The 72,089-nt window shown below is 39.5% G+C and overlaps 2 protein-coding genes across 4 annotated transcripts; one reads left to right on the forward strand and one right to left on the reverse strand.

The window, feature by feature from the left end:
• Nucleotides 1-549: 549 nt before the first annotated feature.
• On the forward strand, nucleotides 550-29,501 carry WDR48 (WD repeat domain 48; the record flags this gene model as incomplete). 3 transcript variants are annotated; one of them, XM_081997007.1, is made up of 19 exons in its annotated part: nucleotides 550-609; nucleotides 9,854-9,994; nucleotides 10,327-10,405; nucleotides 10,688-10,770; nucleotides 10,889-11,018; nucleotides 14,313-14,401; nucleotides 16,946-17,047; nucleotides 17,419-17,643; nucleotides 19,060-19,134; nucleotides 19,475-19,577; nucleotides 19,889-19,986; nucleotides 21,877-21,984; nucleotides 22,388-22,484; nucleotides 23,009-23,104; nucleotides 25,280-25,385; nucleotides 26,875-26,962; nucleotides 27,518-27,594; nucleotides 28,599-28,791; nucleotides 29,406-29,501. In XM_081997007.1, the coding sequence occupies 19 exons, from the start codon at nucleotides 562-564 to the stop codon at nucleotides 29,499-29,501; spliced, it is 2,034 nt and encodes a 677-aa protein (XP_081853133.1). The 3 variants fall into 3 exon arrangements, with proteins under 3 accessions (XP_081853133.1, XP_081853131.1, XP_081853132.1); XM_081997005.1 differs by having other exon boundaries at nucleotides 562-609; nucleotides 10,327-10,396; nucleotides 10,706-10,770; XM_081997006.1 differs by lacking the exons at nucleotides 550-609; nucleotides 10,327-10,405 and having other exon boundaries at nucleotides 9,973-9,994.
• Nucleotides 29,502-36,661: 7,160 nt separating this feature from the next.
• Nucleotides 36,662-46,487, reverse strand: GORASP1 (golgi reassembly stacking protein 1). The gene is made up of 9 exons (XM_082015167.1): nucleotides 45,162-46,487; nucleotides 42,570-42,650; nucleotides 41,618-41,821; nucleotides 40,858-40,944; nucleotides 40,344-40,474; nucleotides 39,663-39,804; nucleotides 38,164-38,308; nucleotides 37,657-37,803; nucleotides 36,662-36,945 (listed from the first exon to the last, which is right to left on the reverse strand). Exons 1-9 carry the CDS (start codon nucleotides 45,222-45,224, stop codon nucleotides 36,665-36,667), a joined length of 1,281 nt encoding a protein of 426 aa, XP_081871293.1. The 5' UTR covers nucleotides 45,225-46,487; the 3' UTR covers nucleotides 36,662-36,664.
• Between the last annotated feature and the right edge of the window lie 25,602 nt (nucleotides 46,488-72,089).

Below are 72,089 nucleotides of genomic sequence, written 5' to 3' on the forward strand. Positions count from 1 at the left end.
GCGGCAAAACAGAATTGCGCTTTTAAGCTTTGATCCTCACCACAGACCCTTAAAAAGAAGGGTGGACCTGGGCACTGAGAGGGTGCATGTAAAGCCTCCAGCACCTCAGCAGCACTGCCTGTCACACCTTGCCTCAGGGCGGGCACCCAGCACCAGCCATTTCTGAACACCTCAGCCCTGAGCAGAGCCCATCAGAGCGGGGACGCGTGACCTCACACAGCATCCCTGGCCTCACCGGGGAAAAATACGGCCCCTAGGGCACCGCAAGGAGACAAGACACCCTGTGAGCAGCAGCCCAGGCAAGGGCATGGCCCCAAACCTTTGCGGGAAAGGACTGTGGCGACGCTACTCCGTGAAAAACATGGCGGACGTCTGGGACAGGGCGGGAACGCGAGCCACGCCCCCCTCTGGTCACACCCCCTCCAGCCGTTCCCCTAGCAACGCCTCGGGCGGTGACCGCTCCCGCCCCGCCTCGCTGCGCGGGCTCGGAGAGGTGAGGGGGCGGAACTTCCGGGCCGGCTTGCCCTCCTCGGAAATGACATTAGAGTGTCAACATGCAAGATGGCGGCGCATCATCGGCAGAACACGGCGGGGCGGCGGAAAGTGCAGGTGAGGGCGAGGCAGGGCCCGATGGGGGCTGCGAGAGTCGCGGCGTGGTGGGGCCCTGCACTGCCAGGCCGGCCCGGCAGGAGAAGGAGGAGGACGAGGACAAGGACAACTCGCGGCGGCGAGGCGGAGCACGGCCCGGGAAAGGGGCGGTGGCGCGGGTGGGGTCAGCGGGCGGGGGCAGCGAGCAGGTGGCGGGGAGCAGTGGGAGGGCGCCGGGCCAGGGAGGGCGTCTCTCGGGGACGCAGCCGCCCGGCCCTTAGGGGCTGTGGCAGTGGCTGCTGTCAGCTGAGGGGGGGGAGCAGGATTTCGGGGTTTCTATGGCAACCCCGTCGCCTCCTTCCCTTTCCCACGGACACTGAGGTGAAGGAGAAACACCCCTCGGATCCCCCAGTAGCGCTCCCCCACCTCCACTAACGTCTGTGGAGGGGGCGAGTGGCTGCCCTTGGCACCGCGGCCTGGCCGGCCGAGGGGGAAGAGGCGCTGCTCGCTGCCGAGCGGGTCAGGTTCCCCAGCCCGGAGGAGGCAGAGCTGAACTACCCCGCCCGTCTGCCCTTCCCAGCTCTGGTCAGCGATTCCTAAAGGAAGACCGTGGCCTAAGGCAGTCTGATGAGTCTAAACTTTCTCGGCTCACCTGAGAGACGGTCAGACCTCGTAGTGTGGGCTCATGTGTAGCTACGAATACACTGTTGTAACCTTGGTGGAGACTGGAATTACTGAAATGTGTGTAAAAAGTCAAGACTCTTTAACAGCGAAAGTCATGAAAATGGTTTTATTACAGTCCTCAACTTTTTTGTTCTTATTTGTCATACTACCAGCACTTTAAACATTTTTACAGCTTTCACTATCAGAAAGATTTAATACTATAGCAATGTGCAAAGCTGCCTACTTCTGGTGGCAAGTGCAAGTTTCAGCTGTATCTATCCACTGTGATCAAAAGAAATATTGATTAAGCCTGAAATAGCATTAGGATCCTTCCAAACAGAGTTGGTTTTGGTTTTTGAACACATCTTTTGCATTTTATCACACAGGGGAAATGTGCACTTCTTTATAGCCTTTAGTGTTTTTCATGGTTAGGGTAAGCACTCAATCAATCCTGTATAAAAAATTCCCTTGCCCTATTAATAATACCCTCTGACGTTTTTTAAAATACAAAGAATCCAAAATATAATATCCCTTTTTTGACTTCATTGCCTGTGCCATAAATAAGTTTTCGCAGGTTGCCCTCGTAAGGAGGGGGATTTTATGATAACTAGATATTTCTTTGATGTAGTCCTATTTCTTTATGAAGTATTATTTACGTGACAGCAACACGCATCAAAGAGTACTTTGTTTCTTTTTTTACTACTACTTTCCTTTTCCAAACATTACTTAGCTCAAAAGCTTGTATTTACAGGTGGTTTTGTGTTGGTTTATGATGTTGTCTTTTCAGCTTTCATTGTGTTACATGATTTTTTTTTTTTCACTTCATGTATTGCTACACTGATCTGTGTCTCAGCCAGTACATTGTAAGTCTAGATCAGCAGAGAATAACTTTGGTTAGATTATAAGCATATAAAAAGCCTTGCGTAGAAGTTAAGTATTTTCTTATGCTTATTTTTTCACCTCCTTCGTTAGAGACAGGATTTTATTCATGTAATGGAATTCTAAGTGGCTGTTGTATCCATCAGCTGCTGATGGAAGGTTAAAACTACTAATGATTTATTTTGCTTCCCATAGCTGAGCATTTAGGGTGCTGCTATATCAAGCTTTTTTGGGGGGTGGAATTTCTCCCAAACCTATGAGGCTAAAGGAAGAAACTTTTTTAAAAAAAAAACCTCTTGGGCATGGAGGAACTTGATTCCTTACATGACAGGAGAGCTGGTTGAAGTTTATGGAAATCAGAACTATTATTATCTTGGATGCACCTGTTTTACTGGTAAGCAGAACCATCCAAAATAGTCAGTTTAGGGTGTTTCTGCATATAATTGTATGTATATAAGAGTTTAATCAGAGTAGATGTTTTAGGCCTCAAAATAAATTCCATGCATAAAAAAAGTAACAAGTTAAATTATTTAAATGTGAGTCAGGCATTTGAAATGTCCAGCAGCAGGATATTGGTGTTTCTTAAGCTTAGCTATGCATGTCTGAATAAGGTTGCCTGATTCGGGAAGGGAATGGGGATGGAGAGGTGTGTCAGACGCTGCTGTGTGATGAGAAGCAGTTGGCCATATGTTGTAGCTTTCAGCTATATTACTGTGAATTAAGTCGAGATGAAGCCACTTTTCAGAAGGTGGCTTATAGTAGCTACCCTCGAGGGGCTGTATTGTAACTGCTCTCCCAAATTTGCTGCCTGGCCAGAATAAATTCACCCCAACACTCAAAACCTATTGACAGAACACGGGAATTTTGCCATAAGTGATTTGGATCAGCATCTTTCTTATAAAATTATTGAATGAATTTTAAGTCCTTTTTGTCTTTAAGTCTTGTACAGAATAAGAAAATCTTTTTGCACTAACTGTGTCATATTTATGCACTGTGTTATGACAGCAAGTAGAAAGCAGTGAAACAAAAACCCCTTATACTTAGAAAATATTTCCGCTACTGATTTTGTTAATGGTACCATTTATTAAAAGTGCACTAGACTTTGTACTATAATCTATTAGATTTTATATCTATATGATTTTTATATTTTATATATAACAAATATGTATTTTAAATTATATTTTTTTATATATAATACTTAAGCAAATGAATAGCCAGTAAGTTGATTCCATTGCAAAAGGATAAAATGAACTTCTTAATGCCTTCCACTGCTTTTATTCTAGGGCCTGGAGCACATGATAAAAATTCACATATCAATATGTTCTTAATTTAAAAAATAATTTTAAGGGACACATCCACTGTACCAAGATACTAAGGTGATAGATCTATTTTATTTTTTCCCCTGGTGGTTGACTGCTGCTTCTCTAATTTTTTTGATTCAATTCATGTCAGATCTTGTGGAATCTTTCCAGTGATTTTGAGAAATACCACTTTTTAATTATTCACAATAGCATTTGTGTCTTTGAAATTTTTCTATACTTACAAACAAGGAATGAGTGCTGTCAGAGCTTGGCTGTTCACTGCTTCCTCCATCACGATGGTGGTATTTTTAAAAGCAGATTCTACCCATCTATTAAGGCAAAATCTGTTAGAAGACATGTAATGTAAGAAGGGTAACAAGATCAGCTGATGCACTCATCCGTGAAGGAAACACATCATAGATCCTATAAGAAATTCACTTGGCTTTGTGTGCTGAAACATATCTGTTGACAGTAGCTTTCTCTCTGGAGCTCTTAGATAGTCATTAAAATGATTAGTCCTGATCCGTTTAGGGTACTGAATCCCATAAATTCTTTATAATGAGGGTCCATCACCTTGTAATGATTGTGCACTGCTCCAGTGAAAGATTCTCATTCGTTACGGGAGTTTATAAAAGCTACAGCAATATAAATGGAAAAGGCCTTGGTCATTATTAAAATACTTCATATCCCACAAATCTTGCCCTTCCCAGACCATCATGGCAATGAAACGACTATGATCTATATCATAGTCTTTATTATCCTTGTGGTTTGCAACCACCTTTATGAATCAACAGAATGAACAAAGCAGTAACGTGCTCTGTCTGCCCTGTTTGAAGTGAATGCTAGTTGGTGCTTACGAGTCGCAACTTCCTGGTGACCTTCACAGTCCTCTCCAAGCAGAATACAGAATATGGCTTATCTGGAGCTATAAATATGTGTATGCTGCAGGTCAGAGTTGCATTTTATCACAGCAATTTTTTCTCAGCTAAAAGCCTACTGCTTTTACGTTGTTTAGATAGGTATGTGTACACCCGTACTTGAATATATGCTTTATATTTTTGTATTTGTATAGTTACTATATTTACTAATAGTACCTATATTTACTAATAGTTCTTATATTTCTATACTCAGTGACACATTTAAAAAAACCAAAAAACAACAAACAAACAGAAAAATACTTTCTGACAGTTTTTCCCAAAAATAAGAATATAATGGAGAAGCACATGTGGATTATCAACGATCTTCCTCTGTTCGTCCTGGTGAACTTTTCAGTTTAGTGAATTTGCCTGCTGTACACCACTCTTACATAAGTGTCAGGTCTTTTAAATCAAGTTACTGTTGCTTTTATTGATACGTTTTAAGTTCCTTGTCTTGAGAGGCATTTCAATACCCTTTCAACAAATTTTGTGGAACCCTTAATTTGTCCCTCTGTGTTAATATATAATTAATGTATTTGAATACAAGCCTGGATACTTCTGGTGTTATACCTCCCTTTCTAAAAGGTTCCATGTGGTGTACATGGTGTATAAGCAGATGTGAGGTTATTTTTAGTTCAGCCACATACTCAGTGTGTCTTGTTCTAGGTTTTTGGTTTTTTAATATATAAGATGTTTATTTCAGTCTCCATGACTGATTTGCAAGAGTGCACTATTTAACATTTTTTGTATTGGATGAGAAAATAAATTTATTAAGTATTTCCAGTGCAAGCAACGGACAGTTACTAGGATGTCCTTAGGCCTCCCATAAAAGATGGAGAGTCCATTTTTGTTCCCTAGTCATCATTTTCAATTCATGTTTTCCTCATGAAAAATGATTCGTTTTGTCCTTGCCTAACGGCTCAAATAGCAGTATTTATTTGAAATGTTGGCGTGGTATCCAATAAAATTGCTGACCACAAAATAATTTTCTTTTATCTTATTTTTCTCCCCCTGTCCTTTTAGTATTAGAAATAAAGAAAAAAAAAATTAAGGAGCACATGCTTAATTTGAATTAGAATCACCTTTATCATTGAAAAATGGCATGCTCAGTTTCTTACCGTGACATGCAGATGACATCGCATGACATAGGGATTTCTTTGCCTTCTTACTTTTATATCTTAAATTTTTAAGACGGTTTATCAGGAAAGGCATATTATTCCTTCTGTGGATGGAAAATAAAACTTTGTAGAATTGTAAGTGTGAGGAGAGACAAGAGTAACTGGTTGAATTCTATGAACAGTTGCAGTCAGTGCTGAGTAATTTTGTGTCAACCTTTTTTTGTTGTTTTGCCATCTTTTTTTCCATCTAAGATGTCCTGTATTTACACACCAAAAAAAAAAAAAAGGGAACAGTAAGAAGTAAGATTTTAAATTTTTTTTAATTCAGTTGTTACTGCAGAGTTACTTTGTTAAGTTTCTCACAGGAAGAAAGAAGGATGATGTTATATTTAATGCTGAACTGGTACTGAGATCTGGCATTCGCTCTTAGACCTACCACAGGCTCATTAACCCTGAAACAGTATAATCACAGAATCATTAAGATTGGAAGAGACCTTTAAGATCAAGTCCAACTATCAACCCAACGCCACCATGCCCACTAAACCGTGTCCTGAAGTGCCACGTCCATGCATTTTTTGAACACTTCCAGAGATGGCGACTCCACCACCTCCCTGGGAAGCCTGCTCCAATATTTGACCACTCTCTCCATTAAGAAATTTTTCCTAATATCTAGTCTAAACCTTCCCTGGAGCAACTTGAGGCCATTTGTTCTTGTCCTGTCGCTAGTTACTTGGGAGAAGAGACCAACACCCACCTCACCACAACCCCCTTTCAGGTAGCTGTAGAGAGCGGTAAGGTCTCCCCTCAGCCTCCTCTTCTCCAGACTAAACAACCCCAGTTCCCTCAGCCGCTCCTTGTAAGACTTGTGCTCCAGACCCCTCACCAGCTTCGTTGCCCTTCTCTGGACACACTCCAGCACCTCAATGTCCTTCTTGTAGTGAGGGACCCAACACTGAACACAGTATTCAAGGTGCGGCCTCACCAGTGCCGAGTAAAGGGGCACGATCACTTCCCTACTCCTGCTGGCCACACTATTCCTGATACAGGCCAGGACACTGTTGGCCTTCTTGGCCACCTGGGCACACTGTTGGCTCATGTTCAGCTGACAGTTGACCAGCACCCCCAGGTCCTTTTCTGCCGGGCTGCTCTCCAGCCACTCCTCCCCAAGCCTGTAGCGTTGCATGGGGTTATTGTGGCCGAAGTGCAGGACCCAGCACTTGGCCTTATTAAACCTCATACAGTTGGCCTCTGCCCATCGATCCAGCCTGTCCAGATCCCTCTGCAGAGCCCTCCTACCCTCCAGCAGATCAACACTCCCACCCAACTTGGTGTCACCTGCAAACTTACTGAGGGAACACTCGATCCCCTCATCCAGATCATCAATAAAGATCCTGAACAAGACCGGCCCCAGAACCGAGCCCTGGGGAACACCGCTTGTGACCAGCCACCAGCCGGATTTAACGCCGTTCACCACGACTCTCTGAACTCAGCTGTCCAAGACAGTTCTTTACCCAGCAAACAGTAAACCTGTGTAAGCCACGAGCCACCAATTTCTCTAGGAGAATGCTGTGGGAGATGCTCAAATTCCTCTCTTTGTTTATATTTTAAGAGAATGGAGACAATACTCACCAAGAGATGTGTGCTAAATTCATGTGTGGAAGTTACTAAAAGGAATAAAAGGCAAATTAAATTTGACCTTCATTTTAATATTTCAGTACTGGTGGTAGTGGGAAATAGTTATGAGTCTTCCCCAGTCATCTTTGGACAATGGAAAAACAGCACCCTGTTGAGTCGACTGCCACAGTTTCAAGGTCTTTGAGATGGAAATTTAGTAGTTATGCAAATTCCATTATAGAAAGAAGTGAAATTTTTTTTACTATATGTAATCTCCGTAAGCTTTTTTCACTGCTAGTTTCTGTGTTAAGAACAATATTTAGTTCTTTATTTTAGCAAGAAACTACTTTATCCATTGCATTTTAAGAAATTATGAAACAACTTTAATTCTATCAAGATTAATGTAGAAATATGACTCTCAATTTCCACAGTCCCGTGAAAGTATCAATCACATATGAGAAGTACCTTATTTACTAGAGTAAGCCACCATTTCCTTTTTATCGTTTTTAAAATAGTTCTTTTGGCTGTTCTTTACTTGGACTCCTGTAAATTAAAAAAGTAACATGAGCAAGAAGCTCCTTAGAATGCTTGGGTGACTAGCATAGTTGGACGGTCTTATTTGTGAATGGAATAAAGAGCTTTATATTATACCTGAAAATATGACAAATATGAGAGGTGACTGACAGAAGTCAAAAATTGAGGATTTGTCAAAAAATACTGTGCTAGCAGTTTGGAAAAGCAAGAGCTGAAGGGCCCCTACTGATCTTGAGTCTGACACTGTATTTCAGGAAGAGATTGTTCTCCCTAGTAACTAACATCAAATTTGATCTACTGACCTTTAGGTTTTGTATTCCTTTAATTTGTGTCTTATCTGCTCACACTTAGTATTTTTAACTGAATATTTTCGTTGTCTTTATTCAAAGAGTTTGAAAGCACTGCGAATTTGATGGCCATCCCTTTGCCTTGTGTTTTGTATCATGTTAAACCTTGACTTTGTTTGTAACATTCTTTTACTCAAGTGGTCTGTCTGGGTCTTCTAGCAATGTAGACATGATATGATCAAGCCCAAGGGAGGAGTTGCACATACGTCTTGCTCTCTGCATCACAAAGGAAAACAACCTTCAAGTATTTGAAGTGTATTAACATAACACTGTTATGCAAGGTTGATGGTGTCTTCTCTCAGTAATATCTCTGAAGCTGTGTGTAGGTGGAGACTTGAGAACGGATAGCACGAATATTATGGAATGGGTGAGAGAAGCAGAGTGTGTTGGAAATAAGGACACAATCTGAAACTGAGAGAAAGAGCTGTGACTCTACAAGGACTGTGAGTGGCTAACAAAGACTGTGAGCAAGAAGTGCTTTAAGAGCATTAGGACATAACATAATAAATGTGGTAAAGGACTTGTGGAATGGTAATGGAGAGTATTAAGGCTTTTAATTTTGATGCTCCAGTGTTGGTCTATAGAGCTGTTGCAGCTGTTTCTAAAACAGAGAATAGGACTGGGCATTTGCTTTCTAGAAGCATCGGTTCTTTTAACTGTGCTGGGATGGGATGGGGTAATTCAGTTGAGGTTTTTCCCACAGTCACCAAATGGACCTGTCAGTTCTTGTGGTATAGAATCTGAGATGCTGTAAAATATTTCTTCAATGATAAGGCCTACTGAACGTTTTGTTTAATTTGTTGGGTTTATTTTGTGTAACAGATCTGATCTGTAAAACATTTTCTTTACACTGCTATAATGCAGTTACTGGAGTGAAAAATTACTTTCAGATCTCTAGCCCAAGGCTACTTCTTGAAAGCATTTTCAAAACACTGGTACTTGTGTATCCAAGTGATTCCTATTGTGGGCAGATTGGATTATACCAAGCCTAAAATTTTACCTTGTTGTTCTGATTATATTTTACAGAATCTGGGAAGAGGCATAGCTGGCAGCTTCCCCTCCTTTTCTCTAAGTGTGAGGGCTTTCCTCACAGTAAAGCAGAAACCCTCTCCTGTGATCAGGAGAGGTTCAGCACAGTCTGAACAGGGTAGCTCTGAAGAAACTGCTGTGCCTTATAATTGTGTTTACTGAACACTAATAATAGAGAGTGCTGTAGCTTTGCGGTATGTCCCCTTAAATGTCCTTTTAGTGTTTCTGAACAAAACAATAAAATAGCCTATACACACAGTGCTGTCAAATACAGAAGGAAAGATACGGAGAAAATTATTTATCTGAAAGAGCAGTAAATGTTTGTGCTTCTTATTATATTAGAAAGTAGGTAGTTTTTAAAAAAAATTGGTTTCAAAATAATAGCAATACCTGAAATAGATTGTGTCTGCAGTCTTTCAATGCTTTGTAATCCTTAGTGACCATATCCTCTCCTTTGTGAGTCTGGGAAATACTGTCATCCCAGCTATAGAAACTATGAAACGTACTTAGGAAGTGAGACACAAACTTGGGTGTTTTGTCTAAGATCACCCAGAATATCTGCACAGAGCGGGGAATTGAACTAAGGTTTTCTGGGTCTAAGCTTGAATTGTAATGATTAAGTAATCCTTTGTGTTCCAATTCTAGCACTGCTGATATCTTCTCTATGATCCTTCCCCATATTCTGAGGGAGGAGATGGCTGAGGTGGTGTTGTTAACGCTCAAACTGACAGACTTATTTAATACTTGCACAGCTCCTAATATTTTCTACCTGAGAACCTCACAAAGATGAAATTAGATGTTAGGATATGATGGCCAAGTCAAAATCTTAATACTGTAATTGGATCTGTGTAAATATATTTTAGGTCTCCTATGTGATTAGAGATGAAGTGGAGAAGTATAACCGAAACGGAGTAAATGCACTTCAGCTGGATCCAGCATTAAATAGACTCTTCACAGCAGGGCGAGACTCTATTATAAGGATATGGAGTGTCAATCAGCACAAGGTAAATCTTGAGAGTATTCCTATGTCTAAACCTACTTTTTTCCAAGTTATTATGCTAGTAAGCTGCCTACAGGTGTACATCTGATACTGTTTTTTAACAGCTGACAATTATTATGATAGGAAAATAATTTTGATATTGCTCATACTGTGATTTCTTACATAGCTGTATAGTTCTTTCACAGAAAGATTCTGGAGTAGTGACTTCAAGCAGCTCTGCATTAGGCAACTTTTGGTCCATCTGAAGGTTGAAGAAAATACCACAACAGGATATGATAGTCACAATCTTTTACATTTGTGCTGAGATCTTACAAACGTTTTTTTCTTAATTTGCAGCAAGACCCTTATATAGCATCTATGGAACATCACACAGATTGGGTAAATGATATCGTGCTCTGCTGCAATGGTAAAACATGTAAGTACTTAAATATTTGAAAACTACAGGATGCAGAAATTGTGTATAAAACTATGTTATCTGCTGCTTTAATTATTTGCCATGCTTTCTTAGCATGTAAAATAAATTTGTGATGTGTATTGTAAATTTGATAAGTAGTGTAAGCAAGTGTTTTAATGAAAATGTAAATGTATATATAAATGGTTCTTTTAATCTTTTTGTAAAGCAAATTAGAGTAGTACAAATATGCTCTAAAGTAATATATAAGCCATTAAAGTTTATTCTTTATTTTTTACAATTTAGTGATATCTGCTTCTTCAGATACTACTGTTAAAGTGTGGAATGCACATAAGGGATTTTGCATGTCAACACTAAGGACGCATAAGGTGAAAAACATTATCTGTTAATACTGCATGTTATCCCTGACAATCTTTTAAATACTAAGATGTAGACTTCAAATGGATAAGGTTGTTGATTCATGTTGTTATATTTACTTTATTGTAGGATTATGTGAAAGCCTTAGCATATGCAAAAGATAAAGAACTGGTAGCATCTGCTGGGCTGGACAGACAGATATTCCTCTGGGATGTAAATACTCTAACAGCACTGACTGCCTCAAATAACACCGTAACAAGTAGGTACCTAGGGAGGGGAGGCAAATGCAATGCATTTTGCGGAGTAGCGTAATATGCGAGATCAGTTTAAAGTGATAGATACCTGTTTCTGTGTGTACGTAAAAAATGTGCAAGAAATGTTAAGGTGGTTTTAGTATGTAATCTGTCCATTTGCTGCGTTATATGATAGCTGAAAATCTAGAGCAGCCAACAGTCGTGGAATTTAGGATTGAGGACAGGTCTCTTCGAACATCTTCTCCTGAAATGTAACCTATAATAATACCTGTAATAATGATATTCTCTGAAACTTGACAGAGCTTCAGCTTGAGAAGCTGTTTGCTCCTCACCTAACCCATTACAGAAATTTTCCTTTAGGTTATTTGTCAGTGCATTTTCTGTGTATTATAATTTGTGTTTGTTTTTTTTGTTTATATAGATGCTGCCAAAAACTGCAGTACAACTCCTAAAGCAGGACTTGATATATTTATAAAATCTGTCAGAAGAATAAAGTTACTTGATAAATTAGATTAAAACCCATGCAAAGTAACAGTAAGCACTAATTATGTAAAGATAGCATACTAGTGAGATCTAACTCACTAGATATTAGAAGGCAAGGGGAAACTGTCCATAGATTCTGCTTATCAAGGTTAATCCTTAATGTCATCATCATCTTTTAGGAATTGATCTGTCCCAATAAAGGCATTATAGTAAGTTACGAGATCTTTCCCCATAGAGCAATTCCAATGCCACTTTCTTAGAACAGTCAGAATGGAGCTGGTTAAGTTTCTCTTCTGGGCAAGTTCTGTTAGATTTGATTGCTCGAGTGAAGAATGTAAATCTGGGTCATCAGCATCCTGGTTTGTGTTGGCTGTTTTACAATACCTTTTTTTCAGAGAGAGATCTAGTTTGACCACAGTGTGTTTTGCTGCTTGTAGGTAGATTGGAAAAATAGTATTCGAAGTGATTGATCTCTTTCACTTTATACTTAGTGTCTGATGCATATTTAAACAGTAGCGGAGTCTCAGATGTATACATTGGGAGAGAACATATCCTCTTGCCACACTGCCACACTTGAACTTTCTAGATAAGACTACTTGCTTCGTCATTCATGGGTTAGGAATGACTCAAGAAAAATCTGCAAAACTAAAATTTGGAATTGGCACAACATACTTCTTAAGAAATTTCCAGGGTATGTGATTCTGTAAATAAGAGGCAGGTGTTTTGGTGGGTTTTTTTTTTATTACTGTTGTAGCTGATTCTTGAAGGTGTGTTAATTTTATGGATTTGGTAACTCCTAAAACCAAAGGTACATTTGGTGGGCAGAGCTGTCAGTTTTGTTCTGTCTACAGGACTTTTTAATTCCAGTATAGCCTTATGCTGGCATGTCTGTGTAGCCTTTGGAAGAGAGGTGGCTTCTCGTGAGCTGTGTTGCACTGCAGAACAGTATTGGGATGGCACATGACTGCACATAACTAAATAGATTTATCTTATATTTCCTGGAAGTTTTCTTTCACTGAAACTAGAATTATTTTATCACAAAACATTGCTGATAACTGTAAGTTATGATATCTTTTGGTCGAAGAGAGACTTTTTGAAGGAAGAATTTGCTGACTCACAGGAAAACTCAGTTGGGCGAAAAAAAAAAACTGGTTTCTTGAGCACGGCAACAGAGCCTGAAGTGAATCATAATTGGGAGATGGGGAGTACTGAGGAGCTGATGCTTGTTTTGAGCCCAAGATCAAATGGAAGTGGAGACATTACCTCTAAGATGATGGAAATAAATTTGCATTTCTAGAGTTAGACCATTAGTGTTTTGTGAGGGGGAGGAAGGGGAAGCGGGGGAGTTATTTTTCTATCTTTCAAGTGCTCCCAGCTAACAGTGTTTCTGTTGCAAAGAACACGATATATGTCCTTAAAGAAGGTGATTTTCCTCAGTCCTTTCAAACAATATTGATTTTTTTTTTCAGAGTGCAAATGAATATTGTTCTTGTGCATTAATTTTCTGTGTGATTACAGGGAAGGAATGTACACAAGCCAGCATTAAAAGGAAGCCTATTTTTAAAGAGTCTGTCAGTCAGCCTAGCCATAATTTAAATTAAGTGGAGAGATTCTGCTTTTGAGAGGTAGTCCCTTCCGGAAGAGGGTGGAGTAGAGCTTTGCTTTTGTTGTGGCATGAATTTTGCTTCTGTATACTTAAGATTCTCTCTTCCATTCCTGATGTCCAGCTTGTGATAACACTGTAGAACATCCTTTCATAAATTATTATGGTTGTTGAACAATGTCCTAACCTTCAAGAGATTTCTTGGTTCTCCTTTTTGCCTTCAACTATTCTCTGGGGACCGTGGAAGACTATCACTTTATTTTGGATACAAATAGTAGATTTCATTTGAAAGTTTACATTTGGATAGCCATAGCTAGTGGTTAAGAGGACCCTGAAGTAAAACCACATAATTCTTACACTGTGACAAAATGTTTATGATATTGGGTCACAAATACTGTGTTATGTATATATGGAAATAAGTTTCTAAATCATTATATAAAGTTTCACATTTTTACTGGCAATACAGCTTGTTGCTCTTTCTAACCTTTTTGGCATACTGATTGTATGGTTTTGAGGCTTGATGAAATGCCTAATGGTGCGCTCTGAATAGATGATTTCCATTTGCTGTGTCTGTGCTTTTCCTGGTTGAGGGATTGGTACTTTAATCTGTCCAAAATTAAGATTAGGCTAGATGGTACAGAATTCCTCAGCTCTGATGGTAGTTGTGATGCTAAGGAGTTCCCATATGGTTTTCACAAACACAGAGGCAGCATCCTTGCTCTCACATTTCAACACTGCAGTGTAACTTCAGTAATGTCTCTCTGCTGAACTAAGAGAAGAGCCTTTAATAGATAATGTGGAATTTCACTGCTACTTGGCTTGGAAAAAAATCTCTGCATTTAAATCCAAATACTATGTATTATAAGATCACACAGAAATATTGTTCTCTAATAAAGTAGTTGAGCAAGAGTATCTTGATGGTCCTGGCACTGAATTGTGGTGCCAGAGGGCACCAGGATCGTAATGACCGTAAGTCCGAGGGGTTACTTTGTTTTTATGCAGCAGCAGATTAAGAATTCAGATGAGGTTTTCCTAGCAGTATGCTGCCTATAGTCTTTCTGTTTTTAAAGCAATTCTATATATGGGGTAGAGTGGTAACATTTTCATGAATCAAAGGGTATTAAAATACCCTAAAATACCATTTTTGAGTGAATAAGTATGTTTTTTAAATGACAGCATTAAAATTGAAAATGTAAATTTTCTTTTGAAATAGCTTCTTCCCTGAGTGGGAACAAAGACTCTATCTACAGCCTTGCAATGAATCAAATGGGAACAGTTATTGTATCAGGGTCCACTGAAAAGGTAAGCAAAAATCTGGTAAGGCTCATTCCACTTCAGTTCAAAGTTTAGTATAAAGAGACAATTTTATTCATTTCCAATGTCATGTCTGTAGTAGCTTTTGTGGTTTTAATAGTCAGGGTAGACACTTTTTTTAAGTAGGAGTATAAGTGTAGGATACAAATATATTTTTACAAATATATTAACAACAAAAAGAGAGGCAAGGAGAATCTCCATCCCCTACTGGATATGGCGGGGAACATTGTCTCCAAGGACGAGGACAAGGCTGAGGTACTTAATGCCTTCTTTGCCTCAGTCTTTAATAGCCAGTCCAGGTATCCACAGGGTCTTCAGCCCCCTGAGCTGGAAGACGGGGATGGAGAGCACAATGTACTCCTCATAATCCAGGAGGAAGCAGTCAAGGACATGCTAAACCACCTGGACACCCACAAATCTATGGGGCCTGATGGGATCCACCCGAGAGTACTGAGAGAGCTGGCGGAGGAGCTTGCCAAGCCACTCTCCATCATTTATCAGCAGTCCTGGTTAACAGGGGAGATCCCAGAAGACTGGAGGCTTGCCAATGTGACGCCCATCTACAAGAAAGGCCGGAAGGAGGATCCTGGGAACTACAGGCCTGTCAGCTTGACCTCTGTACCGGGGAAGATTATGGAGCGGTTGGTCTTGAGAGTGCTCACAGGGCATCTGCAGGACAACCAAGGGATCAGGCCCAGCCAGCATGGGTTCATGAAAGGCAGGTCCTGCTTGACCAACCTGATCTCCTTCTCTGACCAGGTGACCCGCCTAGTGGATGAGGGGAAGACTGTGGACGTTGTCTACCTGGACTTTAGTAAAGCCTTTGACAGTGTCTCCCACAGCATTCTCCTGGAGAAACTGGCGGCTCGTGGCTTAGACAGGTTTACTCTTCTCTGGATGAAGAACTGGCTGGATGGCCGAGCCCAGAGAGTTGTGGTGAACGGAGTTAAATCCGGCTGGCGGCTGGTCACAAGCGGTGTTCCCCAGGGCTCGGTTCTGGGGCCGGTCTTGTTCAGTATCTTTATTGATGATCTGGATGAGGGAATCGAGTGCTCCCTCAGTAAGTTCGCAGATGACACCAAGTTGGGTGGGAGTGTTGATCTGCTGGAGGGTAGGAGGGCTCTGCAGAGGGATCTGGACAGGCTGGATCGATGGGCAGAGGCCAACTGTATGAGGCTTAATAAGGCCAAGTGCCGGGTCCTGCACTTCGGCCACAATAACCCCATGCAACGCTACAGGCTTGGGGAGGAGTGGCTGGAGAGCAGCCCGGCGGAAAGGGACCTGGGGGTGCTGGTTGACAGCCGGCTGAACATGAGCCGGCAGTGTGCCCAGGTGGCCAAGAAGGCCAACAGCGTCCTGGCCTGTATCAGGAATAGCGTGGCCAGCAGGAGTAGGGAAGTGATCGTGCCCCTTTACTCGGCACTGGTGAGGCCGCACCTTGAATCCTGTGTTCAGTGTTGGGCCCCTCACTACAAGATAGACGTTGAGGTGCTGGAGTGTGTCCAGAGAAGGGCAACGAAGCTGGTGAGGGGTCTGGAGCACAAGTCTTATGAGGAGCGGCTGAGGGAACTGGGGTTGTTTAGTCTGGAGAAGAGGAGGCTGAGAGGAGACCTTGTTGCTCTCTACAACTACCTGAAAGGGGGTTGTGGCGACGAGGGTGTTGGTCTCTTCTCCCAAGTAACTAGTGATAGGACAAGAGGAAATGGCCTCAAGTTGCGCCAGGGGAGGTTTAGATTGGATATTAGGAAAAATTTCTTCACTGAGAGAGTGGTCAGGCATTGGAACAGGCTGCCCAGGGAGGTGGTGGAGTCGCCATCCCTGGAAGTGTTCAAAAAACGTGTGGATGTGGCGCTTCAGGACATGGTTTAGGGGACATGGTGGCGCTGGATTAATGGTTGGACTTGATGATCTTGAAGGTCCTTTCCAACCTAGTGATTCTGTGATTCTATCCATATAGCTTTAATACACAGAAGAGACAATCAGATTATCTTGTGTAGCCCTCTATCAGAGATCATTACATTTCATCACAAGAGCTCTGATTTTGGGGGCACATTACTCAGATGATTATAAAAACTGAAGCAGTTGCCACAGGTAAGAAAGAAGTGGTGCCAGCAATCCCAGGCGGTGGGAAATGAAGTGGGCTAATGAAGTTCAAGTGTTCCCAAGGGATAGCCCATGCTCTTTGTTGTAAAGGAAGATGAAACACCCTGAAGTCCCCTGCGAGTTGATTTTTATTTTTCCCCCCCAACCTAATCTAACCTTGAGGGAGTTTTATTTCCAAGTCAATGTAAAAGTGAAAATATGATACACCAGCAAAGCACCAGAGAGGATTCTCAGAATATTTTTTTTTTTTACCCACATCACACTTCCTGTTTCCAGTCACTTCCATTCTTGAAGCATGTTTTTGGTGGTGGATGTCTGTATGTTCGGAATAAGGGTCAGTTTATTTGGAAAGGCTTAATCTTCTGTAAAGAAAATGCATTGGTGGGAAGAATGATGTTAATGCCAGTTATCCAATGTCTGTTTACGTAGGTTCTAAGGGTGTGGGATCCAAGAACTTGCGCAAAACTAATGAAACTCAAAGGGCACACGGACAACGTAAAAGCTTTGTTGTTGAACAGAGATGGCACCCAGGTATGTACTTTAACTTGAGACAAAGGCATTTTACAGAATGCAGAAAAGCCATTAGTCTTTTAGATAGAATTATTTTGTCATAGATTACAGAAGGTAGCTTAACAAGTATCTTACAGATATTTAGTGATTAAGGGAGGAGGGAGGCTGGTGGGTAAAAGCCCTGTCTTGTTATGGGTCCATCTAGGTATGGAAGGAGTGGTACACATAAAATGTCTGGAAATTGTGACCAGAGTTTTTAACTGCCAGTCTTTGTTTAGCACTGTCTTAATGGGAAAATAGAGCCATAGGAATTATGAAAGCTTTTTGTGGAAAACAAATATTTTAAAAATCGTAAATACCTGCTTGATTTAAGTATGATGGTTGTTGCTCAGTGTCTTTCAGGCAGCTCTGATGGAACTATCCGCCTGTGGTCCCTTGGGCAGCAGAGATGTATAGCCACATATCGAGTCCATGATGAAGGTGTTTGGGCTCTGCAGGTGAATGAAGCCTTCACTCATGTTTATTCAGGAGGAAGAGACAGGAAGATTTATTGTACAGATTTACGAAATCCTGATATCCGTGTACTTATCTGTGAAGAAAAGGCACCAGTTCTTAAGGTAATTGAGTTTAATTAAGAGAATCACAGAATGGTTGATGTTGGAAGCGACCTCTGGAGGTCATCTGGTCCATCCCACCTTGCTCAAGCAGGGTCATCTAGAGCCGATTGCCCAGGACTGTGTCCAGGTGGCTTTTGAGTATCTCCAAGGATGGAAACTTCACAGCCTCTCTGGGCACCCTGTTCCAGCACTCAGTCACCCTCACAGTATAGAAGTCTAATTGTATTGCGTGTTGTCTAATGAAACAGTGGCTTGAGGTGTAAGTTGATAAAAGAATCCATACTGGGTAACAAGTGTTTACTATACCACATCTTCAGTATATTGGCTTTGTCTCCTAAATTACATCTGAAAATTAATTGTCTGAAGAAGATAAATGCCTGGCAGTTACTTAAAATATGCAAATTAAAATATTACTGAAATTGAATATTCTTCAGACATGAAAAGTTGTTTTTACCAGACTCTAGTACAGTTTTAAGAAACTAAGCCAGCGTTGCCAAGGCTTTAGACAAAAAATGGATGTTTCTTAGCAGCAAAATATATGCACAGGACTGTGTTAGACTATGTTGCATAGTCATGGGAACCAGGAGTGAAACTTATTGTGGGTTTTTTGAACACCTTAAACATGATGTTTTTTTAACTGAAGAAAACTGCATGCACAAGTCTAAGTCTTTTGAAGAGACTGCTTTTTGGATTTTTTTTTTGCTGTCTGTAACTCTAGATGACATGACCTCAGAACGTATAGCTGTATAAGGAATGTGTGATCGAAACAGATACCAGTATATAAGCAATCTGGCTTTCCTTGTGAGTGAACTCTGGCTTAGTATGTTCATAGTATGTTTATAGTATGTATATTAATGTAGTTTTGAAAAAGTCGGAAGCTGAGAAGCTTCAGTTCAAAATGGAAAATGAAAGCTATGGTCAGCTGTACAAAGATCAGAAGGGATCTCTAATGTCTTGGCTACAGTGATTCATTATTGTCAAGGAATATAACAACAGAGCCAAATGTATAAAGTTCTGCTTTTTAATTGGTACAGAACTTCTTATGTTCTCTTTTTAACCATGTGAAGTATCTGAATGCAGAGTAATTCAGAAAATATCGTACTTATCTAACTGTCCATTAAATAAGGTTGCATCAAGCTAGAAGCAACTTTAAATGCTGGGCGTTTAGACATTGCATCTACTATTGTCCGTGTCCAGATTTATTTGTTGAATATTTGAAACAATTTCTCTGGAGTTTCCAAAATTGCAGCTTAGTTATTTTTCATTTAAACTTTGTATTTCTTTAGTAAACTGAAAGTAGTGCTGGTTCTGAGATACATCCAAGTATGGGAGCAGGTCTATACAGAGCAAATATTAATTGAACAAAGGAAAATTGAGTTAGGCATGCCTGAAAGTATCTGTGGTTTAATTATTTAGATGGAACTTGATAGATCAGCTGATCCTCCTCCAGCACTTTGGGTTGCAACAACTAAATCCTCTGTGAATAAATGGGTAAGTGATATATTTTACACTCTGAATTCAGTTAAGTAGTTGTGGGATTTGCAGTCTTGGTTTGGGGACTGTTGCTTGAAATTTAACTATGACTTGCTATGATGTGTAAGCCTTCTTCAACAAAAAAAACCCCCATAAAATAATACTGAAATTGATCAAAAGTCATTAAGCTGTTACTTCTTTTGCTATCTATTTATGCTGCTTTTAGAAATAAGTTATCTTTCTTAGAATTGGAGTGTTAACATCTTAATACCAACATAAACTGGCAGTTGTTACTCACAGGTAAAAGCAAAGTTTATCAATTATTATGAATCTGTCATTATTTTGTTTCTTTCTTTAGACTTTGAAGGGAATTCATAATTTTAGAGCATCTGGAGATTATGATAATGATTGTACCAATCCTATACCACCCCTGTGTACACAGCCTGACCAAGTTATAAAAGGTAAACATTTATTTTCCAGAGTACCTTATAAAAGCTGTTATCGTTAGCAGAAATGGTAGATCTTTAAGACTGGCTCAAGTTTTTAGGTACTTGATACTATGATTTCAACTGAAGCAAAGGCAATGTGGTTATCATCTATCTAGTGTTAGTTACAGTTAAAATAGTGTTTAAACCTTGCTGATATCCAAGTCTTACATAAAGTAGTGAAACCAAAGAACAATTACACTTGTTGTGTTACACAGTTTAATTTAATGCAATATTAGGAAAAAAAAAGATCCCTGTAGTGACCTTAATTCTTGTTTGTTTGCTAGGGGGTGCTAGTATTATTCAGTGCCACATTCTTAACGACAAGAGACACATATTAACCAAAGACACAAATAATAATGTGGCATACTGGGATGTCTTGAAGGTAAGTATATAATTTTGGATTAAGCATCTACTGTTGCATGATTAATTATTTCGTACCTTTTTTTATGGGGTTTTTTTTTTTTTTTAGCGCATGAGATTCCTATGGTAGAAAGTAAGTCATTTTTCTGTCCCAAGACATAACACAAAGATTGCTTTTTGAAAGGGGAGGGAGCATTTCTGAGCTTTTCTGCATCTTTGCCTGATGTGAGGCTGACATCTTCATTCACCTGTATTCAGTGAAGTATTGACATCTTCATTTACCTGAAATTCAGACACTTGAATTCTCTCCTGAAAAATGTTTTGTCTTGATTAGGTTTTGTTTCAGAGGGCTCGTAGAGGCCCATGGGCATGTCTGCCCAACGCAATATGGAATAGCATAAAAGAGCTTAGCCTGGAAAGGGAAACCTGTGCTTCAGGTCCTGCTATAAACCTACAGATCCCAAGCGAGTGTGCTGACTGTCTGTGGATTATTCTGGGAGCATGAACTTACCATGTCCCGTGTTAGTTGGCAAGACAGCAGGCAGAAAGAAGGTGGAAGGAAAGTTAGCAGAAGGAAGCATGGCTCCTGCCTAGTGTTACTTGCTCCTGTGAGGAGAGAGGAACGTGGCATGGCGTTTCTTTATCTTGCTTTACCCAATGATTGGTCAGAGGAGAGGGAAAAGAGTGCAGAAAGAAAGGACCAGAATCCCAGATCAGTGAGATGGTGAGCAGTTTCTTCTCTTGCAAAATCCTGTTTGAAATTCTAAATCTTTTTTCATCTTGAACTATGCAGTGCTCCAGCCAAGATTCAGTAATGAAGAAAAGCACGCTCAGCTAACTTGCTGAGTTCCTGACTGAAGTGAGAAAGAAGGGAATTAACTTTTAGTACAAATCTACATTCTCCAACTTGTCTAGATTACTTTTCTTGTGGAAAATTAAATAGATTTTTTTTCAGTTTACAGTTGGTATATATTTAAGTACAGTGTTAGGTATCGGGATCAAAGTCAAATGCTAATGTTAATTTGTACCTTCATTCAATTCTTCTTCTCTTTTGTTAGTAAGGGTTTCAGAAGTATCTCTTAGCTATGTTTAAATACATATTCACTTTAGAGATGTGGTTACTCACCAGGTCAAAGTGTCATCTTATCTGTAGGATCACTGCGCTCTAAAGCTGAGACTCTTTATTGAGGTTACTGGAAGAAAAGAGGGAGGTTTTCTTACCTGTAACTACAGTGTTCGGTCTTTGCTTCCTGTAACATTTCCTGGGTTTTGAGGAAATAAGTCTTGCAAGGTTACAATCCTTAGAGTTTGCCTAAAGCATGTGTTTCAGGATGACTGTGTAAGTGGATTACAAGAATTTGGATGTTAACAGACTTACTTGAGGAACTTTCACTATTTGTTTTATTTTACACTTCTATTTTTAAACTAAAACAGGAAAAAGGAATATGCACACAAATTCACTCACTGCTGTTCCCATTGCAGAGTGGAGCTGAATTTGTTACTAGATTCGCAAGAAATATTGGTGTTTGATGGAGAGTTGTACTGAAACGCTGATACTGATGGGGAGGAGAATGGCACAGGATGCTAGAAGACAGCTATCTGCTCAGTGAGAGGAAAAATGTGTTTTATTAAAGTGAAGTAATACTTCCATACCTCTCCACTGGCTTGATGCCATTACCTCAGAAATAAATAATAAGTAAGAAATAAAGCTTGCTTACCACATAGACTAGTGTTCAATTTTTTGAGAAAAGTTTGAACCTTTAACTCTTTTGTTTCTGGACTACAGTATTCATGGAGAAATCATAAGTCGTAATCATTCCAACAGTATATGAAAGTCAAGTAAAAGATTTGAGGTGTTGGTATGACTCAATACTCAGAATTTTAAAACTTTTGTCTTTCTTTTGGTGTACAGGCATGTAAGGTTGAAGACCTTGGGAAAGTAGATTTTGAAGAAGAAATTAAGAAGAGATTTAAAATGGTGTATGTGCCAAACTGGTTCTCAGTAGACTTGAAAACTGGGGTGAGATACAACTCCTAAATCTGTTGTTCTAATGTCATATTTCATATATCTTCATATACTGTTTGTTCACAAAGGTTTTAGTGTGTTCTCAGTTTTGAAGAATGATCTTCATTTATCTAGTGGGTTAGATTTATTTTGAAGCAAACCAGCAAATTTTACCTCAGTTCTTAGTAATCTGAATAACAGATTTTTTTTTTAATTTTTTTTTTCTCATGGTATGGTTAGTTTAAATCCACCAATACAAATTATGAATTAATACAGTTTGGTAAACATAGTGTGCTATTGTGCATTTAGAAATTCTTTGTTTTGTATTCCCAGATAAGTATGAACAATATAAATTTATAGACTTCTTTAATACAAAGCAACTATTGCATTCTTGTTCCTGGTGGTGTTTTTCCAACAGATGTTGACAATTACTTTGGATGAAAGTGACTGCTTTGCAGCCTGGGTTTCAGCAAAGGATGCTGGATTTAGCAGTCCAGATGGTTCTGATCCAAAATGTAAGTTTTAACTAATAATGAGTGTTTTATTGAGACAAAAAACCAGAATGAACTCCAGTATTTATGTTTCAAAGTATTCCAGCGCCACATATGTCAATAGCTGGATTTTAGGGCTTATTTTCTTGAGACTAAATTCTGCAGAGAATTCTCCAATGAGAATGTTTGGGGGGTTTTCTAAAACATTTCAGTCATGTTCAGGTTTTCTCTTTAACTTGGTTTTAAGCCTTCAAAAAGCAAAAGGGAAAAAGTAATGTTTCTAAACTTGCAACTATTACCTAATCCAGGGAAAGTTTTAGCATGTGAGTGATCCAACAGCCGTGATTGTAAAAACAGCTTTTTCTGAAAGACTGTAACGTATAGCTCTGAGATTGTCAGAAGCAGATTTCTGTGCCGACAAATAGTTTGTTTTGGAGACAGAACTACTGAAATTTTGGGGAAAGTTTTCAGGTGTGGATCAAATGTAGAATATTATGATGTCAACAGTTTTTGTGTAACTGAAGTTCTGCTTTGCTATGTCTTGACAGTAAACCTTGGTGGGCTTCTGCTACAAGCACTTCTGGAGTATTGGCCTAGAACACATATCAATCCAATGGATGAGGAAGAAAATGAAATAAATCATGGTTAGTATTTTAATATTTTCCTTTTTTAGGATTTGTTCATATATTCTGTTTGTTTATGTTTCCGTTTCTGTAACAGATACAACTTGATTTGCTGTCTCATAATCGTCTCTCTGTGCTTTATAGACTTAAATGTTTTTTAATACTTTTAAATTTGCTTAACACTAGAATTTGCTGAGTAGCTTTTTCCTTCTGAAAGTGTCAGCAAAATTTTTAAGAACTTTAGTCCATAAAAAAGTAGGTGAATAAATGATTCTGAAGTTACAGAAACATGATGCCTTGATGAGAAACAATTACTGGCAAAACTAAGGCTTGACTTGGAAAAGAAACAGCCTAGATAATGACAGCGAAGAGCAATAGTTCCGTTATTCAACATTAACCAGTATTCTCTTGACATAATTCCAATTAGTTTCTAGGTATTATGAACAATATAAAATAAAAGAAAGATTTATTGGAAAAAAAAATTACTCAATGACTATTAGAATAATACATGGGGCAGGTCTATATAAAAACCATCTTAAAATGGTATTTTAAGGTAATAATGCTAAATCTAATCAGACATGAGAAAGAAAGCACGACTATGTAAAATGTAAGATAGTGGCTGAATTTGGCAGAATAGGAGACTATATAACTCAAAGTTTCTGGATTATTTTGAAATTAATTCAATCCAAATCAGAGTTGACTGAAAAGCTTTGTCTTTAGTGATTAAGAAATTACTCTCTACAGATAATGCAGTTAAGAAAACTGTAAGTTCAGCAATATCTTGCCATTTTCTACCAAAGATTGTGCCAAGAGTTAGCTACTTTCTTCTTTCAAAAATTATCTCCATGGAGGGTTACAACCTCCATGTTGGCAGGCTTTTCTGGACAAAGTTGCTGATTCTCACTCTCTTGTGTATTGGCAGTCTGCAGCTTGAGAGCCAGACAATATATGGGAAGTGTAACTCAGGCTTTTGTATTGTTGGAACACTGATGCTGTGCTACTTATTTCTGTGAATAGTTGTGGATTAGTGGAATGTTTAGAATATTCACTACAGAATGAGTCTTCATTTTCCCTTTCAAAAGTAGCAATTAAGAAACTGACACTGAACAATGACTTAAGAAGATAAAGTGTAACTGTTGGACACTGAAATTTGTGTAAAGAGACAAGAACTTAAATGTACATATATATGTGTGTATATGTGCAGCATTGTTCCTCTCAATTGTTAACAGAACTGTTATGAAGAAATCTTTCAAACTGTAGGATTTTTCACTTGCTCTAACTTCAGTATCATATTCATCCTTTCTAATAGAGAATAGATTTTCTTTTTTGGTTTCTTGCTTGATATAATTTTTGACCTTTCTTTCATTACGTGTGTTGCTGGTCAGAAAGCTAAGGACTTACTCATCTCATGAGACTATGCCATTTAAATTTCTTATGTTGCTTGCATTCAACATGATGTTCAAATACAGTAATTAGATGCTGCAATGTAATCAAGATGATCTTTCTCAAGTGAAAGGAAGGCATCTAAACTTCTATATAGTGTTTCAAGATACCTGAATGATGAGAAGCTGTACTCTTCAAAAGGTGCATAAATAGCACTGATTTTTCTTTAATTGTATCCTAAGCATCTGATGGGGAATCAGGTTCTTCAGTGTTTGAAGACCATACTGCTATAACTAGCTAAAAATTAATTGGATTTAGAATGCAGTAACTTCAAGGAAATGTGAGTCAGAGCTTTACTAGTAAACTGTTTTGACATCTGGCAAATCCAGGTAGAAGAGCAGAAGCTGACATCCTTGAGAGTTCTGTACTGTCAGTGTAGGTGGGAAAATATAATCTCGTCTCCATGGAATCTCTGTAGCTGGTTTCTAATATTGATATTTTTCAGTTTGACAAATCCTCAGCATTCTGTTAAGGAACTGGAGAAAACTAGTAATCAGGTTTTGGCTCATGAGCTCTTAAAGGCTTTTGAAATAGACCTACAAACCTGTATTGATCTCATTACTCTCTAGTGTTCCGTTCGATATACTTGCTATGTGGTGGAAATGGGGTTTTTCTTGTTTTTCGTGAAGCTTATGATTTTGTTAGTTTATGAAATATATTAGCTGTAGGTGGAAAAGACACTTTTTTGGTCTATGTATACTCTATTTTAAGACCTATTGCAGTCTCACTGTTGTGTATACTTTTTTCCAATAGTGAATGGTGAGCAGGAGAACAGAGTCCAGAAAGGAAATGGATATTTTCAAGTGCCACCACATACACCAGTTATTTTTGGTGAGGCTGGAGGACGCACTTTGTTCAGGTATAAAAATGCAAGAGTGTAAATTTGGTGGGTAAACAATCACTTCCTTTGTGCAAGCACAAATATTATCAAAATGTAATACTTGCATCCGTTCTGTACTGTATATACAAGAGAAACCCTTGACAGGCAAAATAAGCAGCTGTTAATGATAATCTTGCATTGTCCAACTGAGTATGTGAGTTTGAACATCAACAAGGTGTGGGATTTTACAACATTAAGAGTTGTATGGTAGTTCTTAGTTGTATGTCATTATAGCTGTACGGCCTTTCTGGGTGCCCTCTTCCTTCCAACCGCTTAACTGAACTTTGTTTTAAAATGAAATTGTGCTACTTCAGATTCTTGTAGGACTTCTCTTGTGGGTCTGTTGCACTGGTCTTTGAGCATTAATGAATGATTTGGATGGAGAGGTTCCTGCTCTCTAGAGAGCTGGCTTCTGCTCCCAAAATTATAGTTGATGACCCATTAAAAAGTCCTCAGCTCTGTCAGGTAGGAGCACAGCTTCTGTACTGTCATGTTTCTATGCTGATTACCCTTCTATTTCTTTTCATTCTACATTGGAAAGGCTAACAGGGATATGTGGTACATCAGAGACAGTTTAACAGTGCTGCAAAACAAATGCCAAGTTGTCAAATACCGTGAAGAATTTAATATTTACTGACATAGTGAATTTTAAATTTGAGGGGTGGGGGATGTTTTATTTGATTTTGTTTCCCAGGCTGAACAGACTCAAAAACTATGTACCTGTCAGTCCATGAGTTGGTCAGTAAAACAGGGTAACCTTTTTCAGCTTTGAAAACTGGTTGGGTTGTTTCGTTTTTTTTTTCCTGCAGTATCAATGTATTTACATTGTAGCTAGGGCTTAATATTTGCATCCATTCTGTACTGGTGGGCCATACACCTTCTGCAACTTGTTCTCAAGACAACACTGAAAAGACACCATTGAGGGAGCAAGCCATACTTACTGGACCTGAAAGCTGGCTTGCAGGAATCTTTGATAAAATACTGGAATTGATAAAATTACACATGGCTTTGTCTCACCGTTGTATGTGCAAATTTCTTAAAACTGGTTTTCTTTTTCCCATTCGGTGAGGGCTTAGCAGGTGCTTTACATGCAAAGCTCATTTTTTCCAAGCAGAAAAGAATTGCTTTATACCAAGCGCCTTTCCCCTTCTCCTGACAGTTTTGTACTTCAACACACAATATACACAATCCACGAGCAAAGTAGCTTTTAAATTTCTCTGGGCCACAGTCTGTAGTCTCCTGAGATACTTCTCCCTGTTTCTGCTCTAGGGTTCTGTCTTCTTCCTGCAGCTACTTTTTCTGGTCTTTACAGAAAATACACGCTCACTTCCCCGATAAGTTTGATGATGTGAAGGGACAGCTAACCAACCTCACTGCCTGTTAAAAGGGCAGATCCTCTCCTGCAAGCTTTTTAATGCATGTTACAATAATTGTTTTCATTCACAAAGGTTATTTCTGTATGTCTTAGGTTATTATGTCGGGATTCAGGTGGTGAAACTGAATCTATGCTTCTTAATGAAACTGTGCCACAATGGGTGATTGACATTACTGTGGATGTAAGTATCACGTGTATAGATTTTGCTTTTTCGTTGTTGTTTTTGTTTGTTTGTTTTTTTTAAGGTGTACTACAATTTTTTTTAACTGTACAGGATCTGAAATGACATTTCAAATTTTTGCCCTTTTTGTATTTAAAATAAGCGGTCTCAAGACCCTTTGAGATTCATTGTTTTCTGATGTGTCCAGTTAAGGCATGTTTGCTCGCTCACTTTTGACACAGTCTTAGAAAAAGAATTCAAAGCACTGTGCATGATTGGTGCCCTTTTCAAGTGTGGAGCTCAGGAACAGAAAATACTCTTCATATTGCAGCAGTCTTTTGATACTGTCTAATTTCCTTTGAAATAAATGATGATTTATATTCAAAAGCTAGGTGATAGGTACGTCATCTAAATGAAGCATCTCAGGAGGGTGAGTAATTTGGAAGCTGGCTGTGGTGGTGATGTTGATTAAGAATCTCTCCTGGTTTTTGATAATTAGGAGCTGAATATACTTCACATAGCAGCTGGATAACAGTTCATCCTAAATTAATACTTTTCAAATTTGTTTTCTTCTAGAAAAATATGCCCAAATTCAATAAGATTCCCTTCTACCTCCAACCTCATTCATCATCAGGGGCAAAAACTCTAAAAAAGTAAGTAATGCATATTTGACTCTCAAAACTGCAGAAAGAGAACTGCAAGCTCAAAAAAAACCCCAACCAAACAAAAAAACCCAAACACCCAAAAACCCCAAAGGAACAGTTTGTCAGAGAATTGTATTGTGCGTGATGAATTTGTCGAACTTTTCTAGTAATTTAAGTAGCATTGCGCTGAAGCATTGAATTATACCAGAATATTTGAAAGAACTGTAGGTTTCTTTTGGGTTCAATGTGCAGTTGATTACATTTATGCTAAGAAATGTCCAGGAACTAACTACTAAAATTAGACTGTTTCTTGTGGTATTTAATCACAAAACAGAGGAACTTAGAGACTGTTACACTGTTCAGAACCACAGTTTTTTATTATGTTTCCTGTTAGTAACAGTGATGAATGACAGCTTTTTAAAAGGAAAAGGTGCAAAACCTGATGTTTTGTCATATTTGGGAATGCAAGGTAGTTTGCCCATCACATTAGCTGTAACTGGGAGCTGTATAGGTTAGAAGTCGATGCAGGTCCTCAGATATGAAGTCAATGTCCCAGACAGTATGCCTACCATTTATATGCAACAATTTTCAGTATTTCCCACAAACACTTAGTTCCTCTGTAGGTCTTACTGAATTCTTCACGAGACACAATTTGTAGTAGGGCAAACAGCATATTCTGGCTTACCTCTTTTATTATTCCGTGTCCTCTGTCCTTCTCTTACTAACCCCTTTTCTATTGAAAGAATGAGGGTTGTGTACAATACTCTTCTGATTTTAATTCAGTCCTTTGATTATCTTGCCACTTTTCTGTGTCCCTTTTGCTGTGTGAATCTTTGGATAAATAGCTGTTTTGATCATGGTACTCTGGATGATCCTGATAATTTACTATTAAACTTACAATGTAAAGAGCTTATCTGTGTACTTGCATAGTTTGCTCAAGGTTAAGTTATTGTGAAGATAAGAAATACAGTTTCTCAATTTTTTTCCTGCCAAACTTTGCTTACCTTATCTAGAGACCGACTGTCAGCAAGTGATATGCTTCAGGTGAGAAAAGTGATGGAACACGTGTATGAGAAAATCATAAACTTGGATAATGAGTCTCAGACAACTAGCTCTTCCAATAATGAAAAAGCAGGAGAACAAGAAAAAGAGGAGGACATTGCTGTGCTAGCAGAGGAGAAGATTGAACTTCTGTGCCAGGACCAGGTAAGTTCCTTGGGTGTTTTAGCCTGTGAACAAAACCAATGGCTAGCAATAAATCAGTTGTGAATTTCTGAATACTGAGATTGAAATATGCTATAGATTATCTGTTACCTTTAAAACTAAGTAAATGTTTTGATGTCATGTTAATTTACTGCTGACACAAGTTCCAGCTGCAGGTATCTGGATCAAAGAATATATAGTACGCCTGTTTAATTTGGTCTGACTAGTAGCCTTTATAGGATTACTTACTCATACTCAACAAATGGACATAATACAATTCCATAGAGTTCCATTTCTAGCATTTTTTGAATGTTTTGAATTCTGCATTTCTAGCAGAGTTTAAAATTCATCCAATTAACTGTCTAGTAAGTGTAATAAGTGCATGAAAATTAGACATTGAGGAGGTCATTGTAATATGAAGCTATATGTTACATTACTAAATTCTTTCAGTAATGCATCCAGTTTACTTGCTAGTTGAAAAATCTGAGCCTTCGCAGTGGTTCATCTTTGATGCCAGTTCACCCATTGGATTGTTTTGCCCAACAGAGTGTTTTATCTTTGAATTTCTGACAGTCTAGCAGATTTGTGGAATAAAAGATGAACTTTTAACTGTTTAGGTTTTGGATCCAAATATGGACCTTCGAACAGTAAAGCACTTCATCTGGAAGAGTGGCGGTGATCTGACACTTCATTATCGCCAGAAATCAACGTGAAGGGAGTGGTGGACCCAAATCTTGGCTTATTTACTTGACCATACTGTACTGGTTCCACAAGTAGTACTATAGAAGCCCACTGAACCCCTAAGGTAGATGAGACTTCTAATGACTCAGTATGGATGGAAAGTATACATTTAATTGAAGTGACTAATAGATCTGTAATATAGAGGAAAAAAATCTATATGACTTAAACTAAAGTCTGTCCTAGTCTCAACCAATGAGATGGGAAGTCCCTGAGTGGTTTGTGTTGTGAGGTGTACAGAGAATGGATGATAATACAGTGCAGACTTTTGCTTCCTCCTTTTTTGCTTTTGTTTTTCCAGAACATAATATCCTCATCTGCTCATGCTTGATATGAAACCATTTTGGCCATATTAGTTGCTGTGTTCACAATATAATTCAGAACTGCACACAAGGTATTTTTAGTACATTCCATTCACAAAGTTCCTACAATGATTCCTCACAGGTTACTCAAACATTTTTTACCACTTAAAGAAAATTGGAAAAAAAACCAACTGAAAATAGGTATTGCATACGTGAAAAAATCAGCCCATTTAATTGCAAATGAAGGGTTAACATTAGACTTGTTTTAATACTGCAACTCAATTGTTGCTTTAGAGAGTTGTTGACATGCAGAATAAGAACACTAGATAAATATTGTAGCAGGGTCAGTCCAATGATGCTGTGCATCATAATAGAGTGAACGTGCTTTGCAGCAACTTTGAGATTTTTTTTTTTTTAAATATATATAACTACTTCCTGCACTGTGTCCTAGGTGTTCTAAAGACACACTAGTCTAAATTTTGGTAACTGTGCTCCAAAATGATGTGACATTTTGTTAAAACTTCAGACCATTCTGAAAATAACTTCGTATGTTTAATGTTAAACTTAAGAAACTTCTCAGCAGATTTCATATTCATGATATAAAAATACTTATTCTTTTCCGAAATTTTATATGCAGTTGTTCTTTTGTTATAGATGTATGCTCATCTTATTTTCACTGTTATTTCTAAAAATCTGTGACTGTCATAGACTCATAGTAGTATAGAGTTTAACTTATTTGGGGGGGGTGGGGGGATAAAGGCGTTTCAGTTTTGTGTGAGAAAATGTCGGGCTGTCCCAGAAAGCCAGTTGTACCCAGAACAAACTACAAATCCTCATAAAGAAATTGTGTAAAAATGACTCTTGTCTGAAGCAGAAGCACAAGTGCCTTCAAAGGGCAGTTATATTACTCAAGTTTCTTCAGGAGACCTATGCTCTTGCCCTTCCTGTATCTGCTATCAAGATTTAGGTTGAGGCCTAAAGAAAGTCCCAATAAATTATATTACTGGGATTGTGTTGGTCAAACAAAAAGTAAAATATTTTTCATTGTATTTTCTTTGAAAAAATAGTCAAATCAATACCTTCTGCACTCTTAACCTAGATAAACTTTTTGCTTAAACAAAAAATATGGTTCAGAACTAAGCTAGCATGTCTTTTTCCCTGTCTTTTGAGAGTCAGTTTCAGTTTTTAATCCCCATTTCTGTGTATGCTGTTTGACACAGTTGTGCTATAACTACACATTTTTAGTGATATTTGTGAATTAAATGGTTAAACAGAACTGTAACTTTTATTGATAAATTGTCCTGACTTGTATTTATTAATAGCAAGGGTCTACGCTTGTTCCAATAGGCACTGTTTGGGTTTGGGTGGGTTTTTTTCCTGGTTGTCTTGCTGTCCTGTTGTATACATTGGAATTGCTCCCAGTAATTTTGTTTGAAATCAGATAAGGTTGTAATTTTTCTTCTTTTTTTCTTTCTAACCATCCCGAAACACAGTTTCAGGAAAGATTGACGGAAGAGTCTGCAATGCCAGAAGGGTAAATGATGTTTCACAGTTGTGTAGAATAAAAGGCTTTAGTTAAAATATTTTCCAGTTGTTTTGTGTATTGGATCAATTACGCAATTTTAGAGCTTGGACCACTGCCACTTAGGGGTTGTACTACAAAGGACTTCAGAGTCCTTTGGAGCTTCAAGTAACGGAATGGCTGAAGAAATGGTGGTGCTGTAACAAAAATCCTTTAAAGATGATCTTCAAATATGGTTGGATATAGAATTGAGCAGGCATGCAAGCCTTGACATACAAGCTCCGAGATCCTTTTGAGGTGGAGCATGTGTTCCAGTAACGCTGTTCACATGGGCAGTGCGTGCTTTAGTACTATAGAAATATTTTGTGCTAACACCAATGTAGAACATCAGGAAAGACAATCCTGCAACAAGTGACTCGTGCCAGCTGGCACTGAGTTTTCTGGCTATTGGAAGGGTTGTAGCACAGTAAGAGACACATGGGAGACCAAGACTGGGTTTCCTGGTGCTGAAAATGCCAATACAGAATGCTCAAATCCTTTGCTGTGGGGACCATTGACTGGGCTGCTCGCGGAGAGAACACAGTAATTCAGTGACCAAATATGTTTCTGGAGACTCCCAGCATCCATCCAGTGTCAAGTGAGAGGAGTTTGGCTTTTTGGTTTTTCGTTTTTTTTTTTTTTTTTTGCTACTCCCTTTTAATTTCTGTCACCATTTCTGGAATAGTGCTGTCTGTAGGAGTCCTGAAGGCGAGAGCAGGAGAGGCCCCTGCACAGCATTAAGGAGTTTATACGAGAGTCACAGCTCACTGCGACGCGGTGAACAGAGAGAGTTAGTGTGTCAGACTCATAGGAAAAGCTGCCGATTTGTAGAGGTGTCCTTTTTTTTTTTTTAATTTCCCAGTTCATAATGGAAAGGATTTGTAAATCTAGTATTTAGTAGTGTAACCTGTCTCCCAGAAAAAAACTTTATCTAAGGCAATATTTTTTTTCTCATCAGGTGGGGGGTAGTGCTGAGAGCTAGGCTCAGTGGTTGCAGCTGAAGAGCAAGTATCATTTGAGGAAGAGAAGAACTACTTGAAGGATTTAGCATTAACTTTTAGAAACATTATTAAAATACTCAAGCCCTAGGCAGAAGATAATAATGTAGTTCTACCTTGTTGCCCAGTGGTGGGAAAATAAGGGACCTGGGATTTAGTAGTTTGATTGCCCGTATTCCACAGCAGAGGGGCAACCAGGGGAGTGACGGCGCACTCCTCGGTCAGCCGTGGGCAGAGCAGCGTGGAGAGCTGCTCGGAGAACAGCTCTCCCGTGGTTCGGATCATGCAAGCTGAACTGTGGGCATCTATTCAACACATAGATCTCGGGAGAGAGGGAAGTCGCAGAGGTCAGTTTGCTGAGGTGAGGTGAATTAGTGTGGAGGTGCCAGGGAAGGGGAGAGAATACGTTTGCCAAAGGTGAAGGCATAGAGTGACTGTTAATGCCTGAATGCAGTTACAGTACTCCAAATTCTGACCAATACATTTCACCAAGGTATTACTTTTTCTTTCACAGAGGTCCCATTTGCTTTAAACTTCATCCCTAGAAATTTCTTGAACTTGATATTTAGCATCAATCTTTAAGCACAATTTTCCACTTGTAGCTCCCAAACAGAGCCAGGTGGAGTTACCACCCAGCTAGATAACAGAACTGTTTGTTGGAAGCACATGCCAGCTTAAATATCAAGAAAGCGATTGACTAAAATAGTGCAGGAAACTATGTGGTGGAGGCTTTTCTGTAAGCAGCTGTACAAACATCATGCAGACAGCAGTACTGATGGGAGACGGGGGGATGTGCCCGATCTCTCTCTGATGCTGTTGTGCCACTGTTCTAGCCCTCTTTTTCATGGGACTGCAAATGCTTAATTACTTTTTGTAGCTTAGAAATGGAACTTAAACCAAACAGTTGCTTTGAAATTGCTGTTAAGCAAACATTAATTTGCATTGGTTCTACTGTAAGGAAAAGCAAAGAGGGGAGATGCGTGGACATCAGTGGCAATGCCCAGGAAGTAACAGATAAACAGTCAGATCAAATGCAGCGAGTAACCTGTAGCTGCTTTCCCTTAGCAGCCAGAGGCAGCAGTGCCTAGTTCTTTCATAACTGCTTGGAGGTGAAAAGAGGTGCCCAGTTACAGGGGAAGGTGGAGGATGGTAAGGGTGCTGAGGGGAATGCTGAGTGAAAGGCTTCTCCCTGCAAGGCTGCCTCTGCTGCTTCCCATTTCTGCTGCATTCATGGCACCGAGCACTGGCCTGCTGGAATAGCTGAAGTGTCCCGCTTCCCCAGTTAGCACTGTAATCCTTAGTGCTAGGTGAGATTAAATCCTGAACCTAATTTTAGAGTGCATTATCCTGTTGTGTCTGGCCATACGTTAGTAACCTCCTCCTCCCTTTTTTTCACCCTCTTTGTGATACTGCTGAGATCATCCTTCGTGTATCTGCAAAACAACTATCAGGGTTGAGTTTAGAGTTGCCCTCAAAGTTTACAGAAGCAAACAAGGTAGTGCACAGCTCTCCTACTCATCTGGAAAGAGTAGCTGTTCGTTTGGGACAGCACCAGATTGATTGTAGTCTGGTTTGGTTTCTTGTTTCAAATCCCAAATACAAAGATGGACCATTCAAGCCACCTCACTAGCTCCGTCTTCCACAGCCATGTTACTTGTTTTAGACCAACGTAAAATACTACCTGTATTATTTCAGAACCAGCCTATCCTCACAGGCCTTATGAGGGCATTTCTTTCAGTAGGAGTACCTGGTCATTCCCTCCCTGAATTTTCCTCAAATTAAGGTGAGATAACTGCAAATGCTCCAGCTCTGCCTACAGCACATAGTCTGCATCAGAGGGGACGGCTCTCCTGCTGTCTACGCTTGCAGGAAGGCAAAGCAGGAGGCCTGTGCCTCCGGGAGAACTGGGATCCTGTCTGGGGCCAGCCACACTCAGGAGCTTCTACCACTCTTTTTAGCTTATATTCTGTAACTAAGAAATTCTAATCTGCACCCAGGAGTAAAAGTACTCTCCACTTCTCTTTACTTCAGCAGGGAGGTAGCTTCAGGCATCTCCAAAGGTAGTCTCCAACTCCTCAAGAGAAAAGGGATTTGATGAGGAGGTTAAACTCTTCACCTCCTTTCGCATTTAACGTTATGCATTAGGAGAATACAACATACTACTGCTAGAGGTTTAATTCTATTTGGTTTTCTAAACAGGTATGTTAGACCACTGTTCATTTGGATGTTATGAAAAAAGATTCAAGTCTTCATAAATAAACCAAGAGCCAATTAACACAAAGTAGGCTGGACACCAACTGCTGTAAGCATTAAGCTGTTTATTACTCTGACATTTGAAATTTAATAGTTTTGACTTTTCCTGCTCTTAGATTTCTAAAGGGTGCTTATGGTACAGCATCACTTAAACGAGACAGATACTACCAGCTTAAAAAGTGGCTTTGACAAAGGTGTAAGATTAGAAACAATCCCATGTAAAACAACAAAAAACCCAAATAGATCACCTAGATGTCTTCAGTCATCAGGCTCTGAGACGAAACAAACTTACCAATAGCTTAAATTACATTTATTTTTAGTTTTTGGCTGTTTACCCTTGTAGCAGTCATTTGGGGGAAGAAGAAAGGAAATCTATTTTAGCAATGTAGGAAAAAAAAAATTGATTTGCTATTAACAGACCATTTAGCAGACTAGATTCCAAACCTCTGAATTCTCCTACCTGCAGTTAGGGCTGAATGCATTCTTTAAAGCAGAAGCTATTTTGACCATCCTGGCCACAGCTTCTATATTTTATGTGAAAACTATTTCAGACTAACACATGAAGGAATACATAGGACAGATTTCATGTCAGGGTGCACTCATCTGAAGACCTCTCATGTTACAGCTTCACCTGCACCCTCTTGCTGAAGCCGAGCTGTCACAGGCAAATCCGTGCGACCCAGACTCCTCATCCCACATTGTTATTGGATTTGAGCCTAGTCAGGCATTTCACTTACTGACCTCCACAGGGCACAGCGTGGAAACGGAACAGGAGAAAGGGCAGAGAAAAGGAAATTACACAATGTTGTGCTAAATAAGTGTACTCTAGTTTATAGCTTACCCACTTAACCTTGTGCCTCATTCTCTTAATTTATAAAGGATTTTCACCGCACTAACTGTACCAGATATACTGAATTAATTCCCAACCAGCAGCTTTAAAATTCCATGATAAATATACCCTGAGGGGTATAAAAACACCTGCATTTCTTTCATTGTTCATTTCATGTTTGCTATTACATTCAGAAGGTATTTGAAGACAAGTGCAAACAAAACAAGAGCTACAAAAAGCAATAGATGTTGCTGCACTAACATGTTCCATCCCCATGTCTTAAACTTACAATGATTTGTATAAAAATAGAAATGGGTAAATAGAAAAGCACAAGTAAAGAAAAGCTATTTCTGTCACTATAGAAACCAAAATATACTCAACTCTGCTGAAAAGGTTAATCACCCTGAAAACATATGGGCCTGACTTAAAAATCATCTTTGACTTCAGTTTGTTTCAAATAACCATCATAATTTACACCCACTACCACCTTTTTTTTTTTAAAAAAAAAAAAGGTTGCGAGACACCACATGATCCATCGAAGAGCTGAAGTGAACGACAGGACCCATCAACACGATTTTGTCCTATCTATGCTGCAACTTCAAACCATCTGGTACTTCCTTCCCTGCAAATGTAGTTGTAGAGAAGGTACATGAAAAACTGTTAGCGAGAAGGGACTCTAAAAGCAAAATAACAGGTTGCAGAGTAGTAAGTAGGAATAAAGGTATCTTGGGGTAGGAAATGCCTTGAAAGTCACAAAAACTGTCTAATTGAGGTGTACCACTGGAAAAGCTTTCTAGCAAGTCAAAACCGTTAAGTATTTTTTTTAATGCTATCAATCATACCAGGAAAATCATCGCTAAGTGTCATGGTTCAGGCAGAGTGTCTTTATAAATACATTCAGGAGCATCTGGAGGCAAACATGAATTCAGGAACTTGACCTTTTGCCAGTCCAACTTGTTTCTGCATTAATTCCTCCATTAATTTGGTCATTTTGGACAGCAAAGTTTGAACAGAGATCAATCCATTAAACAATGATTGGAAATGACATAGGATATGTATTTCATAGGATTTCCTTTATAATATTGTCTACACTAACAAAATAGAATAACTGTAATTCTTTCAAGATCAGAAAAATATTCCAAGCTGTGGTATTACAGCATATGGCAGTCTGTAAACAAAAGCAGCAGCATCCCTTTCACTCATGATCTTGTGCAGCTTCTTCTTTCTGTTCACATGCTGCTTCATCATCTGGTTTCACCGGAGTAGTGGTAAAGGAGCTCTCAATACTGTTTAAGAGCAGCTTTGTGTCTTGGTTATCGGGATGAGTTCCTAGTGTTGTTTTTGAAGAAATTTCATTAGGAAGAACAAAAGAAGGTAAAGGTGGAATTGAAGGCAGTAGGTCATCCAACTCAGGCTGCTTGATTGAGCCTTTGGAATACATGGTTACATCTTCAGGGTCCAAAGCTGTGGCATTCTCTGAGAAATGGAAATAGTTTGTTAAAAAAAACAAAAAAAACCTGTCAGGTTAGCAGATGGTGCCTCTGGTTACCATACATCTAGAAAAATCAGCTTGAATGAGATACCTCGTACAGGCACATAACCACATTCACAACTGTCAAATACATGGGCTGTGTTTACTCAGTTCTCCACAAATCCAGAAAATCTGATGGTGCAAGCAGGTTTTTAAGAGACCACGAACCATTTGGTCTGCTGTATTCTTATGCTAGAGTTGTTTTATTTTGTGCTACAACTCTTAGTCACCCTATCTTTTAAAAGGCAAAGGCATCCATACTGTGAAGCATATTTTTTAAATAGAAAAGTCACTGTTAGGATGAGTGCAAATTTTTTTTCAGTTTACAACTGTGAAGACAAGCCTGTGATACAGAAATTCATTTCCACTGATTTTAGAAGTACCTACTTTTAAGGTCAGTTTAATTTGGGTCATTAACATTTTCATTTAAAGAAAAAGACACACAATCTATAATCTTATTAAAAAAGCTTATAACTTTTTGTCCACTTCTAAACTTGATTTCTGCTACTTTTTCCATCTTATTTTAGCCAATCCCTTTTCTGATTTTTCTTAAAATCGGCCTATTTCCAAAAAGCATGATACTGTTGAGTAGACATGAGTTGGTGCCATTGCAGAAATTAGGTCAGAGGCCTAAAGGAAATCTTGAATACACTTACCAAAATAAGTAGAAGCATCATTGTTTGACATTAACTTTTCGGTGCCTGCTAAAGCTGGCATGTTGAAGGAGGCACATGAAGACATGCTGGACACTTTCATTAAGTCAGTGACTTCAGGAAATGAAATACCAGACATGTCTACAAATCCTGAAGGAGAAAGCAAATATTACAGTACTGTTTCAGATATAACACAAAATTCTAGATTCAGAAAGAAATGTAGTATCCAGACCAAAAAATCAGTGAAGTCCCCTCACCACTAAACGCAAATAAATTTAACCTAAGTTAGCTGGCATAAGTGGAAAGACTGCTGCAGAATGTTAACCTCAGTCAGGCTCACGGTACCCAACTTCTGCATCTCTGAAATCCAATGAAGTAGAAAACTTTTAAGGAAAACAACTACCAGTGCTCATAGTTCTGCATTTAAGTCTCAAGCTTGTTTAAGACCTTATTAGTTTATTTAGATGTTCTCTGAAGAGTTGCTGAAAAAGAGCACATAAGAAAATATACCTGGATCCATAACTCTCTGGAGAGGGGGAGGAGGAGAAAGTGAGCTTTCTGGTGAATAACCACTCATTTCTTGATCTGTGGAATGATCCAAGTTCATAACTGTTTCAGAGTTGTCACTCTGAGAAGTAGGTGACAACAATGGAGTCTGGAATAACACAGTAAGAAGGAAAAACATCTTTTTATATTGAAAGCTTCACCCAAAGACAACCTTCCTATGAAAACATTCTGCCTCAGCCTCCAAGGACACCAATTCAGAGAGAACCTATGATGCCAAAACGGATAGTCAAGCCACTGATTAGGTCATGTTCCAATGAAGCCTTTTAAAGCCAGTACGTTCTTAGAAGAAGAGTCCATACTTAATTCTTGCAGGTGTATTCATTTCCTAGTGAGCAGGATATTCTTCTAATGTGATTCTCATTGACTGATACAGCTGTACTATGCAAGTCTTTAAAACAGAGCAAAAACACCTGGCAAAAATTTGTATCAGCCAACACTGGTGAAAGAGTAATTGTAATACACGTAATTGCACCCAAATACAATGAGAAATATGGAAGAATACCAGCTGAAAGTTTGAGAAAATAAAGGGTGCAGCTCAGCAAACAGAGTTTCTCACTCATGCTACTGTTCCTGTCATCCGCTCAGCATCATGACCTCTCCACCTTCCCTTCACCTAAGTCCATTTTGTTCAAGCAAAACTGTATGCTGTACTCAAACATACTGTATTACGAATGTTCCAACCAGTAGAAAATTTTTAAACTCCAGAGAAGATAACTGAGGCTGGGGGATGAAGGGATGGAGAGCAGCCCTGCCGAGAAGAACTTTGGGGGCACTGGTGGATGAAAAGCTGGACATGAGCCGGCAATGTGCGCTCACAGCCCAGAACACCCACCATATCCTGGGCTGCCCCCAAAGCCGCGTGGCCAGCAGGGTGAGGGAGGGGATTCTGCCCCTCTGCTCTGCTCTGGGGAGACCCCGCTGCAGTGCTGTGTCCAGCTCTGGAGCCCTCGGCACAGGAGAGACATGGACCTGTTGGAGCGGGGCCAGAGGAGGCCACAAAAATGATCAGAGGGCTGGAACAGCTCTGCTGGGAGGACAGCCTGGGAGAGCTGGGGGGGTTCAGCCTGGAGCAGAGAAGGCTCCGGGGAGACCTTAGTACAGCTGCCAGGGCTTAAAAAAAGAGGCTGATAAGAAAGATGGGACAGACTTTTTAGGAGGGCCTGTTGCAATAGGACAAGGGGTAATGGTTTTAAAATAAAAGAGGGTAATTTTGGACTAGATAGGAGGATGACATTTTTCACAATGAGGGTGATGAGACACTGGCACAGGTTTCCCAGAGAGGTGGTAGATGCCCCATCCCTGGAAACATCCCAGGTGAGGTCAGACGGGGCTCTGAGCAACCTGCTCTGGTTGAAGATCTCCCTACTCACTGCAGGGGGGTTGGCCTAGATGACCTTTAAAGGTCCCTTCCAACCCAAAAGATTCTATGATTTCTTACATACCTCTGTGTAACCATTAGTAGATGGTACAGGATTTCCAGCTTCTGGTAAGGGTGAAGGTGGTTTGCTTTCTGTTTTTTTCTTTGATACATTAGACTGTGTTGGAATTCTGTGCAAATAGCCATATCCAATACCACATCCTAAACTGTACAAGAAAAGTAAAACAAGACTTGAAAAAGGGAGTTCTTAACAAAACTAGTAAGCATTTTAAATTTTGACTCTCTAAAAGAAAGAGTTTGAGTCTTTAATCTATAGCAAGAAATATCCACCTACAAGAATAATTTCACTTGTAGTACTCAAGGAGCACTCTGCAATTGACATTTAGACATACATACCTTAGATTTCAGTTGATTATTATCTTTACAAAATGTATAATCTCACCTGATGTGGATTTTGTTCTTGCTTTACCTGAATGTTTGACTATGAGAATATGAGAAGTCAACACAGGTTTTGCCATTGGTTTCAACTTAAACAGGATTAGATCCAGAACATCCCTAATTCCTACTTCTAAGCTATTTTTTTTTATGGAAAGATGAACAGTATTGTGTGACAGCCGTAAGGAAACAAAGTTTGACTTGAAAATAACAAGCTGTAATCAATAATAATAATAATACTTTTAACAGGAGCTCATTTACAGTTAGTATATAACCTGTCATCAGCCAGTGACTGTCCAGAGATCAGTACCTTCCTTCTCCACCCCAAGCTCCATTGGGAGTCACAACTACCTCTCGAATGGAATCTGCTTCAGTGTTATAAACCATCAGCTTCAGCGGCTTCCCCTCATGGGATTCAATCAGTGAAAAGAAATCCTCTGACTGAGAAAAAAAGAACGTAGTAGCTATTAAACTCAAATTTGCAAGACAAGGAGCTAGAAGCAAGTTAGCATTTTACGTAGTTATGTACTTCAATGTGAGATGTTACAAACCCACAGACTAAAACTCACTAGTGTAGTTTGATCTTTAGGGGAAACTTTTTTTTATTGTCACATTAAAGAAAAAAAAGATAATGTTTACCTCAACCATAATGCATCTGTCAAACATCAACCTCCCAAAATCACCACACACTATCCCCACACATTTGATGTACAGGCAATTAGATTCCTAAAAAAACTAAACCCTACAACATACCTTGTCAGGCATGAACAACAATCACTAGTTGAAGGAACAACAATCACTACTTGAAGGAACATGCACCCTACCTCCTGAAGAATCTGATCAGATCCAACAATGTAGTCAGTGTACGGCTGGAGACCAGCTAGAGCTGCAGGAGACGCAGGTTCAACATCCTATGAAAGAACACGTGTCATCTGCACTTGCAGCAGGACAGATTACCCCAAGATCAAAAAAGAAATCTAACTCCAAAAACAACAAAAGGAAAGAACATTTTCCTTATGGGGCGAAACAGAAGTCCTTGAACAGTCTACATCTATGTGTGCATCTTGTAAAACATGCTGAATAAGAAAGACCAAGATACTACCAATTCAAAATGAGATACTCTGAAGATGTTGAGAAGTTGCATTTACTTATTTAAACAACCAGAAACAAAAGATTTCCTAGGCCCTTCTACTCTTTCAGCTCTCCCTCTTCAATTTTTAAAATTATTTTTTGGTGTTTTTGCAAGATTAATATTACTTTGACGAAGTTTAGCCAACACAGAGACACCTATCAAGCCAGAATCTTTTGGCTTTTGCCATTGATCCTTTAACATCAGATGGAAAAAAGCATTCTCTCCATCACACACTGATTGGGATGGAGTGGGTTGATTGGGATGAAGTTCATTTTCTCCATAGCAACAGACAACACTAAGAGTCACCTGCTACTCGCCTCTTCTCAAATAGGTCAGGCAGACTTTCAAGACTGTGCCCCCTTCTGTGTGATTTCAGTATTGTACTTTTACACATTTCACTTTAAAACAAGGTTGTATGAACACTAATGAGCCACCAAAGAACTCTGTCTCACCAAAACATGCCACACATGTTCATTGGCTCCCTGGAAACTGCAGAACCTCACACTGGCTCCAAGAAGACCTTGTCCTCCCCACATGTTACTGGGGATCACCTCCACCTCTCTTATTTTCATTGTTTTGATGTTATACACCTCCAGCTTCACTGCTTTTTCAGCATTTGCCTTCAGCAGATCTTTCAACATATTATTTTCTTTATTCTGTGGAGCACAAAAAGAGATATATGATTAACATTATTTCTAGTTGCACCTGTAACATAGATGTCACACCTGTGACAGAATTTGAATACAAAGAACAAAAACCGTCCAAGTTTAGGCTCAGTGTTTCACGATCAGTCCCAACAGTTCAATTTTCTTTTATAAGGAAGAACTCAGTAGTGTCAGTTCATGTCCCTTTACATAAGTACTTGCTGTTACTCTGTTTCATCACTTACATTCCCGTTCTTCATAACTAGTATTAAATAATATCAGCAATATTAGATCTCAACTATGTAGTCTAACAATAAGCAGCTCTTCTCTCATAACTCACCACAGAGGAACTATGTTCCCAGTCTTAAAGCATAAGCAGACAAGCCACAATTCTTTTTCATGTTTTATCAAGTGTTTCAAACAAGTTTGTTTAAACAACTGTTGAGCTCTTACCATTGACTCACCAGTTTAATATTCACCTTGTGGCAGAAAATACACACTAATGAGTAATATCATAAACATTGTGTTAATCTGTTAAGAAGTAAAGGTGACTAAAGGCATAAATAAGACTCCTCAAATTTGGATCCAGCCAGAGAGGAGACTTTGAACATCACCAAGTTTTACTTTACCTTTTTAATGCCATATACAATGTCCAATATGAAAAGCTTCCTTTACTGTGACAGCTTTGGCATCTACCTTTCATTGCTACAACACCCATATTTCATGCAGGGGAGGGGGGATAAAATCATTTGAGGCTTACAAGCCTAGTGTGTCCTATCGCAATGATGAAATCGAAGAAAGGTTCCAGTCCTCCTTGCTGAGCTGGAGAGTTTTCTTGAACCTAGAAAACATACATTTTATTTTTATTATACATCGATCTCTTGTTACATTAAACGACAATGTTAATCTTTAGAGTCAATTCAATATTTATTTACGAGTTGAACCAGAGACGAGATACCAAATGGCAGACCTCAGGGAGCAGTCCACAGTTGTGCACCTATTTCTATAGAACCATGAACACTGGTGTCCTAATTAAGCCGTAAAAATCTCAGGTATTGAACCTCATACAAGATACAAGTATTGTGATGCAGAGTCCGCAGTATGGAATTATTAAATATTGAGGACTTTGGAAAAGGACTTAGTTTTCAAAGTGCTGCTTCAGGATTTTCTTCTTCCATGCTACTAATGGCCTGAGCACATAGAGAGTCCCCAGTTACATCACAGCCATTTTTTACATAAGCACAATTTACAGTTAGGTACCCACAATTTACAGCACATTAGAACAGGAACACTTAAAAGAGTATGCTGCAAACACATCACTAACCACAAGTACTGGTCAAGAAGATTGCCATCACTTACAAAAGATTCAGAAGAAATAAGAGTTGCAACATTTCAATTTCATTATTAGCAAGTTATCATAAAACAGATGTAAAGAAATATAGAGAATAGCTATTAAAATGCATTCACACGAGGAAAAAACCCACCAGAAATTACCCAGAACTTGATATAGGCAGAGTGTATGAGAGTATACCCACTTCAAGGTATACTAACAAAGCAACATAATATTGTGCTTTGCTAACGGTTAAAACATGCTAACGGTTCACACTGATTGTAACTTTATTCTCTGTGAACTCAGCAGTGCAGCCCATAACCTGCAATATATTTGAGTGCTGGAAGCCACCCCACAATTTAAGTGCTAAGTTAGAACCTACACATTACCTAAACTAAAAAGTTCATTGCTAGCAAAGTTAAGACTGCTACATCTTATATTTGGTCTTGTGTTTCCAAATTGCAATTTTTTTTTTTTTCCCAATAAAGTTGTATCAGTATTGGGGCTTTTGCTGGCCTAACTGCCTATGCAAGTTACAAGATATACATAAGTTATAGCACAGTTACTTCAACAAAAGCTTTTAAAGCAAAAAAACCTCAAACCTGACCACTGTAACCACAACTAGAGTAGGACGTATTCACTTTTGTCACAACCCTAAACTGCATCAAAAGCAAGCAGCCAGCTTACACTGAACCAATCTGAAGGTTAAAAAGAGTTTACCCTACATCCCAATTCTAAGTAATGTGCAAACCGCCTTACAATGAAACTGTCACGTAACACAATGTCAAGGATGAAAATGTACACAAAAAGTACATGGAAGTTACTACAGAGCTCATGACATGGTTGTTCAGATGTCTAAATGCCACACAGGTTCCCACATGAAACTGCAAGTTGTAAAAAATCCTGCAGTATTTGGTTTTCACATGACACGGTATCAAAAGTTGCATGAATTCCGAGGAGGAAAAAAAAAATAAAATTACTTTGTCTCCTGCATGCTATAGGTCACCAAAATCACCCTCCGGTACAGACAACTGAGCAGTATCCTGCACTTCACGTAAAAAGAGGCGGCGTTTCATGACCAGTGGTCATTTCTGGTGGAGTTAGGGAGACTGACAAACGCAGATGACATAGAATCACAGAACCATTAAGGTTGGGAAAGACCTTTAAGACCATCAAGCCCAACCATCAAATATACCAACCAATATGTATTAAACATATCAATGCTGGTACCCTAAACACTTCCTGAGACGTTGAGAAACACAAACTGCTGAGGAAGTGGAAAGCAGCACGTGGCAACAACGTTTCCACTCTTATTTCAGGGAGGAAGACCCCCGACTAAACGAACAGGTACCTTATGCAGCGACTGGTAACTTGCAGTACCTCTGCCTGTCTTTATGCTCCAAGATACGCATTTAAACAAACGTGTGCAGACAATACGCCAGATAGAGGAGTTACAACAAATCTGCATTAGATACAGCCCCGTGAGACGTCGCCCCTCAGGAAACCGCTGGCTGGAGCAGGAATTAACCCCCCGCCAAGATGCTGTAAAGATCCGCATAGAAATTAGTCAAACTGTCAAGCCAAGGGAACTTAGAGGGGAGCAAGGAGGGAGGGCTACCCTACTCTCAAACTATTTCAAACGTCTCGAAAGAAGCGCAAAAGGCTCTCCTCGGCCGCCCGGCAGCCAAGACGTCACAGGGAAAGACCCTGAAGCCGCCGGGGCGGGGGTGAGGCCGCGTTGGGCGGGTACCCGCTGCCTACCGGGGCGGTGTGGCCGCTCCTCCCCCGCCGTCGTGGCAGTTCCCCGGACGGCGCCAACGGGAGCCCGCGGCCGCGGCCCGTCGTCCCCAGGCCAGGGCCCTCTCCTGGGCCGAGCTCGGCCTGCCCGAGCCGCCACAGGCAGGCGGGGGGGGGGGGGAAGCGGGACCCCGTACCCCTCCAGACGCCCACTGCGCCTTCCTCAGCGCCCGCCGCCCCTCACGGCCCTCCCGCCCTCAGCCGCCCCGGCGGCGTCCGCCTCACCCCGTGTACGTGGAAGCCCTCGGCGCCGCCGTCGGGGACCTCGGAGCTCGAGCCCAGCCCCATGCCCACCACCGCAGTGCGGTGCGGCACGGGACGGGACGCTCAGGCGGTGACGGCGGCGGCAACGAGCACCGCCCTCCCGCCGCTCCCTCAAGCAGACAGCGGCGCAGGCCTGAGCAAGCGAGCGCCGAGCGCAGCGCCCGCGCACGGCGGAGGGGAGGAAAAGTTGGGCTCCACTCCTCTACCTGCCGGCCCGGAGGGGGCGCGTGACGGGGTGACGCCCTTAGCGACCGGGCAGGGGGCGGGGGAAGCGAGGCGTTGCTGCGGGAGGGTGGGGCGCGCGCCGCGGCGGCTCCCCGCGGTCTGGGGTGGCGGAGGGCGGGAAGCGCTGAGGAGAAGCGGGAGGGGCGCGGAGCTCGGCTGCCCCGCGGAGGGCCTGTCACAAGCCTGAGGCGGGCTGCGGCTCCCCACGGTGCCTCGCAGGGAGGCCGAGACCCAGGCGCCGCTCTCGGGGCCGGAAGGCAGCCGGGGGCTCCCGGGCTCTCCCCGCGGCCTACCCCCTCCTCGAAACGCCCTGAACCGCCTCCGTCTGAAACCGGCACCGGGGTGCGCCCGGCCGAGCCGGGGCAGCCCCTTCGGCAGCCAGCGTGCGGTTCGGGTCTCGGAGCCTTCTTTGGTTTGTGGTTTTTTTTTTTTTTTGCAGGACCGGTTTTTCACTTATAAATTCTTTTTTTTTTTTTTTGTATATTCTTGTAAATCTCTGTAAAAAAACAGTTGACTACTCTTCTCATTCTAACAGCCTTTTAAAAAATTATACACCCGTTAGTATAATACAGAAAGAGATTATTCTTTTTCACCAATACATAATTTGCACATTTTAAAAGAGAAAGTGTTTCTATTCTGTTCCTCCCTGTAGGCATATATTCTGTATTACACTCAAGAAGAGTATTTCCACCATCTGAAACAATTTGAAGCCTTAGAGCCAAAGAAGCAAATCAATGGTCCAGTGTTGCTGTTTTTCAAGACATAGGGAGCCTTGTGTTTAGGTAATTACTAAGAAGTGCTGAAATTGTCATTCCCCTGAAATTTCGTATCTACTCGACTGTTTTACTTAAAATGAATTTTAATTCTGCCTTTAACTCATTAATGGAAAAGTTCTGAAAGTTTTCAGAGTAATAGTAATAATTTGAAGCATTATGATATCAATATAGTTAAAGTGCCGGTTGTGTTTCCTGAGTGAGTACTTTCATTCCAATATAAAGCATCCGTTTTAGTAAAACTCCTTGGTAGTTACTGCTCTCACCTCCAATATGTCATTTTTCCAAAGGATCCATCCGCATAATTTCTGTGATTCAAGTGCATAAAGACAGAAGAGAAAAAAAGCTGCTTTCTCCATCCTCTGCTTTTGCTTCCAAGTGAAACTCTTAAATTCCTAAAGCTATTTATGTTTGAAAGCCCTACGTACGGGCTCATTTTTTCACCAAAGAACAGGATATTTTCAGAAGCCTTTTTAAGTGACATTTTTTTTCAGTGTTATCTCTAAGCTGTGATTGCAGATCTGTGCATCACATTCATTGAGCATATGGTAGAAGTGCATATAAGTATTAAGAAAAAATTAAATTGTGTCAAGCATTTTTTTGTGTTTTCTGCTACATATTTGTGAATCTTATCACATAATAATATTTTTTCTTAAATTCCTTTTCTTCAGAATGTCTTTTATAACAGGTGTGCCAGTGAAGAACTGCAGTGTTGGCCATCTAATTGTATTTCTACAAATAATAGAAGTAAGAAATCTTTCTTCAGGCATACCAAAAGCAGATGCCAGAGAAGAATTTGATCCCAATATAAAATTAGTACCTAGGAAATATAAGACCATAGCAAAAAAAGTCTACATGAATTGTTTGCATTTGTGTTTACCATGGAAGATAGTGAGGCGGTTCCAATCCCAAACCTTTCTTTGTAGGGAACACATTAGAGTATCTGTCTTAAATCAAGGTGAAGGTCAAAGAATCTATAAACAGACAAAATGAACAATACCAGTTTGCAGGAATAGGTGGTACTTTGCCCAATCTCTTCAAAGGGACTTGGGAATGAGATAGCAGACCTACAAACAGTTGTACTGAACTTCTTGTTTAAAAGCATGACAGCTGCAGAGGACTAGAAAGTAGCAAATACCCCATTTTTTAAAAAAGGATTCTAGCAGAGATCTGAAGGGGAGATCTGTAAGCCTCTGTCAACAAATAGAAACTATAATAAGTAAGAGTTTTAGTGGGTACCTGAGTAGTATATTCTTGGGAAGAGTCAATATGGCTCTGATAAAAGGATGTTGTGTCTCACACATCTATTGGAGTTCCTAAAAGCTGTAACAAACATACAAGAATGGAGTGATCTGGTTGCTTAGATTTCAGAAAGTCCCTTATCAAAGCTTTATCAAGGGTTTACCAACTAAGCAGCAATACCATAAGCTATCTATTTAGATGAGTGGTTAAAAGATAAGAAGTAGATGATAGGAGTGAATGATTGCTGCTTGGAAAGATCATCCAAAGAATTATACAAAAAAATGGTTAAACACTGCTTTTCTTCATATTCTAAAAGTCCTGGAACAAGAGATAAGCAGGGAGATGACAAAATGTACTGATGTCATGGAATTCTTTCAGAATAACAAAACTAAAAAGCAATTGCAGAAGGATCTTAGAAGATTAGGTGGGCAATAAAACCACAGGTATAATTAAGTGTAGATCAACATAAAATGATACGCGCATGGAAAAACTCTGACTAATTCCACATGTGAAATAGCAGGCTTTTGAATAGCTATTCAGCAACAGTCTTGCGTTCTAGAGTTTTACAAAGTGTAATTTCAGAAATCTGAAATAGCCAAAAAACAAATCGATTATTAAGAACTATCAGGAAAACAATAGAGACTAAGAAAGAGGACATAGTTGAATAGTTTTCGCACATCTTGTCCTTCCATTAAAAAAAACAAACCAAAACAAAAAACAAACAGCACAGAAATGAGAAAGCTTGAAAAAGGGCAGCAGCAGCAGTGATTAAAGGTATCACTACTTACCACAGAGGGAATGATAAGCAAACTAGAGCTTTTTTCATTTGGAAGAGAGACAACTGAAGAAAGAATGTGCTATAAAATCATTTGGGGTATGGAGAAGGTAGTCAGGAATTGAGTGATTGCTCTCTTTCAATTTAATAACAAGGGAACTGTTGAAACTATGAGGGCACACATTCACAGTAAGAAAAAGGAGGTGATTTTTCATGTAACAGTTAATTGAGTTCTGCAACTCTCTACCACAGGAGATTCTGATGCCAAAAGTTTATTTGGAGCCAAGGAGGCGGTGGACAAATTCACTGAAGAATAATCTAGGGAGGGCCCATAAGTACACAGAAACCAATACCACAGAAGATATTTTCTGAGCTGAAGCCATCGGAAGGCTGGGAGACTGTCCGAAGGAAGTGTCGTTTACACTTGTCCCAACCTTAGTCTTTGCTAAGCGCTGCTGTTGCAGGTGGAGACCCAACACAACCATTCTTAATGCTCATAGTTCATTACTCCTTGGTATTCCACATGGCTTACAAAGCTATCGTCGAAACGTGCATGCACCGAGAATAGCTTATTGTGATAGAGCATGCAAGTGAAATAAACTACCTAATTAGACTGTGGCTTGGAGTTATTTTACAAATATATATACAAATAACAAATTATATACAAATAACTTTTTAAGTGATTGCTAATAACATCTGAATCGACCATCCACTTGCAGCGTCTCTGCTGGTCAAGTGCAAGGTGCCGTCTTACAGTTAGGAAAAAACAGAAAGAACCATTCTGGTGTGTTATCGTGTTGTCTTTTGGACCTCATTTATTCACAGAAAAGGTGTAAAAATATAGGTAAGGGGTTTTTCCCTCGTGCTTTTACATATTACTAGTCACAAGTTTCAACAGTCAGAAACTTGGCAATATGGAAGTCCACTGTTTCATTCACTCACCCAGGTTAAATTAAGAGTTGTAGAAAGAAAGAAAACTAGAGGGGATTTGATAAATGTAGGTATGTTTTAAGTAATATTTTGTCGGATTTGCTAAATAAAATAGTCCCAAAAATAGTGCTGCTGTCACTAGAATTACTGAAAAAAATCTAATCTGCCCTGGACCACTTTTGCAACACGTTTTTGTTTATTTAGAAAAATAACTTAGCTTGTGTTTATTCAACATTTAAGCAGTGCTTGCATATTCAATTTGTTAACTTATACGAAGCTCAAAGTCTTCAATACATTTTTGAACAACAGCATTACATAGTAGAATTCGTAGTGATCACAACTATGGTATTCTCATGAAGGGACATAATAAATTTTAAGAATACAAAGACCCTGAAAGACACAGAGAACTTGCAGGTCACACGGGAGTGACCCAAGGATCAGCAGCAGTTGGAACTAAGCTGAAGTCCCATACAAGGCAATGGGAGATTCACATTCCCTGTCAGTGGAGAATTGTATAGTATTTTTCAGTGTGCCTTTGTGCAAAAATAATATATCATTTTTAAAAGATATAATTTCTAATGGAGAAAAGCTTATTAATTTACTTTCCAATCTGTCAAATGCTGAACAATTTTGATTACGGTAACACAATCTGAGGAGCTACCTACACGTGCGTTTCAAGGATTTTTTCATTTGACTGTTTTTGTCATTACATGACTTTTCAAAATTTAACACATTTAGCACATTTTTGTTTAAATATTTGGGTTTAGATTATGAAGCTGGTTTAGAGCTGGAAAAACAAAAGAAACAGGAAAAATGCAGGGAATAATGAATTATATTATGCAGGAATGTTTTTGTGGCTAATGGATAATGAAGGACTTGACAGAATGCTGAAAATGTCTCCTGGATCTAAAGAGGTAGTGTATCAATGGTCTTTAACCCATAAAAGACAGAAATTCTCATGATTTAAAAAGTAAAATGAGATCATCAGACTTTTAGCCAAATATAAGAAAATATATATATGCAAAAACTAACGTATACTGTACCGAAGGTTGTAATTAACTAGATTAGATTTCTTGTTTACTATAAAATCTGGCAAAATCTATTGATTTTTTTTTTTAGCAGATATTTCTACATTAATCCAAAACTCTTTTTCTGATGAGGAAGAATATTTTTTTTTTCCTACAATAAGAAAATAAAATAATGGTTTTGGGAAAAACTGTTTCATCATTACATTTGATTATAAGTTTGGAATTACTTTGATGTAATTATATGCTGGAGGCAAGGAGTCTGGAATTAAAATTTCTGAACAGGTCTTACAGACTACTCCACTAAAAGGCAAATCCTGACCTACTGAGAAAAAGATACAAGGAGCTTAAGAAGAGCTTCAAGCCTCTTCAACCTGTATTTCTTTCCATGATTATTCTTCCCTCATGTATTGTGTTGTGGAGGAAATGGTCTATATTTAAAAGGGTTTCTGAAAATATATAGAAAGGACTGTCTGGTCATATCTGTGACACTGTACAAAGGTGGTGTGGTTTAGACAAAAGGTTACCTACCTGCATACTGATGTCCTTGAAACTGGCTGCTTTGTAACTGGTGGGTGAAAATTGTTGTCAAGTTTCTTAGTAAATACTTTTTAAAATCTTACTTTTAAAAATTTATTCTGTCAACTGCATATTAGGTAGTGAAAATAGGATTGTACTATTGTCAGTAAATGGCTAAGAGTTGTATTTTAGGCATTCTACAAAATGCTTTGTCAACAGAGAATTTTCCTTTTATAGTAAAGACAGTACATGATAAAAACCAGCTAATTGATAATGCAAGGATAAAAACCAGACAATTTACAGGTCATTAGAAATATATTCTGATTATTATAAGGCTTTAAGCCACTCGGAATAATGCAGTGTTATGGCATTTTCCCACAATGATATCTATATGAGGTCTCTGCTTTTGCCGATACTGAATTTTGAAAGAAATGTCATTTATCATTTATGGTAATGGAACTAAAACAATGTAATATGGAACTGACAGATTCTGCAGAGTACTGTAAACTTTAAATGCTTATTTTTCAAAGCTCTTCGTATGCTTAGCAACTACAACTTGCTTGCACTATCAGTCTTTTCTAAATGTTCCTATGTAAATGAAAGTTGATATGTGAAATGTGTGCTGACAGTTCTAAAGTATGTTTAGTTATGTAGATACGGTATACAAAGCTGCAGCTGAGTTAGTCGTAGATTCGTTTTTTCAATCAGTGGAGAAAAACAGGCACTTCTCAGCTGTAGCTCTTATAATTAAAAATTTCTCATCCCCATTGGACAAGTAGTTGTTCAGTGTGGCAGAACTGTGTAGTGTGAATAAAGATCTCTGGCCTCTTTCAGAACTGCTTTCTGTAGAACTCAGAAATTATAAAGGAGTAAACATTCAAATTCAAAATTTCAAAGGAGTGAATGTTTTCAAATATTAACCATCTGAACTCAATAATCTTCAGAAGCAAGCTTGCAATTCAGAGGAAATTCTGTGAATGGGTTTAATTAGTTAGAAAAATCAAGAAGGATGAAAAATGTTAATGGCAGGTTAGTTCTTCGCTCATTATCAATACAAAGTATTGGTATAGTAATATGCCTATAATTAATTTTAAGATGATCAAAGAAGTTGACCTTAAACAAGCAGGAATGTTTTGGTCAAAATGATTGGGAATAGGAACTAAGCATTACTGAGGACAGATTATAAAAATTCATTATTCAAAAGTAAGAGGAAGAGCATCTAGTAGATCAAACCTGTTTAAACTGCATTTTCTTAAGGAGATTAATTTCCTCTCAGACTTGTGGAGATGATTTACAAGACCTTTATTGTCCTGAAAAAAGTGGTTTTGTCCATCTCTTAAAGATGCTAACCTTACTTCAAAAGATACATTTTATTGCTTGACCTGTTTGGAAAAAAGAAGTGAAAAAAAGTTTCCATTGAATTGGAAACTACTTGATAGCAGTATTATTGTCCTTGGTGGAATAGTGCTTATTAGGGTGGTGTTCAGGTCAACATTAAGATGTCTACGTAATGCCTTTGCTCCTAATTAATTTGCTTAAACACAGTTTTTCAGAGCCAGCTGAGATGCCTTAGGGTACTTGAGAAATCTGAACTAGACTGTCAGTTGTGGCACACGAATGACGGGATACTAGTGCTTTCCTGGAACAGTATCTGAAAGCGAGGTGAGATACTCTACGGCATCTCAGATGGTACAAGACGTGCAGGTAAATGACTTGAGCCTTAGGTGTCAAAGCTCCCATTATAGTCAACGGAGATCTAGAATGTGGAGCTCACTTAAAGTGGACACCTACATTAAGTCAGATCAACTGCACTGTAGACTCCATTGACTGTACTGCCCAGAGGTGGGTTCACCTCTCTGCACTGGACAGGTACTGCAATTTGTGGCACCCTTAGTGTGCTGGACATCGGCAAGGTGTTAGGACCTGAGCGCTTTCCTCTTCTAGCTGGCTAAGCCAACGAATCCGGATCAGGGCCACAATCCAAGACCGGGCACAGACATAGCTGCTACATGGCTGCAGTGTAGCACAGGCTGGGCTGGTTGTAAAGCCTCAGCTTAAAAGCAGCTCCCATGGGAAGGAGGAGCTAAGCCCTCACTTCAAATATTTGGGGAGGGGATCTCCAAGGACACTAGATGCCAACATGTGAGCAATTGAATTTAGTCCTGAATGATTATGTATCTGAAAAGATTATCCATTTTACTGGTAAATATTAATAAATCTGTCAAGATCTTCAGTCATATTTGTTTATGCCTCTTTGAAGACATGCACAGGATACTCATGAACCAGAATTCTGAAAGCAGTTTTCTCCATAACAATGATAAGACAGCATTTCCATATGTACATCATACATTAAAAATATGATCATGATCTTGTTAACAGTATCACCTCTACAGAACTCTTAAAGAATTGAATCTTGCAACCCTGGAGAAGCATAAATGAAGATATTTCTACACGTAAGAGTTGCCAGGCAGAGGCAAGAGTTCAGTTGTATCCAGTTTTGTTGATTTTGGTGAACTGTCATAATGTGTTCCGAGCTTCTTCTTGTATTCACATGAGAGAATTCCCACTTAATGCAAATAACATGTTTCTGTTCACTGGTAAAGAAAGTTCTGGTGTTTCCAAAGCTCTAGGGTACAACTGAATTTCGTATAACAGTATAGCATAACATGTCTTTAGTAGTCTTATTTTTCTTATTACTGAGACTTGCAGAAACTAAGCAATTTATTCTTTTGTCTCCGTTACTGTACCAGTGTGCCAGTGCTAAACCGCTCAAGCTGGTAGGCGAAGGTATTTCCTGTACAAGCAGAACTCCGGTATTTAAGCTGCGCTGCTTGATGAAGGAGCAGGCTAACTGCATTGATAGCAGTCACGCATTAATGCAGTCATCAGCAAATTGAAATAACTTGAGTAATGTTTGGGTTAAGTTTCCTCAAAGCTTCAGAAGTGAATGGGTCTCCCATGGAACCACAGAATGGCTGAGGTTGGAAAGGACCTCTGGAGTTCATCTTGTCCAACTCCAGTGCTCAAGGAGGGCGTGAGCCTAGAGCCAGCTGCCCCGGACCATGTCTTGACATAGGCCCTGTGTCAGACTACCAGCCCAGTGAGGATATTCTGAGGCACTCAAAATGGCTGTATAAGCCTATCTTTAAGTGACTGAATCATTCTCAAGGGAGTCTACAGCCGTGTTCTGCTGATAAAGTATAGCTTTATACTGTAGATTCGAGCCCCTGTATCATCTTGGTAGCCCTTTACTGGCCTTGTTCCAGTAGGTGAATGTCTGTCTTGCATTGGGGAGCACAGAACTGGGCACAGTACTCTAGGGATGCAGCCTACAGCTGCTGAATAGAGTGGGAGAATTACTTCCCTTGACCTGCCGGCTACACTTTAGCTAACTGAGCCCAACATGTGATAGGCTTTATTTGCTGCAAGCGCTCATCATACTGATGATTCGTATTCAATTTGTTGTTCACCAAGATTGCCAGATCCTTTTCTGCAGAGCCACTTTCAGCCAGTCATCTCCCAGCCTGCGCAGCTGCATGTGGTTATTCCATCCCAGGGGTGACATTTTGCATTTGCCTTTGTTGAACTTCAGGAGGTTGCTGCCAGCCCATTTCCAGCCTGTCTACATCTCTCTGAAGAGCAATCTTCTCCTCCAGCATATCAGTCACTCCCCTGGTTGAGTAATATCTGCAAATTTAGTGGGAGAGCACTCTATCCCATCTTCCAGATCATTAATAAAGGTATTGATCAGTGTTGACCTGAGGCATACCACTAGTAAATGGCCACAGTTGACCTGACAATCCACCTGTCCACCTTATTATTGAGTCTTCCAGTCCATATGTCATCAATTTGGCTATAAGGATTCTGTGTCAGACTATGTTAAAGTCAAGATACACAACATCCGCTGCTGTCCTCCTATCCACACAGCCAGTCACCTTATCATGGAAGGCAGTTAGGTTGGTCGGGTGCAATTTTCCCTTGATAAATCCATACTGGCTGATCTCAGTCACCTTCTTGTCCTTCAGATGGCTGGAAATGACTTTAAAGAGAATTTGTGCCATAACCTTCCCAACAACTGAGGTTAGGCTGACCAGCCTGTACTTCCTCTGGTCTTCAGTGTTGAACGTGATTGTGATATTGTGCCTTTTAGTCTCTCATGCTTGGTGTCTCAAAGATGATAGAGAGTGTTATGAAGTGGTAGGTAGGTGACAATGAAGTCAGGCCCAGAACAGAAGGTACCAAGATACTCAGTCCATCTGTCCAGGTGTTTGCCAGCTGGTCACCCCTGCCTCTACCCTGCTCCTCCTGGCCATGGAAGCAGATTTGACTCTTGCAGTTTGGTCACAATAAATGGATTTGGTTTACTGTCCTGCTTCAGCCATGATAAACAAGCCCAGGGCTGCTCAACAGGTACTTCCAAACAGCAATGGGTGACATGATTTCCATACTTTTTATCCCTTTTCCTGTTTCTTGACCCTACCTTTCCCACCTTGCACCTCCTTTTCTTTATTTCATTCTCATCTCATTACTTTTCTCCTATTGGTCCCAGTTTTGCTAAATCCACAACCTATTTTGGTATTTAGGCATGATATTTCACTGGAGGGTTAGTTATGTAACTGTATTCTCAGTCATCCACCGTTATGTATGAAACATGCTTGGAAGAAGAAAAATATTAACATTACAGTCCAATGGCCAAGCCCTCCCCACAGGCACAGGTCAAGTTGCACAAGTCAAGTTAATATGTTATTTATGCAAAATGGAAGAGCTTCGGTGGGCAGTGACTGAAAGAGATTTATCTTTTAATACCAGTCGGGCTTTTAGGACAGAAATCTGGTGGTGGGAGAGCTGAACTGAGTTCTCTGTTTCAGACCAAGAAAAGGCGATTGAAAGACAGATGTGCACTCCTCAGGTGGATGCCCAAACAACACACAGACACAAAAGAAGCTGCCCTGAAAAACTGTCAGAAACTGTTGCAATTGTTATTTCATTTTGATGCATCTCTCTTACACTGTCCATAATTTCCACAGGCTTTTGAAATACAGCAGAGAACACGGAAATATTGTCCTTTGGAGCGGCCAGGACCTATTTCTTCTCAGGAGAAGCTGGCAGCACTGATTAATGTCCAGTTTGCTGAGCACGACCTGAGTCAGAAGGACGATGTACAAGCTACGGAGAGCTATAAAAATGCATAAACATATACTCCAACAGATAGTAAAGAAAATATTTTTTTAAATCTCAATCAACATCTCATTCATAGTATCTATATACAAGGTGAGAGAAATTGTTGTGTTAGTGTCACGTCTTCAAAAATATAGAAAAGGGAAGATCTATTGATTTTTCAAGAGCAGAAAATTACCATGGGTGAATTCTTAAGTTGTATTTCACAGAATCACAGAATCACTAAGGTTGGAAAGGACCTTCAAGATCATCAAGTCCAACCTGACATTTCAATGGAATATGAGCCAAAAAGGAACATGAACTTAAAAAGGAAATAGTCATGTTATCCATTTTTGTACTTACTTATCCATTCAATAAAACGGATCAAATAATTGAAAAAAAATTAAAATTCATCTGTAATATGGTAAATCATCAGAAGAGGGTATCATGTTATAAATAGAAAAATCAGGTCACACATACAACAAGGAAAATTGCTCAGGTATTGTTTTCTACACTCAGTGAAAGCTAGTTCTTAAAGCCCATAAAATACTGGTTTGGAAAAACTCCCATTTGCATTTGTGAACGCTTGATTCTCGGGGCCATTAACTGGCAGAAAACAGCACTGAATTAGATATGAATTCCATCTACGCTTTCGCTGAGAATTAATGATGTACAACATATTACAAGCTTTAATATCTAGCAAGCCCATGCAGCTTCTTTTAAATAGAACTGCTATTAACATTTTCCAGGATCACACTGATTTTCAATGAGTGGCCATCTCATTATTATTTGTATTAACTTCCTCCGTGTTTCCTCTAGTTGCTTATTCATAGTAGAAATCATGTTAGCCCTGTCACTTCACATAATTAATGATGCACAAGAAAAACCAGTAAAGAATATCCTTTGCTGATTATTCATAATTGCTTTGATACTGCAATGGTTGTACTAACGGGGAAATCTATCATCGGTGTAATTATAAAAGTAGATTGAAGTTGCATTGGAAAAAATTTATCTACTCTGTTTCTGTCTTCTACAGTAGAATTCAGTAGAGAGAAAATAAGAGCTTCTCGATACTTATTAAAATTGTTATCTAAATACTTCATTTTTAATTACATCTTATTTTCTCAGATAATAATGAAGTTGGCTTATTTTAATTTGGTTGATTGATTGTCAAGATCCAATAACTGTTTTCCCAGTCTACACACCAGCACACTATTTTTACCTGAAAATGCATTAATAATGATATTGCTGGCACGATAGATTGGCATTACTAAATTTTTTTTTCCAGGAAAAGGCATAGAAAAGGAGTGAAGTAATGGAATGAAGAAAATCAGAGATCTGTATCCCCTAAATATAGTCTTTGCAGGACAGAAAAAATATTCACAGTTATGAAAATTGAAGAAGTGTATGCTTTTTTCTGTAATTGTATGCCAAAGTGATGCCGTTGATCGATCCATTACACCGAATGATGGGTTTGGACCTCCCTCTTCCTAAAAAGTGGGAATGTCCCACATGCTTTTTGGTATGATAATTATTAGTTCTTTTATTATGTATTCTGATAATCTTCAAAAGAACTGAATTTGGAATGTTTAATGCCAGTTCATATGTAGGGCTTTTTATTTGTGTATCTCCTTTTATTTTTACAGGTGTTTGTCTTTCAGATGATGACAGATCTCATGTTCAGGAAACACAAGTATGAACAAGCAATAAACCTTTATCAGCATGTTGTGGAAAAATCACCAGGTATGTAACATTAAATAAGCTTGAAGATTGTGTGTTTGCTCAGATTTCCACTCTAAGATTTAAAAAAATAACTCATGAAAATGTGAAAACTCTGTTTTCTTAATCTCACCTACAAAATTTTCCCCTTCTGAGTAAAATCCAGGTTTTCTCAGGACTTTCTGTAGTGTCATATGTGAAATATTAATAGATCTGAAGTTATGTGGAAGAGCTTTCTGCTTCAGGAAGCTGAAAACATTAGCAACTTCTCAACTCTTTTTGGCTCTGTGGCTCTGCCATTTTTTCTTTTAAAAACCTTACCCTCTTCCCAAGAGATAAGCAGTATTGCTGTATCTTATTAATTACAGCCCCCAAAACAAAACCAAAAAATATTCTGCATGATTTAAGTCAATAGTTAAATTTTGCCATATTTGAAAGAATCTGAGTTACTGTAAGGTAGAGATAAAATGTACTTTATTGCTTTATAATTTTTAGGTAACTTCAGCCCTGGAAAGATTAGTTGAGTTGCTGAGAAGAAGCGGTAACCTTGATAAAACTACATTTTTCTTTGAAATGGTGAAGAAACATGATTTTTTGGGGAATCTGGATATAACTACTGTGAAGGACTCTGCTGCTGGTAAGGAATGCAAAGGATTATTTGTGGATTTTGGATTTTCAGAGCAGTGTTGCGGAACATCTGTGCATGTTTATGTGATGGCTTTAAGGCTCAGTTTGTCAAATGTTATTTCTTCATGTGCACAGAAATGAAACTAGTGTTTTCAGATTTGCTTATCAGTTAGAGCTGGTAAAAATACAAACTTCTTAATAGGTCAAGACTTCTTTTGGAAAGTACTGGAGCATGAAGGTGAGAAAAGCTATATGTGTAGTGGAATAGGGTACTCCAAACAGAAGTATGTTGATTTTAATATATCAACTTCAGATACTTAACACAAGAGCTTTGATTGTAAATAGTCCCCCATCTGAAAAAATCAGGAGACAAATCCTGGCTTAAATTATTTCAGTGAGCCAACATTCTGCCCAAGATATTTTTCTATAATGTAGTTAGTAAGAGAATTCAAGTAAGTCCTGTAACATACTGTAAAAGGCACCTCTTTGGGGGATGTCAACACTTTTTCCATACATTTATGTTATACACATGACCTCTATATTCTTCAGATGTGGGTTTTCACTCATTTTCCAGTTGTATATATAAATACAGGTAGTTCTTAGTCTACTTTTTGGCTTTAGATCTTTTGGGCATTTGGCTTTAAAATAAGAGAATATAATTATAGGGTTTCACATCTAATATGTATCTGTAAATGATGTATCAAAATACAATTAAACAAAACTAATTTGGACTACATAATAAATCTGATAGCGAGAAGTTTTCTTTTCTTTCTACTGCATAATGCAGAATACACAAGCCCAAATTGTTTGTAACTGGAATCTGTTTAATTTACATCTTTAGTGATTTCTTTATGGCTTGATTGCTCGAAGTAGGTCTCTGCGGGTGTACGCGACTGCGATGTGTTAAATATGTGGAGACACAATAGGGAGTGTATTGCACAGATCTTTCAACCTGCACTGTTGACTGCTGTCTTTGCAGCACTGAATGAAAAACTTAATAACATGTTCTTATGTAGATGTGCGGGTTTTTTACTTCTGAACATCGATGTCTAACTACATGACGGATCCAGGCCCTTTAAGAAGTTGTTGTGCAGAAATGGGCAGGTCTTGCTCTTCCTCCTGCCTTGCTTCTTGCCACATGGTCTTGTAAGCAAGGTGGTAGGGAATTAAAATAAAATAGGGTTAGAAAATAGGTTTGTGAATTTGTAGCAAGTTGTAACTATAAGAACATTATGCACCAGCAATGCTGCTCGAGAACCCACCTAACCCTTCCCATCTTGATTTAATTATCAAGGAGTTAAGTGTAACATTGTGATCATGATATTATGTAACAAGTAGTCAGAAAGAAGGAACACCTTGGTCAGTTCGGTGGTCCGGTGGGTAGGTAATTATTCATTCTATAGTCCTGTCTTAAAACAAAGGACTGTGGGGTGAATGATTGCATATTGGGCCGACAGCCCGTGAAAGCCTATTGAGTGTTGCCAAGTTTAAGTGAACTTTGTAGGAAAGGTAATTCTGGCAGGGGGAGATTGCGACCACCGACTCAGAGACCACCCACTCAAGAAACCCTCCGACTCAAAAGATTAAGGAAGTAAAATCCCAAGAAATCATAGTGAGCATGCGTGGTCATTTACATGGTAGGCGAGGAATACTTAACCAGTCATTGTATGGACACTTGATGAATATGTATTAATCTTGCCTATAAATGTTTGATTTTTGAACTGATCGAGCGAACACGATTTAGGAGGAGCTATCCCCCGTGTTCCCGGCGCCGTGAATAAAGAATGCCTGCCTTTTAACACTACATTGGTGTTACGAGGTTTATTCCCGATTTCGGTGACAGTCTCACTCGCTTCTTGGCACAGGCTCTGAAAATCATCCAGTTCCGTACCTGCCTGATGCAGCTTTCTAAACGACAGAGAAATAACCAGCAAAAACATGAATATATTTTCCCTGGGTTAGTGAATCAGGTCATTTTACCATGTGAGAGGAAAAGTTCCAGAGCTCAAGGCAAGCAAGGACCTTGTTGCCAGGAATAGAGTGATAAGAAGTCACTTTTTTTTGTACTAACAAGCTGTTAGAGTAGCTCAACCGTATGTGTAACGTTACCCTTGGCACAGCTGACGGAGCTTGCCCGATCATCAGTTTTGAGCTATGTAAGTACCCGTAACTGGAGAGCGCATAAGCCAATACCCTCATGCTGTATGCTGCTCTAATTATAAATTATCCTTGCCAGTTGCTCAAAGGGGTTCTTTCTAGACCTCAGTTGTTAAAGGAAATGCTGTTCTTTATCAATATTGCTCTTCGCTATTTTGTCACCATCACAGGTGTATCTTTGTGAATCGTGTTAAACAACGTAGTGAACATCTGGCATTTATTTTCTATTTTCTTGCTCCCTGTTTCATAAAGGAAATGTTGTGCATTTAGTAGAGCTTGTGGTTTTGCTAGGATTTCAGGGTGAGAGTAAGAACATCAACTTTGACACTAAGGTAGAAGTTTGGAGAAATGTAGGCATCTATGTCCCAGAGAGATTTGAATTGGCAGGTTTCCAGGAACACATACCATTGACAGAGTTTAAATTCATTCAGCACCTTAACAAAAGTACTTCATTAATTGCAGAAACACTCTTTGTCTAAGCATATAAGCAGAAATTAAGTACTTAAGTAGTCATCATTCAATGCGAGAATTGTGGTACTTGGGGAAAAGTAAACAAACTCATTCTCTTCCAGGGCTAACTTCCTCCTTCATTAGCAGAGTTTATATGGTTGGTGCCTGATTTGTCACTTTTTTAAATGGTTGATTTTGCATTAATCTGTGCATCAGAACTGGCAAGCACATGATCTGTAAAACTGTAAAAACCGTGAAGTTATAAATGAAAGGATGGCATATGTATGAGAAAACCTGTACATCCATCAATGTATTAGAAAATAAATTAAATATCTAGCTGAAGAAGTTAATGTACTTATTTATAGATTTGTATACACATGAATGCTTACTGCAAATATTTCAAAATTCTCTTTTTCTAGAAAAACTTTTTTTTTGTGGTGCTTTATATAAGTAGATATGGAATTTTCATATTGAGAAGATTGATCACCCTCTACTCTTTTCAGGGAGGCACAGGGGACAATCTAATCAAGCTCCTGAGATACTTTTAACAAAGATAGAAACAGCAGTGACTTGGGCCAGAGAGCTATCAACAATATGATTAGGATTTGTCTAAATCCTTTTGGACTTTGGCTCTTCATGTGCCACATGACAACAGCTTTTCTGACAGACTTTTTATAACTTATGTAAGTGAACTTAGCCATTCCTTCAATTTTTGGGGTTAAGACTACATTCCTGAGCAATGCTTTGTCTCTATCAAATCCAAGACTTCTACCTGTAGGGATGTCCGTAAGGTAGGTTGGCTGCTGTCTTGAGGTTTTCCCATGCATTTTCATTTAATTGTCAAGTACAGCACCTTTTGTAAAGCCCTTTTCAATGCCTAAACTAAGTTCTTACATTCTGCAAAAGACTACTTTGATTCACCACTTTCAATGAATTATCCCGTTATTCTCCAGGGAGAGAACAATGTACCACCATTGCCTCAGCATCCAGACTTTTCAAAAAGGAGATACTGCTTGTCAGAAATTTGAGGGTGAAAAGAGTAGTTGCTTCACTTTGCATCAGCAGCAGGCTTAAAAAGGAGGTATTTGGACAGAGTTTCAGATGACAAAAAAAATTATGCCGAGTCTATCAGTAAATCAAATGGGTGGTGCCCATTCTTTGTTCCCAAGTCCACCTGGCAAGACGTGGCTCACACCCATGTGATTAAACTCTTTCCTCTCTAAACCAGAGTGTATGCATCCGAACTGCCCATTGGAATTGTTCCTGGCCCATATTACACACTAATAAGTGACCAGGAATTGTCTGAGACTGTGGTGGCTGACATGGGGCAAAACCACACCAGGAACTGGGCAAACAGTGTCACGATATAGGCAATGGAAGGAAATGCCCAGCCCTTTGCTCAGGTGCTGTTTAGTTCATGGCATAAAAGGAGCTCTGGGTCTCAAGATAAATGTAGAAAAGTTCCTTTTCAGCCAACTAAACGTCTGGAGTTCTGGCTTTGACTTGAACTGGTTGATATTGAAGATGCAGAGCATGAGGTTGGTCAGTGTACCAGTTCTCCTGATCTCTTCATCACTTGATCAGCATGAATATGTCATTTCTGTAGAATATCTGGGATTTTCTTTATCAATGGCAAACGTGGAGAAAGGATGTATCAAAATGCCTTTCAAATTATCTTTCGTACTCCAGTTAATATTTAGGGTTGCCTCCTTGCTTAGTTGGAAGGTTCAGCCCAGTGATCTGAAAGCTCAAAGTTTTGTCACGCTTGGGAATATCCCAAAGCCCTACATGAAGATCTATCAACCACACATAGTAACAGGTAATGCCACTGCTATAATATCAATCAATAAGATACTGCAAGGTTCCCATCGTCTCTACCAGCAAGCAGCATTTAGCATCAAGTTTATTGATCAATGACTTGCCAAGAGCTTCAAACATGCTAGTGAAAGTGCTAACCTGTTTAAAGCTGATGACAGTGAAATGGGGAGTGGGGGAAGAAGGGATGGGGAATTGTGTCCTAAGCAAGGACCAAGAGCAAGGGCCTGAGCAGCAGGCCCAATGAGTATGGCCCCACATGAGGCTTCTCAGGGATTTTTTTCTCGTACAGCTTTTTCTCACAATGTAGCAGTTTCCACAAAAGTCTGATCCAAGGTCGCAGGTCCAGTATATGAGAGCTGACCCTGAACACAGGCAGCTGAACACCCAGGGGCATGGGGATGGGGCTGCAGTACCTGCTGGTGCATTCAGGACCCTTGGCAAGTGGGGTTTGCCAGTAGAGTTTCAGCTGATCCTACTGTTGGCCAAGGACCTTCTTCTGTTTTGAGGGTATCCAGTGAGTCCAAGAACCCTGCCCTTCCTTCCACATCTTCTTGTAATTGTTTCAGGCCAGAATTGCCATCCCACCCCCTGCTGTGCCTGTCCAGTGGTGCTTGTGCTTGTTGTCCTTCTGGATGAGAGCACACCTGCAACTTCTCAGCAAGAGAAATTCTGATCCTTAGTCAAAAATTGCTCTGCTGTGCATCTGAGTACACAACATTTGTCAACTGCTGTCATCTCAGATGCTTTTATCGGTTTGGCTGAAATACTAGGCACTGCAAACATGGTTAACTGAAGCTGAACTAGATGGGCTTTTAGTATTAGGGACATAGTATTTTCCTAGAAAATCTCATGTTGAGAGAAACAGGTATTGTAGGGTGTGTACCTTTCTTAAAACACCAGTGTGAGCGACATGGGAAAGAAGAAATGAGGGAAAACAGAGGGGGATACGGGGATACCTTATAGGTATCCCCTGTGCATACTACTGAGAAAAAAATTTGTCACTCTTGAGTGCGCAGATATATGTACAGGAAAAGCACAAATGTACACATTGACAATACTCTTAGAAATAGCTATAGAATATTAGTATCTAATATTCTAATTCTTTTTTAAATGTCTTCTCATTTTAAAAATAAAGGAGAGTGTAGAACTTCTGAAAACTTCCATGCTTGCAAGACCCGGAGTAGGATGAACATAGCTATGGGACAGGTATGCAAACAGTAGCAGTTTAAGGTGATTCATTTCTAGTCTGGGAAACAGTGTGATTTACGGATATTTAGAAAAACAAATACATATCCGCTCTGTTTACATATGGGGTAGATAGAATTTATAGATGAAGATGTGTATTGCTTTATATTAGTCACTCTTTGAGAAACTAGGAAATACCATATAGAATTTAATGTTCACAGTAATTTAGATGAGAAGAAGGAAGCTGTGCAACAGGGTGCAAGAACAGCAGGAAAATTAGGAAAGGCGTTTTGTCCTCATTCGCAAGAGGGCCAAAATCAGCGAAAGATGTTACAGAACTGCTGTTTAATGGCTACTGCAGGCATACATGATGTAGAAAACGCTCTCAGTGTTTTTGTAGAAATGGCAAAAAATGAGGTAAGAATTCTTGAGATCTTTTTATACACGTTCCTTCCTGCTATAAATTGCTAATAGTCTCCTGCTTTGCTTTTTTACCTGTTTTTTCTCCACAGTGAATAGCATTTTCTCTTAACTTTAAAATAAAAGCTTTGAAATTAAATTAATAAGGATATTAAAATACTTACATATGAATGTGTTTACTACTTTCCATGCTGAGTAAGGACTAAAAGAGACAGAATGTAGGCTATTTGTCTTGTACTTTTCTCTCTTTACTTAAGGTCAAAGTGAACTTTTCCAGTAAACACACTGGGTGAGATTCTGATGTCATTGATACTAAATGTTTCCATTGATTTCAGTGGGTACCAATATTTATAAACCTTCATAGACAAATATTTCTAAAGCATATAGTTTATTTGCATGTAGAAAATCACACCCATAACTCTTAAGAGTTGTGAACACTGTGGATTTCAGTGAACTGCTTACTAGCACAACATTTACTTAGAAAAAAGAAACGAGATTGAATTATGTACTGAATGTTCTGCAGAATCTGGAGGCAAGATCAAGCTACTCTGCTGTTAAAAATAAAGGAAAGGACATTATTTCTCAAGACTTACTCTTTCAGTTCTGTGATGTGCATAAATAATTTGAATTATTGACTTTAATTATCCTTTCCCAAGATATTCAATATAGTCAAATCAATATTGGGAAGTAGCAGTGTGAAACTACAACTAGCTGAACACTCTGGTCCCGATCCAGCAAAATATTTAATTACATGGTTCCCCTGCATGAATATGTATACTTAATGATTTTGACAGAGCTATATGAATGCTCAAAACTAGTCATCAATCATTAAACCTATTAAAGCAGGTAACATGTTTTGCTACTTGAAGGACCCCTTTGAGCTTGATTTGCTTAACAGTGTTCTGATTAATTAAGAGTTGAATCATCTGAATTCTTCATACTGCACTGAGGAAACATGTTGTCACATTGACAGCAGCCAGTTGTAAAAGGTTACTCTTGGAAATTTTATTTTTGCCTGTAACACAGGAGGTAGTTTTCCTTTTGGATCTTCTGTGCTCAATGTTCAGACAAGCTGAAAAGCTTTTACAGGTGTTTTAATTATAAAAACTTTTGATTTGTATATTCCATCTAGTTTGTGTATAATATGTTGCTCTAATATAAAGGTTTCACATATAAATTCCTCTGTACTATGAGATCCTAAAAACCTGTCTGTAGGAAGCTGCAAGATAAAAATATAAAAGTGCAGGTATACGTCCAGTGGGTTTTTTATACTATATTGGGTGTTTACTAGAAATGGAAGTACGGAGGTTCATTTCACAATCTGTTAATAACCTGTTTGGTTTTGCGTTAGCCTTTTGTAATGTGACAGTGCAAAACACGATATGGTCGCTAACGTATGAAGGGACATTGCCGTAATTCGCGTGATTTCTATTTTATTAGAAGGAAAGCGTTCAGATTATTTTGGCAATGGTCCAAGCCCATGTGACACTTAAAACAGACCGGCAAGGCCAGAATTCAATGAAAACAATTTGCAAAAGTAAACTGGACGTTGTCACATGCCGAAGAGTCAGAAAAAAGCGGGATGTTGTTGCTGCTCCTCTCTCGGTTCGTTGATCTTTACGTACTGGTTTACTCTTCAAATACAACATACACTGAAGCGGTACCCTGCAGTCCCCAGCACGTGTGCCAGCATATGGGCTCTCAAAAGCCCGGGAGTCTCCACTCCCGGGACTGCGATGACTGCGAGTGTGTTAGCCCACCAAGCGTTGGCACCTTACTTGCCAACTGGATAAGGATCCTTTCCTTGAAGCTCTTTTTTGGGGAGTTTCCGAACACAACATACACATTAATCTGAGTAAAATGTCCAGATAGATAAAAATTGTACTAAGACTCACATGTTGATTATCTTAATAATTATTTTAACTCTAAAATTATCTTAACTCTGTTGTGATTTTTGGTCCAAAGTGCTGTTTTAATCTCCGATTAACCTCAAGAAGCTCTACAGATGGAGAACCACTATTTTTTCTGTATCTCTTGAAGGCTTCAAACAAAGAGGTATGTGGAGGGCATAGAAATTTGTCATGATGAAACTCATTCCAAAAACTTTGAATTACGTAATGAGAAAAATAGCTTTTAATGTATTATTAGCTGTCTTTTTTTTAAACTAGGTTTTGACGCTGTTGTGGAGTAATCACTGAGGGGCAATTTGGAAATATACCCTCTAAGAAGAGCATTGAAACAGGGTGGAACGTAGCTAGTGTGCAATGAGTCTGTACCATGGCAATTCCCCAGGCAACGCTAGATGTTGGCAACATCAGGGGCACTGGGTGTGCTGACCCTAGGAGAAATTGCATGGAGGGTGGAGCGGAGTGGAGACATTGCAGCCACGCTCTGTGAACAAGGGAATTTAAAGGTTCACAGTGTGTACATTAATAAGCTGCACGTGCGATGCCCTGGGTCAGTGACCTGTCAACTTTGATGAAATGCTGTGCTTGGAGTGAACTTTGCTTATTATAATATCATTATAATACTAAAACCCCAGCCCCTCTCAAAAGTTACCCACCTCCCAAGGTGCGACCACTCCTCAATGAGCTTGTGCACTGAATTTTTCCTAGTCTGTACCTTTAAACGCGAAGCGAGAGAATTCTGAACCAATCCTCATAAAGGTCTGTATGACTAGAGTCACTCAAGCTCCACCTGCAAAGTAAAACACTATAAAATAGTTTGAAAGGAGCTGGATGTCAGGGAAGACACCATCACTCCTGACTTTTAGGATCCGCCGACGGGCTGACCCTCTCTTCCCCCCCATTGGGACGCCTTTGGGTAAGATTCGAACACTCGGCTATCCCGAGTGGATCCGCGGGAATTTTAGGAGTCTCTAGAGTTGTTTCATCACCCCACGCGTGTGTAACCCAACCATAATCAATTTGGTGCACTTGCTTGCCGACAGTGAATTTATCGCCGGCAATCCAAAGAACCTGTGTATCTGTCGCTTCAATAAATCACACTATTGATTGACTCAGCCGTGTGTGTGTGTCCCTGAACGCGACCGTACCTCTGAGTGCGGCCGTGTGAGTTCAGGAGGTGTCCGGCTGAGCAGGTAGTGTGATGTTAGTAGTGCATCCGGACCCGTGATAGTCCAACAAAACGGGTTGGGCGCGACCGGACTACTAACACTGATTTTGGGCATCTGCCTCTTAACGCAACAGCGTCTCCAAGTTATCCAAAGATAACTTGAAGATTTTAGAAAAGGCACAAACAGCAATTAAACCCTAAAAATAAGGTCTTAATATAAAATGTTTACCTATTAGAGATGTCAGTAAACACTAGAAATAAAAAAAAAACTTGAGTAAATATGTATTTTAGACTTTCCAATGAACACCGAGTTGAAGCGTTCATGTTTTAGAAGAATCACATGGAAAGACAGCTGTTTAAGAAAAGAATAAGATGACTCAGATACAGACACTAAAGCCCGTGTGCGTTCAGCAAGGGAGAACTTTGGGTTCAGCAACACAGGACATTGCATTTATCATAGCTGTATTATGAAGATGATTCACTTTAAAAGACAGTGAATGTCAGACCCTCTCCCTTGCAGCCACTTACATTATTTGCTCAGACTGAAAGAACCCCAAGGTGGTGATAAATTGCATTTATCAATTTTAAACATCCCTTACCTGCCCAGATGGTGCAGAAAGGTTTTAAATAAAACCAGTAAGGCTGTCATATGCAGTACTCTGTGTTAAGGACATTAGAGACCTGCTGTCTCTGGCAGCCTCCAGGACCTGGGATTTCTCCTGCCCAGCTGCTGGAGCCCAGTCTGATGCACCCTCACTGGGAACACTGGGCCCTCTTACCTGCTATATGATCTCCTACTTGTCAGCTAGTCCAGCTTGCTGGTCCTGCACAACCCCCCACAAATACCCCAAATCCTCAAGTTCATCTTCTTTTTCCCTTTGTATCAGTTGCACCGTCCCGGTTAGCTCTCTCCAGAGAGAGAGTATTTCCTTCATCAGTTACCGTCTGGAGACTTTTGGTCTTCGTCATCATCTTAGTTATCCCCTTAGTTATACCAGGTTTGTATCTCTGTGTTTTGTTTATCCCTTTCCCTTTTACTTGTTATCCCCTCTGAAATAAAAAGGTCCTTGATCTTACAACGTTAACGAAGCAAATGCTTTCACATTCCACGTACCCTCAACAGTCTGTATATCAAACTTCTTTAAAAACCACTTGCAGAATAGAGTTTATTTGTGCATTATAACTTGCCTGCACCTCAGCTGCCTAATAAATTTATCAGTTAGAATTCTTCGTGGACATCACAGTGTACGCTAACTCTAGTGCTACATGGTCACTTGCCCTTTCCATCAAACACCATCATGTGAAACATCAGTAAATATGGGTTAAGTGTGTGTATTTCATGAGAGTGACCTTAAACTTGATAAACATTTTTATCATTAAAGTGAATGTGCAGACACATTACCTCGTGCCATTTTATGATTTCCAGTGTTGAAATGTGAAGTTTTCTCAATTATTGATTTTATTCCTTCTTGCTAAGGATTTTTTTTTGAGTCGAATATATTTTAGATGAACTTTCGAAGATGTGCTTCTGGATACAGAGATAAACGCTGTGGTCTGACAGATTAGCCATTTCATATCACTGATCCCTTTTTAGAGCTCACCAGTACTCATACTGAAATAAATGCTTCATCCTGTAACAATAAGAAGGAGGAAAAAGTGAAGTAATTTGTCCCTTTATCCTCATTTATTAATGATTAAGGCCACTGCAGTATATTTATTAAGAACTCTACATTAGATCAAGGTTTTGTCAGTCTTCAGGATAGTGTATCCATAGACTTTTTTACTTAGGTAATAAAAGGGTTTCTACTCATGTTGTCCTAACTTGTTGCCAAATGATGATAAGCTAGGAATATTTATGGGTTTATTAGTATGTTGATCAACTCATAACTCAGATATGGGAGAGAAGGAATATTGATAAAAGTAATGAAAAATTAAATACTCTTTGTGCATTGGAAGGAGTCTTCTCTAGTGCTCCTTAATATGTTTAAAACCATCTCTGTCAAGAAGAGGAGCATGTGCTTTACATTAGCACATACTTAAGTTAACAATGTGCTTAATACTTTCCTGAAGAGAGATGTTATGGTGAATTACTGCTATAAAGAAGAAAGGGAACCTTGGCATTTGCACTGCAAAAATAAATCTGAGGCTTTCATTTCTAGAAGCATAGTCAATAAATAAAGATATATGTAGGGCTGAGCTGATCATGACGAAGATCCATCTAGCCAATAGCCTACGGACAATGGGTGATAGCATATGCTTAGGAAAAGCATGTAAGAGCAGAGCAAACATAAAGCTGCACGATAAACATACACAGTAAACCCTCCCAATGTCTGGAAGTCAGTTTGTGCTTTAGGACCTCCCTGAAAGATGACTATATCCTCAACTTTGTGCTCAGTAGCTCCCAATGATCTCATCAAGTCCACACAACACTCCTTATTCAGCTTGTGCAGTCCTGGAATCTTTCCCCACCATCTATCCTAGCCCTCACAACCTCTGTTATCCTTCTCATCACTCCTAAAATAATCTACTCACCCAGAAAATGCTGCTGTCATCAAAATATTTAATTTTATTCTCTGAGAACAAGGGCAAAAAGGCTATATAATAATTAACTAAGTGCTAGAGCACTAATTGACTAAGTAGTGCTAGAGCATCAACCCAGGCATTGTCCTGCTTTTGTCTATACAGGTAGATGTTACTGCTAGCACTGTTTTGCACCAGCCCGTGCTCCCCGTAGCAACTCTTAGACATGGTTTGAAAAGTTAGTATGGATGAGAGATCATGCTCCATAGGCAGCATGGTTGAGACCTCTCTCTCTAGAGTATAAAAGAGTTTTGTCACATGGACACAAACAAGGCAACTTGAGTTGGCTTTGTGATATGAAAGATGGTCCATTTGATTTACTGGTAGAGTCTTGGAGCACAGAAATTAATTTTCACCTACAACTGTGAGAAACCCTGAGGTGGCTCTAGTTTGAGATGGTCCTTCGGAGAGGAAGAGTCCTGGACTCTGATTCCAGGACGGTGCATGTTCTGAAAAAAATTTTATAGCCCCTGGAGGGTTATGGGCCTTTGAGATTTAGCAGTAGGTGAGATGTTGTGTTTTGGATGGAAGTTCTAGACACGGGCATCTCAAGCCCAGCTTTGGAGCTCCATGGTAATGCTGTGATACCAAAAAGTAATCAACCTTCTCATTGCCATTAATGCCAATTTCCATGTTTTTTCATTTCCTTCCCTTACAATGAAAGTCTTATCTCCTAAATTCAATTTTTTTCGCCCTGGCAAGTGCTTGTACATGGAACAGCTTCCCAGTCCCAACGCTCAAACTCCCCTCTCTCCATTCACATACATCCCGTAGGTTTACCTCTTCCACAAATTATATATGTAGAGCCCAGAGCAAAACACAGACAGTCCCTCAAGAGCTCTACGCTAAAACAATGTCTGAAGTGGAGGAATTCTGAAAACAGCTGAATTCATCATCTTCAGAGTAATTTATTTCTCCTTTGGGCATTACAACACAGCCCAACATCAAAGCCACTCAGCTGCAAAATGAGTATGATACCATGTGCATTGCTGTAGAGTACAGCTTATGGGCAAACAATTACTCAAGCTAGATGGCATGATGTCCGAAAGAAGAATAAAAAAACAATAAAGTTCTTCAACAAAATTGTATGTAAGGAACACATAAAGGCTTTGGAAAATAAATTAGCAATAGAAAATGAGTGATATTGCCAGGTCTAACAAGGATGATGAATGTAGTGAAAGTGAGTGAAGAGACTGTTTGGCTAGGAGGCCGTTTTCTGACCTCCTAGCCAAAACTAACTGGAAGCTAAAAATGATCTATGATGTAAGGGGGAAAAAGTGTTCAATGACTTAAAGAAGGTCTCAGTGCTGAAATACCACACTGAACTTTTTATGGCTCTCAGTAAAATAAAAGGGGGCTGTTAAAGAGGGCTGTTGGGGTGATATGGGAAAGATCCTGGTCCTACCGTATCCATTCCATGGACAGTGGATCTCATTAGCATACCTGGGTGGATGACCCTTGCTACCTTCTCCAGTTCATTTCCTTACCTCTTCCTTTTTTACTTGACAGCTGGTGTCTGGCTGCAGTTCAAATTCAAGGTGAGCTTTACTTCCCAGCCATTGATGGCCTGAGTGTCCCGAGGGCATTTCCCCTGATCATGGAAACAGGTCCCTTGAGTTTTCACCAGCTACAGGCATTTCTTGTTTTCTTCCTTACTGGATGTGTAAAGCAGGGCTGTATTTTACATTTAACCAAAAACCTTATGCATCTGCTATATATATTCCCGGATAGAAGCCTTAAGCCATTAAAGGGATCTACATCATGATGCTCCACAAGTATAAAATGGTTAGGGGACTGCAGTTAATGGGGATATAAAAAAGCAAAGCATACTTCCCCCTAGAAGAAAGTTATCCATTACAAAGACTTCTACATTTTCTCCTGAAGTGCTACACCAAGGCCACTGCCAAAGATGGGATGCAGGTCTTGGCAATATCACCTGGTGCCTCCCCTACTTACTGCCTGTCCCAAGCTGCTGGAAAGAGCTTGGCAGAAAAGGACCTGGGGGCTCTGGTGGACACCAAGTCGAACATGAGCCAGCAATGGGCCCTTGCCACAAAGGCGGCAGATGGTATCCTGGGCTGCATAAGGATGACCTGCATGACCAGCAGATCAAGGGAGGTCATCCTTCCCTGCTGCTCAGCGCTGGTGGGGCCACACCTGGAGTACTGGGTCCAGTTCTGGGCTCCCCAGTACCAGACGGACATGACCATAC

Source organism: Phaethon aethereus (genome assembly GCF_964289735.1).
Source record: "Phaethon aethereus genome assembly, chromosome: 2".
In the NCBI taxonomy this organism is placed as follows: Eukaryota; Metazoa; Chordata; class Aves; order Phaethontiformes; family Phaethontidae; genus Phaethon; species Phaethon aethereus.

Excerpts from the sequence above, each read along its gene's own strand:
- GORASP1 (XM_082015167.1), bottom strand. The coding sequence starts at position 45,224 with ATGGGGCTGGGCTCGAGCTCCGAGGTCCCCGACGGCGGCGCCGAGGGC. Across the intron at positions 40,945-41,617 it reads AACATGTGTGGCATGTTTTG|GATGTTGAACCTGCGTCTCC; the intron begins GTGAGACAGAGT and ends GTTCTTTCATAG. Across the intron at positions 40,475-40,857 it reads CTGATCAGATTCTTCAGGAG|TCAGAGGATTTCTTTTCACT; the intron begins GTAGGGTGCATG and ends TTTTTTTCTCAG.